The sequence below is a fragment of the Tasmannia lanceolata genome, unplaced genomic scaffold, assembly GCF_043159265.1.
Source record: "Tasmannia lanceolata isolate RefF3 unplaced genomic scaffold, GAP_Taslan_0.1 ptg000011l, whole genome shotgun sequence".
NCBI lineage: Eukaryota > Viridiplantae > Streptophyta > Magnoliopsida > Canellales > Winteraceae > Tasmannia > Tasmannia lanceolata.
Genome location: NW_027518688.1, coordinates 20,915,052 through 20,976,854, shown reverse-complemented (window position 1 = coordinate 20,976,854; position 61,803 = coordinate 20,915,052). Strand labels below are relative to the sequence as shown.

Here is a 61,803-nt window from a genome sequence, read left to right as displayed (position 1 = left end):
CCAATCTTTGGAAAAGCGATTTGCCGATGGAGATCGACGGCTCTCATTGGTCGAAAATTCAAAATCTGTATTTCTACGGCAATATTGGGCTTAAATGAAAAAGGAAAAATCAACGATTCCAACGACGAAATAATTATCGAAATCGGACTTCAAAATCACTTGAAAACCGCATTTTCCGATTTTCACATTCAAAATATTTGGAAAATCTTTCACAAAGATTCTAGGAGATTTTGAGGCATCATCTCATCCATTCTTTTGATCCCCTAAGGATTGCAATTGATCTCAACCACCCAATCTTAGTCCATATCTTTGCAAAGATTTCAGGATATTTGGAGACCCCATCTCGCCCGTTCTTTCGATCACATGGAGATTGCAGTTAATCTAACCCATCCAAGCTGTTGCCATTCTCAACAAAGGCAACCAATTTGGACATTTCCCTTGTTTTGAAATTTGCTTCCAAATCCACAAAGATTCCAAGGGCAAGTGGCATCATCCTGAACCTTGAATTGCTCCTAAATCTTTAGTGCTTGATCCTGGCCACATAAGTGCTTGCCATTTTGAACATGGCTATGGCTAAAATGGAAGATGCCAAAGAAGAGGGAGAATATTCTAGAAAAATTCGATCTTTGCCATCATTTTTCCTTCCTTTCTCCATCATTCAATCTCCACCCTACACCTTTAGGCTCCTAAGAAGGCAACCTAGCTCTCCATTCCCCTATAAATACGCATGCTCTCTTCTTCTCTCAAGACAACTCAAGAACCCCTCTCTTAGAAAATTCGTCCCTCTCCCTCATCTCTTCAAGGGTTCGGCCATCCTTGCCGGATCGGCTGACTTTATACGTTGAGTGGTAGATATATCAAAAGCGGTCATTATCAAGCAAAGAATCATCTTCAAGGAATTAACATCAAAGAAAAATCAAACAAAAAGTGGGTCTTCAAAGAGGTAGGCATTTATTTAAATTCTATGTAGGGTCTGTTTTCATGCATATCTTTTATTTTAAAAGAAAAACCATGTTAGGAAGCATCTAGGATTAATCTTTAATCATATTCTTTTTTATGGTAGACTTTGAAGTTATGCATGTTTCCCTCTTCTCTTAACCCATCTTCTCTTCATTTTTTATTTTTTCCCTAATGGTCAACATTTATTCCCTCTCAATCATGGCCCCAACAGCTTACCCAACCCAACAGACCCCATGCTTAGCCAACTAAACCCAACTCAACCCGACTCCAACCCGGACCTACACCGAAAGCTGCATCCCAAACCCAAGTTGCACGCCCAACCCCGCATCTTAAGCCCGCACCCTAAAGCCACATTCCTATGCCACACCCTTAAGCCATACCAAACCCATGCCCAAACAGCACCCCACTCCATGCCCAATTAGCATCAACCTCACACCCAAATGCTGCCCCCTCATCCATGGACGCAACCCCATTCGAATACCCCATCACATGAGCATCAGCCCTTGTATGAAATACCCATCCCTAACCTAAATATTATTTGACCGAACCCTTTCCTATAGCTTTTGGCCAAACACTACAGCAAGCCATGTCCCCATACCCAAATAGCATGCTCCCCTCCATCCAAACCACATACTCTTGGTAGTATGCTCCATACCCCATTATATACATGCCAATTCCCATAATTTCATTCCCATCGGACCCTTGTGCCTCACCCCACAGCCCACGACTATATCATGGCCATGCTCCCATGGCATGTCCCAACAGCCCATGCTCCCCTGGCATATATCCCAACAGCCCATGCTCCCGTGACATGACCCCAAACTAGCCTAAAACCTGACTTGAGTGCAACCTGACCTGAGCCCAACCTAACCTGAGTGCAACCTGACCTGAGCCCAACCTGACCTGAGGGCAACCTGACCTGAGTGCAACCTAACCTGAGCCCAACCTGACCTAACCTGAGCCCAACCTGACCTGAGCCCAACCTAACCTGAGTGCAACCTTACCTGAGCCCAACCTGACCTGAGGGCAACCTGACCTGAGTGCAACCTAACCTGAGCCCAACCTGACCTAACCTGAGCCCAACCTGACCTGAGCCCAACCTAACCTGAGTGCAACCTTACCTGAGCCCAACCTGACCTGAGTGCAACCTGACCTGAGTGCAAACCAGACCCAAGTGCAACCTTAACTGAACCAACCTGAACCTACTCCATCTAACCCAATCCCAAACCAAAACCAACCTAACCCAACTTGAGGTTTAACCCAACCCAACCTGAGGTTTCACCCAACCCAACCCAGCCATACGCCCAATCCAACCCAACCTCACTTGAGCCTGTGGACCCCGATCCGAGGACGAGTGAGGGAACGAGTCCCTAACACCCTCTGGATCATCCACAACGTGAAGGAGAGCTCTGCCAAGGAACTCTCGAAACAGGTGCCACCCTCACAGCATAGCATGAGTGGCGATACAAAACGAATGAGATACATCCTGATCAGGAGCCAGGGCTCGAAACCAAGATGTACCTAAAAACAACTCAGAGTCGCCATCCATGGACACGCCATGGAACCAAAACAAATGCTCTGTTTGCAATGGATAACCAGAGATACAGAAGGTCTGTGCCTGATGACGAATGGAGAAGGTCCGAAGAGCGCCCCCAATTCGCCCGAGTGCGAACACTTGGTCTCTTATGCCATTTTTTCATTAACTCCAAGAGTTTTGGGCGAAAATCATGTGAAATGGGAACAAATATCCCCGAGTGGACGTCTACCTAATCATGCATGACTCGGGGATGCAATAATAAACACACATAAAGTAAGATAAAAGATGTGTCACCTAATGACAACTAGGTTATGAGTGACATGCCTAACAGGTGTCTAAGTTCTGGTGGACGAACGCCTGCATGCTACAGCTAAAGGTATAGGTCTGCACAAGAAAGTAAGAAAACACAACAAAATATACAATATAACAACACCACAAATCCTAAGACTCTAAAACGATTTAGCCCGAGCCCTCGAATGGTCTGATATTCATCCAAAGAAGCCTACGTATCCCCGCCTCCACGAGAATTAAGGCAACGTAGTTCTTCGCGCCTATTCTAAACTAGGATGCCTAAGACACCTAGACCTCTATCTTAGACTCGATCTAAAAGACCGGACTAGTTATTAAAGCTTCTTGAACGATTATTTAAATTCCAGTGAATTGTAGATTTTAGGACACCCTATATGCCCTAACTAAATGCAGGTTAGCCCTAAGCTAATGCAGGTGGTTCCTACAACCTATGTGTAACTAGGCTGTACGTCCTAAGGAAAACGATGGGACCATTAACGCATCTTAGACCTAGTCATCAGTCGGCGATGTGAATCGCCAACTGACCGGACGGAGGCGCTCCTAGCTAGAACAAACTCCTAACTCTAACACAAACACACAACAAGCACACAACAAAAGACAAACTCCTAACTCTAACACAAACACACAACAAGCACACAACAAAAGATAAACTCCTAACTCTAAAACAACTCAAACAAGCACACAACAAATAAAAGACAAACTCCTAACTCTAAAACTCTCTATCTAGGACAAACTCCTAACTCTAGAGGAAGATCTTGTTGAAAACAAGGTTTTGAAGAAAAATGGTTAAAGCATTTATTTACAAAGTTTGGCTGGACTTGAGATAAGAATCTCAAGCTGCACTACGTACCTCGTGGAAGAGGATCTAGCCAACGTAGTTCGAAACGAACTCTCAAACTACGCTTCTAAAAGAAACACTCAACACTTTAGATTTTTTAAGGTTTTTTATGTTTTTCAAATGTTTTTGATATTTTTAAAGTTTTCAAATGTTTTTGAGTTTCAAATTTCTAATGTTTTTGGATTTTTAAAGCTTTTCCAATGCTCTAGACCTTTAAATGTTTTCAATCTTAAAGGGAACACGCAAGAACAACCACAAACTAGGGCAAAGCCCTAAATCCAAAAGGGGAAACCCCGAACAAGCAACTAACGCCTCAAAGAGACGAACCACAACAAGAAAGATAGCGTCCCAAGAAGAGAGAAAACGATCCAAGATCCCAAGCAAGCAAAGCTCTAATAAGACTGAGTTAGCCTCTAATCAAAGCGAACTAATCAACAACTCTAAAGGAGAAACTCCGAACTAACAACACTAAAGGGGGGGAACAAATGAGTCAGAGACTCTCTAATAACACTACCGAGCCAAAGACTCATTCTAAAAGAGGAGGCCACTCTAACATGAGGCTAGGTAAGCCTCCTAAAGGGGAAACTCTCTACATGAGACAAGGCTTGTCTCTGAGACACAAATGACGTAAAAAGGAAATAAGAGACCCTGTGCATATTTGGCAAAGGTAAAACACCCAGCCGGGCCGGACAGCTGCCTAGCCCTAGGGTGCAACAAATGTGCAACCCAATACCCATAAGGGTAGGGGTATGCTGCCAAGCCGAGTAGGGTGCTCTCCCAAAACCAAACGACGCACAAAGAGGAGGTTTAGCAAGAGAATGAGACTAGGCAAGTCTCCTATATACAAAGGAGGGGTATGCTACTTGGACTGAGCAAGTCCCCTAAGGATGGGCTTGGGCTAGCGCCTTCATCGCCCTCGCAATGAGAGGGGATTCTAGTATCTAAAGAAATTTAACAGAAATCTATAAGACTGTGTTAGTCTATCAAAGAGAGAAGAAAAGGCTACCAGATAATCGTAAATTTCATTCTATTCTTAAAAAAAAAATCAAGTGCTAAGCAAAGAAGAGTTTTCAATAATAAAAAAATACACAACCTATAGCAATCATAAAATGATAAACAACATAAATTAGTCCAGACCAGCCGCTGGATAGCCTAATAAAGCAAAATAATATCAAACACTTCTATGCCCAACCACAAACATCACCCCAATATGGGGATGAAATCAGATGATGCTAAAGTAATCATCTGATATCATAATACACATGATAATATTTCTAATCCCGCCTTGAAATCAGACAGTACTCATGTCGATAATATCGAATAGAGTAGTCATCTGATCTCCTTCTTTCCTAAAACAATTTATTTAAATAAAATTAAACAAATATGATAAGCTTCAAGATAATCTCACCTGAACAGTCCATTCATTATTGTCTTCAGAACCTAACTCAATGCTTAAGATAAGAAGAGTATTAGAAATATCAAAAGATTATGATAATTCCAATTAGTAAAAATTTCAGTGCATACAGGGGACATCAACTTGTGCAGATCCAAGTGCGAAGCGGTGAGCAACAAAACATAAAGACGAGCTCCAAGTAACCTTATCATTGCCCTTTCAATGAATGGGGCTACTAATATCTAAGAGGCATCTAAAATACTAAGCAAGTCTACTATACAAATGAGGGGAACGCTACTTGGACTGAGCAAGTCCCCTAAGGATGGGCTTGGGCTAGCGCCTTCATCGCCCTCGCAATGAGAGGGGATTCTAGTATCTAAAGAAATTTAACAGAAATCTATAAGACTGTGTTAGTCTATCAAAGAGAGAAGAAAAGGCTACCAGATAATCGTAAATTTCATTCTATTCTTAAAAAAAAAATCAAGTGCTAAGCAAAGAAGAGTTTTCAATAATAAAAAAATACACAACCTATAGCAATCATAAAATGATAAACAACATAAATTAGTCCAGACCAGCCGCTGGATAGCCTAATAAAGCAAAATAATATCAAACACTTCTATGCCCAACCACAAACATCACCCCAATATGGGGATGAAATCAGATGATGCTAAAGTAATCATCTGATATCATAATACACATGATAATATTTCTAATCCCGCCTTGAAATCAGACAGTACTCATGTCGATAATATCGAATAGAGTAGTCATCTGATCTCCTTCTTTCCTAAAACAATTTATTTAAATAAAATTAAACAAATATGATAAGCTTCAAGATAATCTCACCTGAACAGTCCATTCATTATTGTCTTCAGAACCTAACTCAATGCTTAAGATAAGAAGAGTATTAGAAATATCAAAAGATTATGATAATTCCAATTAGTAAAAATTTCAGTGCATACAGGGGACATCAACTTGTGCAGATCCAAGTGCGAAGCGGTGAGCAACAAAACATAAAGACGAGCTCCAAGTAACCTTATCATTGCCCTTTCAATGAATGGGGCTACTAATATCTAAGAGGCATCTAAAATACTAAGCAAGTCTACTATCCAAATGAGGGGAACGCTACTTGGACTGAGCAAGTCCCCTAAGGATGGGCTTGGGCTAGCGCCTTCATCGCCCAAGCAGTCCGAACATGTAGGGATTAATCAAGAAGCCTCCAAATCCAAGGCTTACATGGGACTTTGTATTCTCAAGAACAAACAAATTAGAAATTACCAAGCCACTGTACTAAAACAAAATGCAATTGCTCATGGAACAGAAGAAAGAGAAAGTACTCAATACACTTCAATGGACAAGAAAAATGGCGTCTAAAATTTCCATAGAAGAAGCATCACAATTTTCAACACATGGCAGCTCAGATATCATGGGCAAATATGATTTCAAGCATGCACAAGAAGCATAGCCACCTGATATCTGCAGGGATGAATTGTAGTGCAAGTACACACGGCATCAAATTGTACATAACTCCAAAATGGGGACTCTATATGCATCAACTATAATTAAGTCTTGTCTACATCAAATAAGATTTTTGAGAACTTTAACAGGTGCTCCATGGACAATTAGATATGAGCACTAGAGAATATGGGAACTTATGATGGTAGCAACAGTATAGCATTCGAACCCAAATCCCCAACAATCAAGACTGTAAAAGAACATATCTATTCAAAGTATATGACAATCCCAAGATTTTCACAAGCCAAACAACTGAACCCTACCACAACAATGACTACCAAATATTGCTTACTGGAGGAAATACAAGTAGCTCATAGCAAATTCCTGACATGGGAACCCTAATGGACCAAATGAAGACAGGGTTAAAATACCTAGACTTAACCATGCAATCTTACCAGTTCATAAACAAAGACCCAAAGAAATAAGGTATTACAGTGAGTTGCATCCTTTTGATCTACACCCTAAGAAGCCATAGGATCAGAATCAACTTTGTGGAGAGGTTTTGCAGAATATACCCTATTTGATTCAGGGGTCAACAAATGAATTACCTGGCCACTCCAATAATACAAACCCTACTGTATTTTGGGCCACACTTGTACAGTGCTGCTCTGCTAGATCCAAATAGTGGACTTTTTCTACCACCATCAAATAGGCTACCAATGATCAAAACATCACCCAACATCATAAACCATGAAAATCATATGATGGAAATTGCAAGAAGATTATTACCTAAGATTGAAGATGGCTGGCACGGATCGAGGGTTCGGCTCTTCAAAAATCATCTTAGCTTCTTCTTCTCTTTTGCAAGCAATTTATGGCCACAACAATGAGCTGAACGTGATAGCTAGCCGGACCCCCACCTGAGATCAACCGAAGAAAACAAACTTGCCGGAGAATGGAGGAAAGGGGTAAAGGGTCGGATCTCCGGCGAGACCGACGGAGAAGAAAGAGTGGTCGAAGGGAAGAAAGGGGGTTGGGCAGTGGATAATGGAATTAATGGGATTGCTGGGTTTTGAACTGATTTTGGGTTTTGAAGTGGGTTTCTATGGGGGTTTTGAAGAAGACGAGGGGTTTGAGCGGATTCAACGAGGTTTATGACTGGATTTGGGTTTGGGTGTTGCAGGTGGTGGTAGAGGGATGGGTGTTTTCGAATTTAAATGGAGGTTGGCCGGCCGGAGTGGATGGGTTTGGTGAGATGGGTTTTGATGGAATAGGGTTTGGATGGCTGGCACGGATCGAGGGTTCGGCTCTTCAAAAATCATCTTAGCTTCTTCTTCTCTTTTGCAAGCAATTTATGGCCACAACAATGAGCTGAACGTGATAGCTAGCCGGACCCCCACCTGAGATCAACCGAAGAAAACAAACTTGCCGGAGAATGGAGGAAAGGGGTAAAGGGTCGGATCTCCGGCGAGACCGACGGAGAAGAAAGAGTGGTCGAAGGGAAGAAAGGGGGTTGGGCAGTGGATAATGGAATTAATGGGATTGCTGGGTTTTGAACTGATTTTGGGTTTTGAAGTGGGTTTCTATGGGGGTTTTGAAGAAGACGAGGGGTTTGAGCGGATTCAACGAGGTTTATGACTGGATTTGGGTTTGGGTGTTGCAGGTGGTGGTAGAGGGATGGGTGTTTTCGAATTTAAATGGAGGTTGGCCGGCCGGAGTGGATGGGTTTGGTGAGATGGGTTTTGATGGAATAGGGTTTGCCGGATTCCGACGAGGACGGCCGGAGAAGATGGGGTTTAAGGAGAGAGTTTCGGTGGTTGTAGAGGGGTTTTGGGTGCGGTGGTGGTGGTTGAGATGGGTGATGGGGCAGCAGAAATGGTGGAGATGGTGGTGGAGCTCGGGCCGATCGGGTTTCCGGCCGGAGGTGATGCCGGGGAAGAAGGTGGATTGGGGTTTTGATGGAAAATGGTGGTTGAAGAAGAAAATGGTTTTTAATGATGGAGATGAGAGGCAGCTGGGATTTGAGATGGGTTTGCAGAAAAATGGAAGAGGGTTTGGTGGATAAAAGAGGTGGGGATGGTGGAGGTGGGTTTGGGTTGATGCTAGGGGTTTGTTGGATTTAATGGGGATGGAGGTGGGAGATGGGACCTGCTGGTGGGAATGGGCTGGCCGGAGAAGATGAAGTGGGTTTTGGGTTCAAAGAGGTTCAAGGAGGTGGAGGAGAATCGGGTAAGGGTGATGGCGGCCGAAGGAGATGGTGGTGCCGGTGAAGAAGGTGGGAAGAGAAGATGGAGAGGGTGGTGGCTTGCGGTGGAGGTGGAGGTGAGAGGGTATGGGTGCTGGCCGGAGTTCCGGCCGATGGGAATGGTGTTGGGGACGGCGGCTCCTTTTTTTTTTTTTTCTTCCCTCTCTCCCCTCCTTTGAGAAAATGGAAATGGTGGCTTTATACTTAGGTTTTTTTTCTAGGTTGATCTTAGCCCTCCATCTCTCTCTGCTTTTCTTGCTGATGAAGAAAAACCTCCTCCCAAAACCCTAACCCTAGTTGTCTTTTAATGGGAAATGATAAATTGACACCCCCTTTAATTTCCTATAGACAGCCCTCCTCAAGTGTATTTATAATTACTCTTTCAATCTCAGAGAGGGGTGCCTGGGTAGAACAGACCTCTAAGATAAATGATATATTTGACCCCATTTATTCCTTGGACAACCTTCTCTAATGTATCATCTCTTCTTTAATTCACTTACAGGGCACTCCCTCTTGGATGACTTAACCCCCTATCTGAATTTGCACCGCGACACTATCGAGGCTTGCTTGCTGGGCAAATTAGCTCGAATTTCGACAAAATTTTACAGGGACCTCGGTGGGACCCTGAGCTAGCCTAGGGACAAATTTGGAACATTAAAACACTAGTTTGACAGGATTTCTATCCTAACGACTCTATTAGGGTTCGGTCAAAATGAGATGTCTACAGAGCCGTACCCCAAACCCAACCCAGTCACATGCCCGAACTAACCCATTTCAAGCCCATGGCCCACCTAATCCGTAATTCCTGACCCACGCCCAACCTGACCCTAACTCAATCCAACTTGATCCAACCCAACCCAGCCGCACAACTTAACCCAACCCCTAACCCGAGCCCCAATCCCGAACTGCTAACCCGAACCCTGAGTCTAACCTGGAACAAAACCCGCAACCCGAATCCCAAACCGGAACCCAAACATGAACTCGACCCAAATTCCAAAATAGAACTTGAGCCTACCTTCAACCACCCCAATGGAACTACGTGTGGCTTGATCCCCACCACGGGGTACATAGGCAACTTGGCACTCCCAAGTTCAGTTGCACCTTTCTCCATCTTTCTCATTCCCTCACACCATTCTTCATCTCTTCCATTCCCTTTTCCACCATTTTATTTTTCTTAAACTTTTTTTTTGCATGATAGATGTTTCTTTTTGTTTAGTTGCATGATTAATTACATGTTTAGATTTCTTCAGTATCATATACATGCTAGTTGTTTTGCTTTGTTACTTCGCATATTAGTTATTTTGCATGATTAGTGGTGTTTGTTAGGTTTAGAACTCAAAAGAATTCAAAAATATTAAAGAATCTAAGAACTCGTAATCACTTAAATTGAAACATCCAAGGCATAAAGTTGTAAGGTTCTAAACTTAGAAATCACACTCTAGGTTCCCCAAAATAGAATTCTTGGAATCCAAACTTCACAGAAATACTAAGATGCAACTTAGGTCCATTGCATTAGATCTAGGTTCATATAGCGTAGGTCACTTCACCTCAAATCAATTAATCAAATTCAACTCAACTCAAATCTCTTCAATATCAAAACAATCACATAGGCACATAGGCATGTAGTTGCATGTAGGATTCACTCTTGGCCCGCATGAGTCTAAACTGTGAACGGCTAAATCATTAGTTATATTTAGGTTTCTCAAATAAAACTCACATTTACCCCCTTTAGTTAAAACTTAAACAACTAAAGCATTTAAAAGGTAAAGTCTGACTTCCGTCAGGCAAGATCGATGCTGTACACTTCGTGCGGTACACCTTCCGATCTCGTAATCAGGTAACTTATCCAGAATTTAAATCGTAGACCAAATATACAGAGTTAATCATGGGTCCTAGATCCCTAATCTAGGTGGCGACTCTGGTCCTGACTTCTCTCGTAAATTAGGATCTTTATCCCAAATTTATGAGAAAAGCAACTATATTCAAATCCAATGGACAAAGGCGCTATCATCATAAAAAAAAAACACCCTCGTGGGACCGACCTCCGGGACGGGATACACATATATCGCTGATTGTTGTGGCCTTGGGACTGATGGAAGCTTCCGGGCTTCTTCACCACTACTCTTGGGTCCCAACCAGCTTGTCCCATTCCTGTCCCGGTCCCACCCGGTCCCATATCTAGGCGGGCCCCTACTCAGGACTGTAACATACCACCACGCTTCCGAATCTGCCATCCTCAATGGCCCATTCTGTGATGGCTTTCACTCTGGCCGTTTTTCCAGGCATCCATTTCCACAGGTCGCCCCTTCCACGGTGGCCAACTCTATGGCAACTTCACTCTGGCGGCTTTCACTCTGGCTTTTTACCTGGTACCCCTTTCTAGGTAGTCCTCTCCACAGGTTGCCCCGTGACTCGAACACGGGACGTGGTGACTGCTTTGATACAAATATTAGGTACTTTACCAATACGCCAAAAGCTTCAAAGCTGATGGAATGCGTAAGGCATGGCCCTTTAAACCTGTCTCATATCAGGCTGGGTCCCACCCAGTCCTATACCTAGACTGGCCCCTACTCAGGACCGTAAAATAGATAGCATTGCAGCCCTTATTCAGTCTATTTAGAATGAGTACGAAGAGCCCTCGTTTCTTGATCCTAATGAAAATTATTAGTAAGAAGAGCCTAGGGCTCGTTTGGCTCATCCGTGGATTTAAAAGAAAGTGAAACGGGTAGATTAATTTGTTCCTTTTTAACTTTCTTTCCAATTGGGGGAGACAAAACCAAAAGGCGCCTATTGAAAAGAAAATGAGAAATGTAAAAGGAAAGTAGCAAATGGGAAGGAGAAAACAATTTGATGGGAAGAGATATCCATCCATTCTGAAAACTATTATAAAGGCTATTTAACAATATAATAAAAATGATTGTTTTAAATTTTCCAAAGGTTTAAAATTTTATTGAAAATGTCAATAATACATTTTGGGATTTGCTAGGGTCCATCGCAAAAGGCATTTGGAGGCTGGTCTGTCGCATGCCAGACCAGCCACCTCATGAATGGAGACAAAAGCTAGCAATTCCCATACATTTTGGGGGAAAAAGGAAATAAAATGCATATTTTCGAAGAGAAAATGTGAAGTTTTGCTAACATAGATTGCAAACCAGCTGATCTAATTAATGTAGTGTTCGTGGTCAAATTGGGGACAGTTATTATCACGAACGCCTAATTAATCAAATAGGACACATTGACATGCGGGCTGTTTATAAAAATTTATGGACAAAGAAGTGATTGTAAATTTATGGGCAATAGCAACATGCAAGATGTTTCTTTGGGGAACTGACATATTGCACCCCATTTTTTTTCCTCTGGCCAGCCCCCTCTAGTGCATTTATGAATTATGAATTTATGATTACTGTATTACATCCCAAGGGGTTAGCCCAGGGAAGAATAAGGGGTGAATATATCATTTCCCTTGAGCAATGGTGATTTTTTCAATATATTATCCTGCACTAAGAATGGTCTCAGATCATAATTAGAGTTTAAGCTAAAAATGCCAAGAGAAGAAGCACCATTATCGTTTTGTAGGGAGGATGCTTTCTTTAAACTAGTTTAACACTCTCCATGGATTACTTCATTTTGTGATTGCCCATTGTCCACGGAATTGAGTCATCTACTTTGTGGGTGCATAGGATCATTAAATCGTGGTGGGACCAGGGTGTTCCGAATAGATCAATCGCATTAATTACTAAACCCGGCAAAAAGTGACCCGGACCCGTGGGTCCACCCTGCCCGCCCGTAATTTAGTCACTAAATTCCTGTTAAAATGACACTCGTCAAAGCTAAGATTGGGTGGGTGGGATACACGACAGCACTGCAAACGTATGTATAGGTCTTTGAACTAGAGGTTCAAAGTGGAGGAAGAGCAATCAGCACAAAGTATTCAGACTTATCAGAATGGATGGGCCCACTAATTGAAGATGTGGGACGACTAAATGAGAAGTTGTAGAAAGGATGAAGAGATGGGATTATCTTAACAGTTTGAAGGGCAAAAAGTTGCATTTCAGTGGATAGTCATCTCGCGGGTCGTGCGGGTGTGGGTCAAACGGCTTGGGTCAAAAATGACCCGCATCCCTACTTGTCAGCAGCACTAAGGTGACCTGCACACACTGCTGGTGGGTTGGGTCAACCTACGGGTAACCCACAATTTTTCCCCAAAGAGTATTTTTTTGGGTGAATAAGGAAATTATAGAAAGAAAAACATAATGAGAGACTTAGAAAAAAATGCATGGAGTACCCTCATTTCCTCTTAATCTAGACCGTCCATTTCTCTTTTTCTTTGATCTCACGGTTCATATAAATTGCTTCTCAATTAAGTAACACAAAATGCCTGGAGTACCTTCCAAAAGAGAGAAATCGCCTCTTTTATCTAAAAGCTGTCATTTGTTGCGAGTTAGTAAATGCAGCCGGTATCTACTTGAACAAAAAAAAAACGAAATGAGGGTATCTGCGGGTTCACCCGACCCAACCATTTTTTGGCGGGTTGGGTTATCCGCAGGTCAATTTTGACGGGTCACTCAAATGCCAACTCATACCCGCAAATTTGCGGTTGGGTTGGGTCGACCCGTGGGTCGATTTTGCTAGTTACCACTTCCTTGATTGGAATTTATAATCGTCTATCTTCAACAACGCATGTTTTGGCTTCAAACAGAGATACAAGGATTGTGACAAAACTTAGAATACCATCGATGAAGGGGACGAAACAACTTTGAACAAGAATCAGTAGGCAGCAATCATTGAAAGAAATGGAAGAGGGGGAGAGGTATTATATCAGTGTTTTTTTTCACATGTTCATTTTTTTTTAATGGCTTTTTTGAGATTGATGTTCATTTATTTATTTATTTTGAATGGCTTTATACCATGTTGACTGAACCATAGTTCTAAGCATGGTTTTAAATTTCGACGAGATTCAGTGGAGACTGACACCGAAATCACACTTACATGAAATGGGATTTTATTTCAGCTGAAATTTTGGAATTTCAGTCGAAATTTCATTTTTTCCAGAAATTTCAAACAAAACCCTTTTTTTTAATTATTTTAATATTTTACCCAAATTTTGGCCAAAATTTTATATCAAATAAAATACTGTTTTTCTTGTTTTTCGACTGAAATTTTGAAATTTTGGTCGAAATTTCGTTTTTGTTGGGGTCCAAAACCGGCATCGAAACCTAAATTTAAAACCTTGGTTCTAAGTAATAAAAACATTTTTTTGGATTAATAGTATAATATTTAGAGATGAAAGAGAGAAAAGTGAGAGAAGAGATGGGTTACATGAGAGCATTATGAACTTCACTGGCGGTCACCATATAATTTCGCATAGATCACATGGCATTTTTATCGTGATCAGCGCATTTGGTGAGATTTATTGTGATGTACCATTGGTAAGTCATTTATAGCACATTCGGTAAGATATCATTTATTCTGATGTACCCTTGGTAAATCATTTATAGCACATATGGTATGACGTCATTTATTGTGATGTACCATTGGTAAGTCATTTATAGCCTAAAATCGAAACCAAGTGAGGATGAAAAAATGGGAGCAGAAGATGAGAGGTCAACATGCAATATAAGCACAAGAGAGAATAATTCTTTTTTGTGGCATTACCATGTTTTAATAATTGCACAAACTCAGCTTGTCTATTCATTTTTAATTTGCTTGAGAGCTTTTTGGGAACTGTAATAACCTTTGACAGCTCTTTAAATACGAAAACACAATATGGGTTAGTGCAATTATCAAAACATGGCTGTGCTGATATCATTCCTTTTTCTTCTTTTTTTTAATATGATATTTCCAAGTTTCACATGGGAAGAAAAATAGATCTCCATCCTATGCCACGTTTTATTCATTCCAAAATACTTTTCTTGAACTCATTTCTTGTGTCACATGGCATTTAGTGCAGATACAATCTAAAAGCCACTTTCTTATTACTTAAGGAAAAATACAAATACATCCCCCTCAGCCTTTCTGATTTTTTCGACGCTAATCCTGACTTTTCAAAGTCATGACTTTTCACCATCAATGAAGTAGAACCCCTGACTTTTCACCCTATAGTTCAAAAGTCATCAAAGACCCCCCCTACCAATTTCTTTATTCCCGTTCACCCGTCACGTAACAAGCATTATTGAAAACTAAAGGATGTCGTGGATGATTTTGAAAAGTCAGGGTTATCGTTGAAAACATCAGAAAGTAGAAGGGGTGTATCTGTATTTTTCCCTATTATTTATGACTACATTTTACACTACAAGAGTGTGGCTCAAGGAAGAAAAGGGGACAAATATATCATTTTTCCCTTAGTTTAAGCGTAAAAGCTACTTTCTTTCTTGTACGTCACACCACATTTGAGGACTAGTTTGGATTTCAAGAAAAATATTTTTTGAAAAGTTTTTCCTTTGGTTATGGCTGATTTAGAGGCACATCAACTTAAATAGAAGGTCCCACTGAATAAAACCATGTTGAATAAGCTTTTGTGGTTGTTCCACCTCCTTGTCGCCCAGAAATCAGCCTGTCATGTTTTTGTGAAGGTCTGAGATTAATCCCAGTAAAAACATGTTTTTTAATCTCAGCCCTTCACAAAAACATAAAAAGGCGATGAACGCATTTGGTCGCGAAAGAGGTGAAACAATTTCTTATTCCTATCCCTTTTTTAGCCAAAACAAAAGAATTCATTATTTCAGAATCCTGGTTTAAAATTAGTGATAAAATACAACCAGCTAGGTAGTCTAGCCTTATCATCCGATTGACCGCCTTAAAATTAAGGGTCCCTATCAGCCAGTTATACAACCAAAGTGTATAATCGCCTTTCATAGATTTTATACATAGGTAAATCATCTATGTAGTTTTATTCAATAAACTTGTATATGATTACACAGGATTTTTATACTGATGACAAAATATTATTGTCATTGACACTTATTTAGATGATACTAGTAGTCATTTATTTTCATACATCAAAAGCGCCTAATCAAGCAAAAGGACTTTGGTTGTAGCAGTCAAGGTTGGAGCCATAGCTCACACCAAGTATCTCACAGTATCTCTTGTAGAATCCGATGCGGTCCGCCACCTTATCGTTGGTGCCTTTGCCGCATTCGATTCCACCATTGATGATGTTTGTAAGAACACCGTACCCTGGAAGGCGACCCGCAGACGTGTCGGCAGCGGATGGTGTCCATTGGCCTGTGATGACATCATGGCATGAAGGTTTTGGAGATTGAGGGGTCGTCCAAAACCATAGGGCTGTCTTAAATGAAACGGTTGCATCAGTGGCAACAAGGTCTGGGTTGCTGAGAAGGTCCACCCCAATGGCATTTCCAGCTGGGCCATAGTTGTAGTTGCTGTAAGCATCAGAATCAAAGTCAAGTTAATCCCCTAGAAAATTATACATAGAAACAACATTACAAAAGTATGGGAAAAGATGATGAAACTTACTAAGAGATTTGAATGGGACCTCGGCCGTAGTATTTTTTACCAGCAGCACATGGCCATTGTGCATTTGAAACACAATAATCTCCTGGACTACCTTGTTCTTGGAGGAAGCAATATCCCCAAGCATATGGACCGTCTGTTGCAGTCGGCCACCCACCTTAAAACATCAATTAATGGATCATTTAGTCAAGAATTAAAGTTCAATGTTGAGTAGAAAAATAACATAGTAAAACACTTATAAACAGAATTTTTGGTCATTTTCAGTGTTTTTTGCATTTGGTGGGATTCGAGCTCTCTTCTTGGTTTTCTTTCGCACACGATAGAGGATCTTATAGCTGGGCTTTTGCAAGGGCGGCCTTCAGTATAGCATTCCTCATATTTCAATTACTTAGAAAATTATGAACAAATCAATCAAAGAAGATGGGAGATCTCAACTAGGGAAACCTACCAGTAGTTTCATGGGATGTTTGAGCCAAGAAAGCTGCAATCTCCCGTTTACGTGTGTCTGTGTCCCCAGTGGTTCCAAAGCCACCAAAGGCATTTGCAGCAGCTATGAAAGCATTGTAAGTGTAGAAGCCTTTGCCGTTGCAAGCACCATCATTTCGATGCTTCAACATTTCTTCGAAGAGGGCCGAAGTGATGATGGAGCCCACACCACTGCCACCACTCGGAGTAGGAGACGGTGTCGAACCGCCACCGCATTGGCTCTGGCAACGGGTCCCACAGTAATCGGTGGTGGTGCCACACCAACCAAATTCGCTGCAACATAGCCCTCCTGGACATAGAGCTTGCCCAGCTTGGCTCCCACATTGTTCTGCCAAGGAACCTAACAAAGAGGCTAAAGAGAACAAAACCAAGATCCATGTCCTCATTTTTGCTAGTAGATGTGTTGCTTAAGAAACATGAGGCCTATAAATAGAGAGAGGGGAAGGTGTGTTGGGGTTTCTTTTGACTAGTCAAAAATAATAGGCGATAATTCAAGGTAGGACAAAAGGAAAGGATGGGGTAATGGCAAAGAAGATAAGAAGTTACAAGACCTACGTACCCAAGTGAGATAAACAAAATAAGAATTCACCAAGGTAGAAACTTGAAGGCTGGAACTGGGAAATTTCCATTAGAAGCTCAATTTGGACCCACTCCCATGATGTCCGAATGATCGTGACCCTTCATCCAAGGTGGCCCCCCATTATGTACCAAGTCTAGAAAGTCTTTCTAATTGAAACTATTCACGTTTTTTTTTCTTTGCATTGATTGATTTTTGTTATGGGAAGTGATATATTCGTCCCTTCTTTTTCCCGGGCCAGCCCATTGTAGTGTAAAAGAGTAGTCATGATTCATGAATACACTTAAGAGGGGACTGGCCCAGGGAAGAAAAGGGGGTTGAATATATCATTTCCCTCTAGTCATTTCATAGATAAAATCCAAATCAAAATAAGCTTCCAACTAAAAAATATCTATAAACCCAAAGGATTTTTCTTAGGGATGAGGCGGCTGCAGCCGTGAGTGACTTTCCGTAGAGGACTTGAACCCTTCAAAGAGCTTGTATTTTCTTAGTCACATGGCTTTTAGTCCAATGCCTCATGACGTGTTCCTACTTCCTACCTTATGATACTAAAGTCTCTATGGCTTATCTAAACCTTTTGCGTGAGTCAAGATGTCTCATGCCGTATTAAATGGTAGTCAAAATTAATGCGTTTCGGTAAACTAGTCCATCATGCAATTCACATTTCACGTCAAACTGTAAGGATCTTTGGAATCCTTTCTCACTTGCCTTTGTGAGAAGAGTGTTTTTATTGATAGATTATTCGGGAACAGAAGTTATTCCAGAACAAGTGTTTATTCAGAATTTGTTTTGAATAATTGTCCCGGATAGAAATAATCTGGCATATGGAAGCAATCTGCCAAACAAGTCTTAATCCCTTCCCTCAGTAGGGAAGTGCTATACTAAATGCATGAAGTTGAAAGATACTTTTAGTTCTTGCAATATATTTGAGTCATAGAGATGCCAATCGAGCAGCCTCCATGTCTAGACTCGATCATTTTTGTGAATACAGAAAACTAGTGGATCATGATTTATGTGAATGCCAAACTTGTCAATAACTATTTTTAGAGCACTCATCTAAAAATTTCTATTGGATAGTAGGTGCACTCCACAGGTAAGGCACTCCACAGGCCAAGGATATGGACTTCGAAAAAGTAGCATGGAGCTGTATGTTGCTTGATCTGAAACTTGATCTTATATTGCTATAAACAGGGCAGTGTTTTCATAAATACTGAAACCAGAGATTAAATCAATGGAAATACCACATTCATTAACATAAACAAGGGTTCTCTCTATAATACATTTTTGTTGAGAAGCAAGATCCCAACATTGGATTACACTTAAAATTGGCGAAATCTGTGTAAAAAACAAGGGCTCATCGCTGAATTATTATTATCTGCTATGGCTCTTTAGGAACCTCTTCCACCTCGCTGCTTCTTTTCTTCTAACCCAGTTGCTTCATTCAACATGTCGGCGGCATCCTTGTGCATGTCGAGCTTTGCAAGGGCCACTGACTGCATGTAGAAAGATGTGGGCCAGTCTGGGTAAACACATTGAGCTTGCATTGCATCTCTGAGAGCGGCATCTGGTTGATCACAGAGAAGATGGCACAAACTACGTCTCGCATAGGCTGTGGGGGACACCATTGTTCCAACATCTATGAACTGCATAACACAAGTAGCATGACCAAATGAGATCACCATCTTTTACAGTTTCTACAAACTCCATAGGTTCCATATCTCTATTACAGAACATGATGCTTATGGGTTCATTTGAATCCATGCAAGTATAGGTCGAACTAGGGCTGCAACTCGGGTCGGGCGGGTCGGGTTTTGGAGAACCCAACCCTACCCGAGAAATATCTCGGGTCGGGTCGGGTCGGGTCGGGTCGGGTTTTTTTTTGGAAAACCCACGATTCCCAAACCCGGCCCTACCCATGATAAATCTCGGGTCGGGTCAGGTTTTTTCACGTTGACGCAATTTTTTAACGAAAATTCTTGTTTGGCAAGGCAACTCAACTCATAGAAGCAGAAATTACACTCACATTACACTTGAATCAAACAATGATGTAATTACACTCACATTACACTTGAATCAAACAATGCTGTAATCAAACAATATTGTAATTACAATCAAACAATGCTGAATCAAACACTTGAATCAACTCAACTCATAGAAGTAGAAATTACACTCACATACAATAACAGTGGGTGTGTGGGTTTTCACTTTTAACTTTTAACTAACAATAGAAAAAATGTACATACTATAACTTATGTAACTCGGGTCGGGTCGGGTCGGACCCCTTCAAACCCGGCTCGACCCGAGATTTATGCGGGCTTTTGAATGCTCAACCCGGCTCGACCCGAAACGCATGAAACCTGAACCCAACCCAGGCTATTTTCGGGTCGGGTCGATGCGGGTCGGGTAAAACCCGGCTCGACTTGCAGCCCTAGGTCGAACCATGGTTTTAAATTTCGGCCAGAAATTTTGGTTGAAATTTCAGGTTTTGGCCGGGGCCGACACCGAAAGTACAAGCCATATGTATTTTTTTATATTTTTTTCCGAATTATAAAATTTTTCGGCCAAAAGTACGATATTTCGGCCACAACCGATACCAAAACCGAAATTTCAAACCTTGAGTAGAACTGCTATGAGTGCACCCATGCATTCAAGTCTGAGAGCAGTGTGAGAAGTTTGAGAACATACCTGGGTGTAAAAGTCGATGGCGGATTTAAAATCTTTATCGCGGAATGCCAAATCGCCACGCTTCCTTGCTTCCAGCATATCTCTCATTTGTTGAGTCCATTCCTGGAAAGATAACTGAACCCAAATCCAAACAAAATCATTATGCATCTCCAAAGACCCTCCTCGTTTGATATATTATCACTCGCTCAGAGGCGATGAATAAGTCGTACCTCATTTGTTCCTTCATCATCTTTGTAGTGTGTCATCACCAATATCTCATGGATGGCCGTGAGGTCCATCCTGGAACAGGCTTCGCCCATTGGTGAGAGAGAGTGCTGCGGACTAGGCGGCGCATCCTTGTGCTTTGGAATTCCCAGCATCACATAAGATGGAACCTGCGTCCCAAAAATCAGCAATTCGTCATCTACGTCACAAATATCATTCTCAGGAATTTCTCGGCAAGGGAAAATCTCGGGATATTTTAAATTGTTTTATTTTTTTAGGGTTTATATTGGGAAAAAATGATAAAAATAAATTAATTTACAAATATAAAATATATACACTTTTTAATTCGGAATTAGAGTTAGGTCAAAGGTTTTAGGATGTTTGAGAGATTTTTAGAGTGAATGAGAAGTTTAAGATAGTTTTTAAAGTCAACCCCAATTTATCGCGATAAAATCATGAGAAATTCAATTCCTCGTGATAAAATTCAATTTCTCGAGATAAAAACATATTTTTTTTATAGTTTAATCAAAATATCGCAATTTTCTTGCGAGATATTGAATTTCTCGTCGATATTTGTGACATAGTTCATCATCAAGTAATAAAAAAGGCATGCCTTACAAAATAGCACAATGATCTTTGAAGACTGGTGAACTAGGGTTAGTACAATACCACCATGCCAAAGATGAATACTAACTAAAATTTAGGAGCACAGACGGTATTCCTTAGAAAAACACACTCAATGAGAAAGTGGAAGACAAAGAACTTACCTCTGGTTTGGTTTGCAATGCGATGAGTGTTGCAACAAGGTCCTTTGGATTGGGCCGTTCCCTAGGTTCGTATTGTAAACATCGAGAAGCAAGGCCAACGAGCACAGTTCCCTCTTCTGTTGAGAATTTTCCCTCTAAATGTGAATCCATCAGGAGGAGGATGTTCTTGCCCCTTATCATATCAAGAGCCTACATGTATGTAGAACAACCTAATAAATAAATAGGACCTGATTTCTAAAGTTGTAACTCACTTGAAAGTAAAGGGTTTCCTGAATGTTAATATCAAAATTCCAAAAACATCCTTCAGCAAGTTATTAACATCTCTGAATGAATACCATGAAGTACATGACTAGAAAATTTTGTAATGAATTGAACTAAAAAAGAAGTAATAGAGCTGAAATATTGATTAGATTAATATCTGTTTTAAATTTTTAGCCTCTGTTACCTAGAAAAAAGAGAAATATTCAGATGCAATTTGTTGTGAGGTGGGGTACACACTTTCATTTAGTAGTCGAAATTAGCTTTTTAATTTTTATCCACTTGAGTTTTCCCGAGCATTAGCATCTGTATAAAAAATGACAAATCTCTTGATTTGTCATTTTGTAAACCAGAAAATTTGTAAACCAGAAATGAGTATCGACTCATCAATGAACTCATCATCCATCTTCAGGTAGTCTGACTCGGTTGGGATATATTTTGACACTTCTATAACATAGCTCTGGAGAACTATGGCTAGAGGTGCAGGCATAGGAGCATGGCTTCCTATCATCATGTTACAAGTTGAGTTTTTGCTTACTATCACATTTAGGGAAATTCATGTAAGGTATTTGGTTTTTTTTTTTTAATGATATGGAAGGTATTTGGTTTGAGAGCATGTGTTGAGGTATTATAAATTTGTTCTATGCCTTCCTAAATCTATACATGGCTTCCTGTCTAGAGCTATCGTCAAGGAAGTTTATATTAAAAATTCTTATGAGGTACTGGAAAATGGGTTGCATATCTAGTCTTTACAAATGGTCTTAGAGACAATGTGCTGGTTTGTCATCTGCATTTACTCCTCATGTTAGAGGAGGTCTACTTGTTCTTTTCTTTTTTCTGTTTGTTATGTTCTTTTTTCATTTTAAGCCTGATAGACGCACTCAGCTTCTTGTATTGGAAGGCAGCTCTTCATCTACATTTGCAAAGCTTTGGAGATCAAGATAACCTCTTCATTGGATAGTGGCTTGGAGGAAGGTTAACACTTTGGATGTTCTAAAAAATAAAGATAGATTATTAAGCACATGCTCAGTATGTGGACAAAGGGAGGCAGCAAAGGTAGATTATCAAGAACATTGCTCCTTGTGTAAACAAAGGGGTTCAGCAGACCATCATCTTTTCATCAATTGTAAGGTGACTTGAAGGGCTTGGACTGCAGTGCTAAAGTGGTATGGCCTTACTTGGTTGCTTAGGAATCCAACATCCACCAACTTTGTCAATGGAAAATGGGCCATTACGAAGACAAAAATAGTGTTCTTTGGTCGGTCATTCTTTATGTGGTGCTTTGGGTGGTTTGGGGAGGACGAACCTTTGAGGACAAGTCATTAGCAGATGTTGGGGATCAAAAGTCATAATCATTAGGTGGGCATTGGAAAGGAATGAATTTTGGGTGATCTCAACTCAAGATCTCCGAGGAGATGGAAGGATATTATTTTTCGCTGAACAAACAACTATAGGAAACACACAAGATGGAGGGATCTTCTTGATGTTACGGGGCTAAATTTTGATAGAAGTCAGGTGGGGGATCATAGAACAACATATTTTCTATGATAGCACCATGAATAGTGCATAGTAGAGCAGCAACCAAACCTCCGGCAACTCCAATCATACGAAATGAGTTCGACTTCCAATTATGAAAGCCTTGGAAGAGGAGGATGAATTGAAATATAGCTGCTACACCGAAACAGGGCGCAAAGAACCAACCAGAGCAAATATCTTTTCAGGAAGAATTCTAGTTATGTTTCCATGTTGCTCTTGTATAGACCTTTCTGTCACCTGTTTTTAGGCCTGATTCTGAAAAAGGTGCAAGGGCTAGAGTTACAAAGGTGAGCTTTTGATGGCACATTTCAATCCATTAGGTTTCAAGGATTCCAACAAAGACCAAGCTTGTAATCGTTTATGAAGTATTCGCATCTTTACTAAGTTGAGAAGAAAGTTTTAGGTTGAGAGGGACTTATCTAATGTGATCAGTTGGTGCACTTGTTCATCATAAACAGTCCCCTCTTCTCTCCTGTTCTTGGCCTTTCTTGGTCCTTCACCGCACTTGCTGCGTATTTTTCTATCTGGAACAATATCTTGCTGATTTTCTCTCCATATGCACCTCTTTACTGTAGATTCATATTCCCAGGCATGACATATCGCTGATTGTTGTGGCCTTGGGACTGGTGGAAGCTTCCGGGCTTCTTCACCACTACTCTTGGGCCTTCCTTCACCAAGAGCTGCCCCCGGCGTGAGATCTTATTTCTGTTTCTTGCAACTCAGGCCTTATTTTTGCATCCTAATACCCATTGGACTGCTATACCTTTCACCTTTTTTGCCCCCGAGACTATTTCCCGTTGGATCGGTGACTTGTTGGGCCCTAGTGTTATCACATACTTTACTTTCAGATTGTACTCAGATGCTTTTTCTGCCCTTATTGATACATAGTATGATTGATTAACTTATTAAATGCTTAATATGAACTTTGGTTGGGTTGTGATACTTGAAGATTGACCCATTAAGCACCTAAGAATTCTCCGGAATAACCCGCATCCCCTTGGGTTTGCACCAATATGGTAGCAGAGCCTAGGATTGCATTATATATATATATATATATATATATATATATATATATATATATATATAGAGAGAGAGAGAGAGAGAGAGAGTATGAGCAGCAATTAAGGAAATCAAATAAGAAAACAAACAAAAGCAATCGATAAAGCAAATTTCAAAAGAAACATAGCAACTGTAACTGAAATTTTCACCAAAAGAAACACAACAACGGTAACTGTAATTGCATGCAATCTTTATGCCATAAAATTTCCAAGGATTCATGAAAACAAACACAGACGACTGTTAATCAAGCAACTAATTGCTCTTGCTGATTAAGCAAGGGTGTACGTAAAATGAAAAAAAAAAAAAAAAATAGTTACAACATCTTAAGAGGTGTTTGTTTTCCTCCATGCTATAATGGCAATGGATTCCGGCTTTACAAAATTATCTGGTCTGGTCCATGTAATAGCCACTATGTGAAAGTTTGTATATTTTATAGCATTTATCATAGATACACAAATGAATCGTGATGCATCAATCAGCATGTAAAATACAATAAAAACTCAACAAATCTAAATGCTCAATATAGAGAAGTATGCAAGTGATGCCGTGCCAACATGGCAGCCATGTCATGCCTAAGTGGCTTGGGTGGAGTTCCAAGGTGCATTCCCACTATAATGCGGCAGACAAATTTTGAACCTGATTTTTGGATTTCTAAATGGAAGAATCTTGAAAAGTGGTAAAAAAGATAGTCGTACGTATTTTTGTGCTGTTTCCAACGAGTATAGGAGATCAAAAAACGGACAAGTGGTTAGAGAGTTATGGCAGTTTGTGTAGACTGTGTCTGTGGGTTCTCAAAATAGTCAAGTTTTGTGAGTTCCAAAGCAATTTGTGATATAAGTCCCTAAGCTAGCTAGTGGAGGAGTTTGAACGAATTTTCTCTTAGAGTCTTCTCATTTAAAGGGATAGAAACCATCTTTAGAAGGGGATTTTGGATTTTGATAAACGTATGTAATTGATGATATATCAATTGGGTTGAACATTGCTCCCATTTTCTTCTTCTTTTCTTAGTTGTGTTCTTGAGTTTTCATATCTTCTTCTTCCCTCTTAAGCTCCCGCATTAGCAAGTGCACTGACATGCATACAATAAGATCTATTTTTTATTCAACTTCTATGCTCTGTTAATTTACTTCAAGAGAGTATACTTTGAAAATATATATATATATATATATATATATATATATATATATATATATATATATATAGAGAGAGAGAGAGAGAGAGATATAGATATAGCGGATAAGAAGACTTACATGACTTGGAGGGATGTGCTTTCCACTGAGAAGATCCAAGAGCACTGTGCCAAAGCTGAAGATTACACTTTCAGGAGTAACCCTTCCTACAACAATGATATAATGGTGATTGTAAATTGGTGTAATATTCAAAGGCATACGTACTGAAAAAGAAATGATAGTCAAAGTCGCGGCATGTGTCCCATTATGCTAACTGTACCATATGAACTGACGTCAAAGGCCTTAAAGATTTAATTATGAACCTCCAAGATGTAACTATAAGCAGTATACTTAATCATAACGGAAAATTAAGAACATGATCCCAACCAAATCCGATCTTAAGTAATTTCATTATAAGAGACTACCACTACAAGTCATGATAGATATGTTCATCGAGATCAAATGAACCATAATATAGGAAGAAAAACGATGCATATGGAGTTCACAAAATCCAACAAGTATTAGTTTCAAATCTTCATTAGAAAGAGAGGGTGTATCATCACGAAAATTGAGAATGAGGCAGTCTCTATCAATTCTTTAATTCATTTTCTTTTCAGTGGAAAATAAAAATAACTCTGTACATCTACTCGATAAAAAAAAAATACAGTTCTACACTAACAAAGCTTCCATTTCCCCTCAAGCTGGCAGCATGGCCACAATAGTAAAGAAAGAGACGTAAAGGAGATGCAAGTTTAGGTGAAAGAAGGAACAAGACGCTTGTGTAGGGAAACTCCTTGCTTCAACCGATAGATTTCAAAGTCAAGAGCCACAATTCTGTTTCACTCGTGGCTATGTTGCTTCAAAAGATGAATCAGCAGAGAAAACCTTATTTAAAAAATGATATGAAGATCTTTTTTAATTTTCTAGCTACCATCTTGTTGCAGATCTGAATATACATTTAAGTTTTACTATTGGACCCGCCATATATACATTTAAGTTTGACTATTGGACCCCCCATATTCTCATTAAGGATAAAGAATAATCTAAATTGAATCATTCAGGTAAGCACTTTTAATTGGACAATTCCATACATACCCTTCTCCCTGTCCTATGAATTGCAGATGATCTCACTCTATATCCCTCAGAGCACAAATATAGGCAACAAACCCGAGTTCTAGCTTTCTCACTTCTAGCTGGGTCAACATATTCCGACATACCTATGCAAACCTTCGTCAAATGAGTAAAATCAGGAGTCTAATGAATGAAAAGACCGTGTTGATCCCGATCACTCTCTACTTTGTCTAGTAACATTTTAACATTAAAAGATAATGGAGATCTAGACTAACAAATAGCAGATTGATTTTGAGTATCAATATGGATACTACAAAAGAAAAGGATCAAAATAGAGGCATCCCCGGAACTTCGTTCATAGACAAGTGTTCCATTCAATGTGGATCCTGTTCACAGGTACCGTTGACACATTGTAAGTTGTAACATAGAATATAACCATTGTACAGACACAAGAGCTTTTGTAGGGCAATCTCTGCCCACAGCGACTTGTTGTGTTGATCAATAGACAACCATTATCAGAAAAAGGAAAAAGAAATGAAAACATAGCATACAATAAATATAAAAATCCCAAATGGGAGTCTAATTTGTGCACCCCAAGAGGTTTTTTTTTTTTTTGAAATGGTAGCCAATTTTATTGCAAACAAAGGGGACACCTAAAGAGAAAGTATTCTACAAGAGGAGGCATTAATCGTTGTTCTTCTAAATAGAAGTAAGGCAACTTTAAGTATATCTTTATATGAAAGCATTCTTTTTCAAGTATAGTACAAGAACTTATGCTCATGTCATGATGTCAACAAGAATGATGTGCAAATGCAACTTACAATATTATTCCTGAAAAAAAATGCAACTTACAATAATATGAATACATTCTAATGCAATGCTACACCAAGTAGTATTATGAGGGGAAAGTAAAAAATAACCGCAAATTGTCACTAAAATTGAAGCATGTGAAAAAAGAACAATCTTGATCAGTGGGTCAGATGCCATAGTAAGACATAGGTAACCAAAGGTTTCATGCTTAGCACAATTAGGGCATACTTGTACGGAGGGTAATATACTGGCAATCAAAGCATCTATAAAATGAGAAACGAGTCACAACCAGAAAACATTTAAATTTGGGATTACATGAAAAATGGTTACCATTTCTTAGATACTCTGGAGGTGTATAAGCTAGATTTGTACTATAACTTTTCCCATCCCGGCTATTTTTCATAAGTCCAAAACAAGAAAGCCTTGGATCACCATCCTGCAAAGAGAAATAGAAATCATCAAGCTGAGTTCCACATTAGGTAACACTTGACTGTTAACTACACCATAGAGATCCTGCAAATAGTGTCTTTTGAAGAAAAGGTTCAAATTTCGTTTAAAAATTCAAGGACCAGTACAACATCCAGGAAATTAAGAAAGTGCAAACAAGAAAAAGGAAAGATATTTTGTTAGAACAATTGTTTGTGGTCCTGTGGAGCTTCTGAGATTCAACAAAACAAGGGTTCTGTTAGTACATTGTTATTCAAAGAAAATTCCAATTTTTGAATGAAGTTACATAACACAATTCTTATAACTATATTACTCACATGTGGCTAACTAAATAACAAAATTCATATGCTTTTTCTAGTCCCAAAAGTATCACATGGTATCCAGGGAGGTTGAAAAAGGTGTATTCCTAACCCTTTTTGGTGCAAAAGCATACCATGAACCTCAGTTATATTGAAGCCTATTTCCAAATAATTTTATTAGCTTTCTAATCGAAATAGCCATGGTCCCTATTTCTGTTCTTCCAAACTCAAATGGGAGCAGTAAACTATTCCTGCATAAAACGGTTACTGCAAAAACTAAAATTTCACGGAACCTTTCTTTTCTCGTTTGCTTCCTCATTTCCCTTGTGATGTAGATAAGTTTTTTATTTTTAGTTCATTAACATATTGAGATTCTAAATGTGCAGATACAGATTCAGACCCAGATCAGTTTTGAAATTGCAAAAACTCATCAAATAATTGTCAAAAAAGTAGCCTCCTTAAAAACAAAGTTTCTCGATATAGAGAGCTTCCTAATTTTGAAAGATGCTAAGGGAGAGATTAGCCCAGCATCGAGCGGATTCAACAGAAGCAGAGGTAAGAGCACTTCTAAATTCTAATAGGGGTCGTGGAAGCTCGGACAGTATGTAAATGAGATAATAGAATCAATGAGGGATGTTGTGGAGTTTAATCATGTTCCTAGAAGTGAGAATGATTTGGCCAATAAACTAGCAAAATAGGGGGTGAAAAGGGAGGTTGTGGAGTGTAATCAACTGCTCAGAAGAACGAATTATCTAGCCGATAAATTAGCAAAACCGGGGGTGAGAAGGGAGGTTGTTGCTTGATTATGTAAATTTGCAATTTTGCTTATTATCAATAAAGTTATTCTTTTAAAATAAATTAAGAAAAAGATACAGTAAGTAAATAAGAAAAATTGGAAATGCAATCTTACACCTACCAAACTGAAGATGAAAAAGCAGTCGAGATTTTCAACATTTACAGCATGAATTACTAGAGATTTGTCAAAACTCTAACAAATCTGTTGATGTGACATAGGTAAAGACATTTTAGTCCATTACCATGTAAGAAAGAAAGAAGTAGAATTAAACCCTGTGTTAGAGCTGAAAATTTTTATGATAGCATTTACAAGTACAGAAATTAAGGCGGTTACCTCTATATTCTCAGTAAACAAAATATGACCAATTTACACTTAGAGAATCAAGATTACAAATCAAGGATAAATTTATACTCAACTCAACTCAACTAAGCCTTTGTCCCAAACTAGTTGGGGTCGGCTAATTAATCCTTTAGAAAATTTTCATGAAGAAGGTGAAAGGATCTACCCGCCTCCCCGGCTCAAAATGACTAAGTCTAATCTTGACACTACTTGGGTTCGTCTACATGGATCATTTTCTTCCGTTCTATCTTATCTAAGGTCAAGTTCTCTGTTATGTTCCTAGCCCTCAAGCCTTTCCTCACTGTTTCTACCCAAGTTGTTTTCGGTCTGCCCCTACCTCTTTTTACTCCATCAACTTGGCACGAGTCACTTCTTCTCACTGGAGCATCCAAAGGCCTACGTTGGATATGCCCAAACCATCTTAAGCAGTGCTCTCTCATGTTCTCCTCAATTGGTGCCACCCCCACCTTTTTACTGATGTCTTTATTTTTAATTCGATCTAACCTTGTGTGGCACATCCATAAGAGCATCCGCATCTCCACTACACTCATCTTATGCACATGCTGCTTCTTGGTGGCCCAACGTTCTGAGCCGTACAGCATGGCTGGCCTCCCAGTGGAGATGTGAATGCTTAGATAAATTTATACTTTATCTATTTTCTAGCCCACTCACAATGGTTTTGTGATATCATTCTGCTACTATTAGAATATAAAGAAGAATGAATGGCCACCGTCATATCTTTGTTGAAGAGGTATGTTATATGGAGATCATATCAGTACATGGACAAATAAAATAGATTCGTATGGATAGATTCTCCCAGTTAATATGGTGACTAATTTAAATTAGATTATAATTCTAATTGACATACAACTAAATATTATACAGAATAATACATAGTAACAAGAAGAAGAAAATAGGAAAGGAAGAATTTGATCACCTCATCAAATAGAACCCTATAGGCATTCAGGTCATGATACAATGGTCGACCTTTGCTACTACAATAATCTAAGGCTTCGGCAATATTGAGAGCAACTCTTAAACGCATAGCCCATTCAATGGTTTGATTTTCCCCTGTACAGGAAGAACAAAGAATTTAATCTCACAATATCATACAAATAGCTATAGAAACTTTTCTTAGCTTTGAAGGCACGTATAAGTAGGAAACCACTCTAAAAAGCATGGTCCTTTCTTATAATCATAGGAAGATTGAAGTTAGCAAGTCAAGTTAAGCAATAACGTAAGGCCTCTTGGAGCAAAAAGGTAGCATGTTTAAGTTAACGCCCGAGAAAGTGGATGTGTTAATATGTAAATTCAGGGACAATTGCTACAAAAGTATGCAAGGCATTCATCATAAGGCTAGAAGATTGGTTTCAAGTCCAACAGCTATCACTGTTAACATATCAAAACCCAGGTTCAAAGGTGATCATGGTTTTAAATTTCAACAGAAATCCAAAATTTCATTCAAGACGGAAATCAAAATCCACAATACACGAAAATGGTATTGGATTTCGCCAAAATTTCGGTAATTTCGCCCAAAATTGGCTAATAAATAAAATATTATTTTTTAATGGTGAGAGGATTTTGGCCAAAATTTTGGTGAGGGCCGAAACGCATACCAAAACGGAAATTTAAAACCATGGTGATCATTAGGGGAAATCAAAAACAGCTCACCATAGCATTATCGAGAAAAAGAAAGAAAAAAAAGCCGATAAATGGATCAGTTCAATATGCTGGGAGTTTTGTGACTGCCAAAGGGGAAACAGATCAAAGCATAGTCCACGCTAAAATCAAGAAACAAGTATGTGAAGGTGATATCGCTCACTTTGGAGAATGCACTCATAAGAGAGATCAACCACTCTACTCCTTTAAGGAATGATTTAGCTGACAATTTGAATTTATTGCTGACACACATGTCCTACCGTGTCCGACATGACACACGTGTCGACGCTCCTTTGGACACTTTTAAATGTATTGCTAGGTGTGTTGGAGTTAATGTGGGCGTGTGGACACGTATGTTTGTAATAATCAATAATTTTATATGTATGTACATGTCACCATTTCTAGATTTTAGATGTCGCCATGGTAGACAACTCATATTCGTGTCAAAAGTCAATACAAATCCATATCGACAAACTATGATTGTATATGCTTTCTATTTTAGTCGTGTCCCCATTTCTAAATTTTGGGGGTTTCCCATGTCCGACACTCCGTGTCAATGTCGACATGCGACACTTGTGTCCGTTTCCACAAATCATAGATTTTAAGTTACCAAGAGTAAAAAACAAAAACATCTGAACTCCAACTGCATGTAAGCTAATTCGTGAACCCATATGATGAGCATAATGGTGAGATAAACAGCATTGATGTAAAGTGGGGAGAGCAAGCCAACTCTCATTGGAAGGCAAGATACCACAAAATCATACAAAAAGGGTAATAAAGTTGTTCATAGAAGGCAAAATGTCCCAAGTCCCAACCCAACCAGGATACATATTCTGATATATGTTGTCTGGTAACTCATCCTAGATTGAAACAAAACTAGGCTGCCAAAGTTTAGAATTAAAACAATGTTTACCCTCTTTTAATGAACACAAAGTGAGGGGACTTTTAATTCACGGTGGAAGCATAGTTTCATAGAGTCCACATTTTGCCCTACAAAGTCGATCAAAACTTCTATAACTGTCTCGACTTATGACCGTGTCAACCGAGTACTTGGCCGCGCTGTACAAACTCGACTAGGATTTAGTTTGGTCGCATTTTGGCCCACATCCGCATTTTAAAACATTGGGTGGAAGGTCCAGGCCACTGCCATCAACCATCTCTACACAGTTTTCTATCCTTATGGGCTTATGGCCATGTCTATACTTACCAAAAACCCATTGGTTGGGTGTTCTCTCCATGCAGAGATTCAACACAGTTATCACAAAAGACTTTAGAATTAGAATAGTAGAATACTTCTTTAGAATAAAAAATAAACTCTGTCTGAAGTTTGCTAAATTGGCACATCCTAATTCTACAAACCTAAGACACCCAATTTTCTCACAATCCCATGATCAATACAGAAAAGACTAGCAGTAACCAAATCAAACCAAAATAAAAAACCCACATATAGACAAAAAAAAAAAAAAAAACCATTCACATACAATGAAAGAGATGCTTAGCAAGGGTATCATTCGGCATGTACTCAGCAACAAGGAGCCTCTCATCACCCTCACAACAATATCCAATCAAATTCGCAAGTCTCCGATGCCGCAAATTCCCAACTCCCCAAGCCTCCTCCTAAAAAACCCAACAAAAATAAGAACCCAACAAAAAAAATGAAAAATCTAAGTAAAAGGAGTTGATTAAAATGTAACCACAAACTGTTTGGTATACTCCTAAAAAACCCAACACCAAAACCCAACAAAGATAAGAACCCAACAAAAAAAAAATGAAAAATTTTAGTAAGAGGAGTTGATTAGAATGTAACCGCAAACTGTTTAGGGTCAGGCCAGGCCATTTTGGTGAATTTCTTAACAGCAATCCATCTATGATTTTGAAGCCGACCTTTGTAGACCAAATTGGGAGCTTTTTCACCACTTTCAGATACTATGAAGTCCGAACTGAAGTTATTAGTAGCTGATTTTAGGTGAGAGAGAGAGAACTCGGAAAAGGCTATGACTCCGGTGGAGATTGAATCGGACCCAGTCGGTGGGGGGTGTGAAAAAGGAGGATTCGGGGGGTGGTGATAATTATTTTCTTTCTCTGGATGAGTCTCTCTAAGACAAGAGGATTCACAACAGCCCATCACTACTGATAGAAAGATATAGTTTTGCTCTGCTCCTCCTTTTGTTCAGAGAAGAGAAACTATTAAAAGATAAAAATAGAGAGAACCCATCTAACAAATGTTTAATTTTTAGAGAGAAAGTGAATGGAATTTCTCTCCTTTCCCATGGATCTTTTTATTACTCTACCGTGGCCTTGTTTGTTTTTATATGCTGTACTTTGTTGTTGTTATGTATTTTTCAAAGGGCACTGATATTTGTGTTTGATGAGTATTATTTGGGTTTTAACGGTCATTTTCGTAATAGAAGGGTTGATGGTCAAGTTGAGGGATACAACTCGGATATTGAGTTGGGTTGGGGTTTTGACAAAAGGGAAATGATATTAGGGTAACTATCTTTTATAATTGCACTAGTTCGTCTTGTCTTTTATTATTTAAAGAGCTGTCATAGGTTTTAAAGGCTCCTAAAATGTTGTCACGAAAGAAAACACTCTGAGTTTGTGCAATTATAAAAATATGGTTGTATCAGTATCATTAGCCTTGACAAAAGCCTCCTTAGAATGTTGCGTTCGTTAGATATTCACGGAATGGTTTGTGCAGATTTTCCGCTGCCTAGAATGAAAACACGCAAGGAAGAAGACCATGTTCTTTTTTTTCACACAGAGATTAGAAAAACGTATGTAAGACATCTCTTAATCTATGTTGGATTCTCAAATTTGTTAATAGAGGGTCGAATAGAAGGATTCGAAGAATTCCAGATCAACGTACACTAAGGGGGCTAATTAAAATTGATTTCTTAGTTGGATGGACAGGCTGGGTGAACCGACTGAACCCTCTCAACCCTAATAAATTCTAATTTTAGTAATTTATATTCTTTCGTGTCGAATTGTCGAACTAGTAGGAAAAATTCGCATGTGCAAGAGAGTGATATAGGTGCACTTGTACATGTGTAAGTGATCCCTATACCATTTAAATGGGAATTGATATATCCGCCCCTTTTCATTACTAGGGACACCCAGCCCCAGTGTACATGGCAATCAGGCCCATTGAATTTTTCTGACGTCAAGTACATCAGCCCCACTTTAGTCATTGATAAATTGGCTCTGGGTGTCCCCTGTAATCAAAAGGGGCGGATATATCACTTCCCGATTTAATTTTGTGTGCGTTTATGTGTTTGCTTGTGATATACAAGTACTCATTTAAAATAACGGTTTAAATATGAATTATTTTTCAATATTGGTTTCTTTTGTGACTCAAAATGGGAATAAAGAGTCATCATTTATTTTATGAATTTTTAACAATGAATCCTTAGTACGTAAAATATATACCATTCCTTATAAAAAAAATTGTGATTTAGTTGAAAGGCTAAACTTTTTTAAAAATATTTTCAAGTTTCCAAATGCTACTAATGTTAATATATATATATATATATATATATATATATATATATATATATATATATATAGAGAGAGAGAGAGAGAGAGAGAGAGAGAGAGAAAACAGTTCCTAGCTTAAAATACAGTGGGGGCCCACATTATTTGGGTGATCCAAGCCATCCATTTTAAAGGCCCTCACATAGATAGGGTGTCTACAAAAATCAGATCCATAGGATCATTCCAACCCTACGATTTGTGGAGGTAAAATGGATGTCTTTAAACCTTCACAAATTAGTCCACTTTTTGCCTCCACAGTTTGAATGGTTAGGATGATCCTATGGATCTGATTTTTTGTGTACACCCTATCTATGTGAGGGCCTTAAAAATGAATGGTTTGGATCACCCAAATAATGTGGCCCCCACTGTATTTTAAGCTAGTGTGTAGATAACTTTTCTACACATATTTGTAGGAACCGTTTTCTCATATATATATATATATATATATATATATATATAAGAAAAGAGAAGGTACTCCCTGGAGTATCTACTCCCTACCCTACCTTAAAATAACAGTTGAGGTCACATTGTTTGGGTGATCCAAAGCATTCATTTGATGGCCCTCACATAGAGAGGGTGTGCCCAAAAAATCAGCTCGATAGGATCATCCTAACCCTATGAACTGTGGAGGCAAAAATGGACATGTATAAACCTTCACAAATCTGTCCATTTTTGCCTCCACAGTTCATAGGGTTAGGATGATCCTATCGAGCTGATTTTTTGGCCACACCCTATCTATGTGAGGGCCATCAAATGAATGCTTTGGATCACCCAAACAATGTGGCCCCAACTGTTATTTTATGGTAGGGAGTAGATAAGTTTTCTACTCCAGGGACTACCTTCTCTCTCTCTCTCTCTCTCTCTCTCTCTCTCTCTCTCTCTCTATATATATATATATATATATATATATATATATGAGAAAACGGTTCCTACACACATGTGTAGATAAGTTATCTACACACTAGCTTAAAATACAGTGGGGGCTACATTATTTGGGTGATCAAAACCATTCATTTTTAAGGCCCTCTCATAGATAGGGTGTCCACAAAAAATCAGATCCATAGGATCATCCTAACCATTCGAACTTTGGAGGCAAAAAATGAACTAATTTGTGAAGGTTTAAAGACATCCATTTTACCTCCACAAATCGTAGGGTTGGGATGATCCTATGGATCTGATTTTTTGTAGACACCCTATCTATGTGAGGGCATTTAAAATGGATGGCTTGGATCACCCAAACAATGTGGGCCCCTACTGTATTTTAAGCTAGAGTGTAGAGAACTCTCTACACATATGTGTAGGAACCGTTTTCTATATATATATATATATATATATATATATATATATATATGAGGAAACTGTTGGTGCGCTGAAGCTCACCAAACTTATGGTGCGCTTAAGCGCCCAATCACATGGGAGCCCACTTTGTTAGGATGATCCAAAGCATTCATTTGAAAGGCCCTTACATAGATGGGGGGTGTACCAAAAATCAACTCCATAGAATCATCCTAACCCATCCATTTGTGGAGGTCAAAATGGACAGACATTGTTTGTCCACAAATATGCTCATTTTTGTCCTCCACAAATGGAGGGGTTAGGATGATCCTATGGAGCTGATTTTTGGTACACCCCTTATTTACGATAGGGCCTTGCAAATGAATGGTTTGGATCACCACAGAAAATGTGGGACCCATGTGATTGGGCGCTTAAGTGCACCATAAGCTTGGTGAGCTTAAGCGCACCAACAGTCTCCTATATATATATATATATATATATATATATAGAGAGAGAGAGAGAGAGAGAGAGAGAGAAGGGTTGCTGCTCTCAAGCGCAGCTAGGCTTAGCTGCGCTCGAGCACATAAACAGGGGGGTGGGGACATTGGGGGGGGTGATCCTAAGCATTCATTTGGAAGGCCCCATCATGGATGAGGTGCCTACCAAAAATCAGCTCCATTGGATCACCAATGGGTGTCCATTTGTGGGGCCAAAAATGGACAAATACTGTTTGTCCACAAGTCTGTCCATTTTTGGCCGCACAAATGGACACCCTAAGGTGATCCAATGGAGCTATTTTTTGGTGGACACCCTACCCATGAAAGGGCCCATCAAATGAATGCTTTGGATCCCACCTAAAATGTGGCCCCACCCTGTTTCTGTGCTCAAGCGCAGCTAACCTTAGCTGTGCTCGAGCGCGAAGCAAGCAAATGCATGCTCATATATATATATATATATATATATGTGTGTGTATGTGTGTGTGTGTTATGACTTTTTTTTGCCAAAAATAGCTTTTAACTTACTCTGAAAGTATGATTCTTTGCCTTTTTTGTTTTCCATATCACTATGGCACTGCTATACTTTTTCAATGCGAGTAATAATAACACTAAAAAATTTAGGTGGAAAAATCAGATTTTAGAAGTGATTGAAGGAGAATTTTGATAATTAAAAAAAAAAAAGTATTCACAATACCTAGGGACTTTTAAGAAATATGTTTACTGGCAGTCATTTCTTTCATGTTCTCAATTAGATATTTAATTTAATTCCACAAACCCTACATGGATTTTGAATCGCGGATGAATGATAAACAATTAACACACTTAATATTTAAGAAAGTCTAATGAAATTGATCCTCACTTTAACCTTTTTTTTGTTACAAAACCCTTTGAACTATGACAGCCCTTCCAAATTTGCTCTTTATCAGTACTATAAAAACTCATATTAGTTTCAGGCAAGTAGTAGTTGACCCATGAGAGAAGACTTCACCAATATGACAATATAGGCTGCTTAAGAAAACAAATAGAGTATTTAAGCAACTAAACATTTAATTCAACTTCCTCATTGCGTCATTATCTACGTAATTAAGAATACGTAGTGTGTTTAGGGAACAAAAATACAAATAATCAAAGAAACATGATAATCTGGTGTGAGTTTTTTAAGCATGACATGTGCTATTGAAAAAGGTGAGACATGGTCTCTGTGAATAGTTCTATTGTAATAAAAATACTCCCTCGAAGCGCTAAGGATATTAAAGTGCTTTGAGGCATTATAGAGTGGATTAATTTATGGGTTAAACTATGGTTAGGAGTAATTTAAAAAGGTTGAATTGTGGGCGACAAAGGAATAATGGGGAGTGCGAACCATATTGGAAAACGATCCACTAGATTGGCTTTTAGGTAGAAAGGAAGACATGAAAGATCATATACCATATCGAATTTGGAGTGCACAACTTCTATATCTTTATTGGGAAGTGATATATTCACCCTCTCTTCTCTCCGGGGACAACTCCTTTTGTATATTTATGGCTACTCTTTTTATACTAGAAGGGGGGGGCCTAAATTGGCTTAACTTCTTTCTTGCTTGAAAGATTTTATAAACAGGATTATGGATGTGGAGTTGTTGCTCTCTCTCTCTCTCTCTCTCTCTCCCCCCATTACCACCATAATCATGATTAAAGATTTGATGATGATGGTTAAGATGATGTAGAAATAGAGAAAGATGTATATCTTTCATGATGAGAATCTTTTGGTCTTTTAATTAGATATTAATCTTCGGGCAGGTCGATTTAAGATATTTGGGGGTCAATTTATCACTGCCCTAATCTTCATGTCAATACTGTGGTTGATGACCCTATCAAAGAATGATGTATTAAAATAAGGGAAATATTACTTGCACCCCTTTTTGTCTTTCTATAATATGGTATGATGTTCATTTAATTGAGACCTCCCATCAGATGTGCAATGATTGGATTTGGACCCACCAGTATGATTTTAGCATCATCGAGGCCATCGATTTAGTTAGTGGGATCCATTATGGAGGTGTCATACTTCAAAACAACTGGTTCCAATCAAACAATCCTAGCCGTTTGATTGTTAAATCACAAATCGATCTTTGGAAAAAAGAAAAGAAAGGACGACCGACCAAATCCCAGGCTAGTCATTTGAGTGCTCTAGAGACTCATCTTTGAACTTGTCCATGCTATAGAGATAATGAGAAAAGATCATGGGCAACTAGATCTAAAACAGGGGAGTGCCAATATCATTACTACCATCTTGTATTAATAGCAGGGAGCAGTATCTAACGATGCATGTAAATATGGATAACTGGATTTGAAATTGATGTGTTTGGAGATCATTTCCATGTGGTGAGAATGGACATATTCAAGGAGTAAAAGGAGGAATTTCAATTAGTTGAAGTCACTTGGGTTATGACCAGTTTCATCCAGGAAATTAATTATTTATTCGCTTCATTTGAAGCAATGGTGAAGGCACGAAGACAATGAAGAAACAAACATGTCAAATTCGAAAGTAGGTATGTTTTTTAGAGAATTTATATGATGGGTGGCCGTGAAAACACGTGAAGTCTTGGAAAACAGGTATGGCCCACTTTTTTTTGATAATCCAAACCGTTCATCTGTTTGGGCACAACGTAGATAGGTTGTGCACCAAAAATCATTTCCATAGGATGATCTTAACCCTCCGATCTGTAGAAGATTCCATAAATGGTTTTTGGAAATCTCCATATTCAGATCAGTTCAGATTGGAGGGTTAGGATCATCCAATGGAAATGATTTTTGGGGCACAACCTATTTATGTTGTGCCCAAATAGATGAACGGTTTGGATCATAAAAAAAAGTGGGCCGTACCTACTTTTTGAGACTTCACGTGTTTTCACGGCCACCCATCATATAAATTCTCTGTTTTTGAATAGAGAGGAGTTCCAAACTATTTTTTAGATCTCCATTGACTTGAAAGAAAATGGAAATCAGACATCCTAACACCCAATTACATATATTTTCAGTAGTTAAATGTAGAGGGTCAAAAACTATAAGACTCTATTTGAATCGTAGGAATTCTTTCAAAAGTTTGAAAAAAGAAACAACTTTTCTAAGAAGGAAATGATATATTCATCCATCTTTCTTCCTTGGGCCACCCCTTGTAGTGTAAAGGGGTAGTCATGAAACCGAAATTTCAGAATTTCAAGAATTGCGGTCCAAAATTTTGAAAAATGCAATTTTTAAGTTACAAATTTTTGGCCGAAATTTTGGAATTCCGGTCAGAAATTTTGGAATTTCAGTCAGAAATTTCGAAATGAATTAAATAAGCTTTTTTAATTATTACCAAATTTCAAGGTCCCAAACCGGTACCAAAACCGAAATTCTAAACCATGCATGTAATAAAGTATAAGAAAGTGCAGCAATCAGTCATCCTTCCAAGGACCCCAACTAGTCAATACCACATAGTATAAGACATCCATAATTGTTTCGGTTAGAAATTTTAATGGAAATCTTGTAAAATCACGGAAACATGCAAATGATGAACTTTTAAAGTGAAAATTCGGGAACTGCTAGAATAAATACAAATACTTACTCAGAAACCATCATATAAGTCAGAAAGACATCACATCGAACGCCTATTGACATGATTTTTGGGGATCAACCCTCTAATATTCGGTCCCTCTATAGATCGGAGGGTTAGGATCAACCTATGGAAATGATTTTTGGGGCACAACCTATTTAGACTGTGACCCATCTAATGGACGGTTTGGATAATCCTATGGTGCGGGCCATACCTTATTTTTTAATAAAGTAAGGAGTGCGATCATCAAAATATGGTAGTGCTTATAACATTTCCCTAGAATAATCACCTTCTTTCTCACCGTGTTTCCTTCCCCTTCAAACATATCTTCTCTACCAGCTGTGAATGAATATGTTTGTCAAACTATTGAGGTTTTTCTTTCACCTTTAAGACGTTTGCTAACCATGACCAAGTTCGATTGAGCAAAAGTGACAATGTAAACTTTTATGGATTCTTAAAACGAAGCTGATGCATACACCCCCTTTTTTTGTTGTAGCCTTTTCCATTGGTTACAGCTCCTAACAAGTTGTCCTGTTCAATGAAAGAGTTACACTAGATAGGTGCATCTACCAATACAATAGGGTGTGAATTCGGCTCCAGTTTCTAAACTAGAAGCCTGTGTTAGCACCCGGCCCCTTGGTTTGATATTGTCACCACTCTTATAGAAGGGCAGTGATAAATTCACCCACTTCTATGATGAATTCACTTCCTATTTTTCAAAATGGGCGGTACAGCCAACACCATAAGATGATCCAAATCATCCATTTGATGCGACAAAACGTAAATAGGTTGTGCCCCCAAAAAACATTACCATAGGATGATTCTAACCCTCTGATCTAAAGATGGACTCACATTATAGAAACTTCTATAGATCGGACGGTTGGGATCATCCTATGGAAGTGATTTTTGGGGCACAACCTATTTACATTGTGGCCCATCAAATGGACAGTTTGGATCATCCTATGGTGTGGGCTGTACCCCCATTTTGAAATATAGGGGGTGAATTTATCACCGGCCTTATTGAAACATGGCATGTTTAATATAAGATTTTATGTTTAATATAGAGGGAGGAAACAGAAAATGATAAGAGTTTCTAAGCTGAGATTTTATATGTTGGCTGGGCTTTATAATGAATGAGCCATAGATGGTAAATTTCCTTTATTAATCCAACTTAACCGTCCAATTTCTAATAATTTTTACATTCTTTCCTTTTTGTAGCGAACACAAGTTTAATTTTTACACAGTAAATTAAACTTGTCATGTACAAGGCAGTCACATGTGTGAATGGGGATTTATAATGAGAACTGAAAAGAGGTTAGTCGTCACCTTTATCTTTTGCTTAGGGCACACGGCACATATAAATATCCTGAGTAAGTCCATGTATGGATGAAAAAACATTCTGTATCTGAGCTCATTTATGAGGTCATAACACGAATTGTTTGCTAATAAACTTGTCATATATTAATCATCTATTACCCATCTAAACTCATGCATATTGGATGATAATTTTAAAAACAATAAAAGAAACATGGATTTGCTAGCGTACATAAAAAAATAAAAGGCATTTCGCAGATGGTTTGTTGCATCTGACCGCAGACACCTCATGAATGAAGACAAAATTTGCTGAAAGCGAGCCTCTGTGGCTGCTGTCAGATGCAACATACCATCTGTGAAATGCCTTCTGGGATGGATGCTAGCAAATCCCAAAGAAACAAGATTATATCAAGGGATTTGCTAGGGACCATTGCAGAAGGCATTTCGTGGATTTGCTGTTGCATGGACGTAGGCTTGGATTTTGCCTAAGTCGGTCTACGAAATGCCTTTTGCGATGGTCCCTAGCAAATCCCTCTTATCAATTCTTAAAGTCTCAAAAATTAAATGAAAAATATTATCTAGTCCATCGACCAGAAATACAATGGGGCCCACATTGTGTGGGTGATCGAAACCGTTCATTTGATAGGCCCTAACATAGATAGGTAGTGTGAAGAAAGGAAATTTGTTTTGGTTCGTAAATAGTAAGATTTTCAAAACCCAAGAGACACATCAAGGTTTAAAGTGTGAAGAAAGGAAATTTAGAGTTAACAATTCCTTCATAAATTATCTTTCGAAAGAGTTGAAAGTATGAAAATGATAGAACTAGACAATCATCTGATTTCCTAAAAGAAAAACATAAAATTGAACGTAGGTAATCTATAAGGCTATAATAACAACAAATTAGCCATGCACCATCGTCACTTTCTCTACAGAAACGTGTTACTCGTTGCCTACAGTAGCCATCATTCCATCAAATTAGCCATCCACTAAAAGGAACTCACATTCAATATCATATCAGAAAGTCAAAACAAAATATAAATATTTCTTTAAAAAAATATAAGCTTAAATTATAAGCTAAGAAGTAAAATAATCTAAATTAAACAGCAACCGCCTCCCACTTGGTTTCGGTCATTTTCATCAATATCGTTTGTTTAGAATTTTTTTTTTCTTGGTCCGAATAAAATATAATCCGCGTGCCTTAATTAAAACAAACCTTAAATTGAGATTGTTAAAAAAATCTTATATTGAGATTGTTTCACCTCCATCGTGACTAAGTGCATGTACAAGTATAAAAGATTAAATAACACCTTCTTCAACAGCTTAAGCTTTTGGCGTAACTGGTTGTTTAACATGGTATCAGAGCAAAAGGTCCTCAGTTCAAACCCCTCGTTAGCAAAAATCCACTGCAATGGTTAACCCAAAAAAGTGAGGCCACAAGTGCCACATGTGGGCCAATTCTAAAAAAAAGGGGCCACACTTGAGGGGAAGTGTTAAAGTATAAAAGATTAAATAACACCTTCTCCAACAGCTAAGCTTTTGGAGTAACTGGTTGTTTTACAGTGAGCTGCACAGAAATAAGGCTTACACGCATCTGAGATTAAAAGAACATGTTTTTAGTGAGATTAATCTTAGCCCTTTACAGAAATGTGAAAGGCTGATTTTTGGGTGACACACTTAGTCTTTTGTAGGGAAGGAGGTGATAACGAACTCACTTAAATTTACATAGAAAGAAGAGGGTTGCTAGGAAAATGGGATCCCGTTTTAGAAGTGTTCTCCTAGAAAGAAACAAGGTATGTTACAATCCTAAGTGGGGGCCCGCTTAGGTATGGGACTGGGAGGGACCCAGCCTGATATGGGACAAGTTTAAAGGGCCTTGCCTAACGCGTTCCATCAGCTCTGGAGCTTTTGGCGTATCCGTAAGGTACCTAACATTTGGTATCAAAGCAGCCACCACGTCTCATGTTTGAGTCATGGAAGGGGCAACCTGTGGAAAGGGCTACCTGGAAAAAAGGCCATAGTGAAAGCCGTCACAGAGTGGGCCGCCGAGGACAACGGGTGCGGAAGCGTGGTGATATGTTACGGTCCTAAGTGGGGGCCTGCCTAGGTATGGGACTAGGTGGGACCCAGCCTGGTATGGGACAGGTTTAAAGGGCCTTGTTTAACGCATTCCATCAACTCTGGAGCTTTTGGCGTATCGGTAAGAAACATGGAGATGATATTGGAAATCTGTGTTGATGATTGGCAGCTTTACTTAATTTGAACTAATTGATGCCCGTCCAAATTAATCCGAAAACAATGTGTTTTATCATTTTTACCTTTCTTTTCCTAATCAACAGAAGGGACCAATTGGGATCATAAGATCCAGTCCGTTCATCAAGCAGATGAGCCAATTGGATAATCCTGAGTTCCTAACTATTAGAAGGCTAATAGTTCTTAACAAGATGTAGGGAAAGTCATTAGGTGAGCCAAATGAGACAGTCACAATCTATGATACCTGGTTCCTCTGCTTGCTTAGTTCAGAGCCTTTTTACAAATTCCCATTCAATCAGGTTAGACTTCTATAATCCCTACTTATCTCGTTCACCCAATACAAATCTCTCATCAGAGATCTAAATTCAGCAATTTGTAAAATTATTGCAAAACTTCAACAGTTTGTACTGTAGTAGTTATAATCTGCTATGCAGCATCATGATATTTGGAACAGTGTTTCAAAACTCGGACTCCGATGGGAACTAGGCTCAGGTAAAAGGGAGTTGACTCGAGTGAGTCAATGATGGACCCGATTATTTTTTCATGAGCGTGAACAGAGTCAAAGTAGTTATGATTGATCCGGCCTGACAAACCTCAGACTCAGTCTTAGAACTCAGCCAAGAAAAAAAAGGAATCAACTTGGACTAGTCATTGATTAACTTGGGGAGTTTTTAACAAATGATTTGGGCCATGATAGAACCCAGGTGTATAGGATATTAGATCTAATAAAGAGTAATGTACCTTCACCCATAAAGAATTGTATTTTTTTTATTTTTCCATTTTATGTTAGATTTAATTTCAAATATTAGGTTTACTAGGCTATTAGAACAACTTCTTTTTACTTTTACATTCATTTTGTGAAGGTCATCTGTGGTAATTCTACCAAGCAGCTAGAATAAAAAGCATGGTGATCAGAAAATCTTAACTCTTTGATCAAAAGCTGACAGTTGAATGGCTAAGATAGCCTGATCAAGTGAACAGTCTGGATCAACCAAGGTGTGGCCCACTAACTATGAGCTATGTTGCAGTCCAGCCTATTTTTTCCTTGCCATTCACAGGTTGCATCTTATTTGTTCTAAGAAAATCATGTGGGAAGTAGAGAAACAATTCAATACCTCATTGATAGGAGAAACAAACTTCCAACAAAAATATATGAGAATATATTGATTAAAATTGGCACCAGTTTTTTTTCTTTTATCATTCAAAAATATGGCACCAGTTTATCTATTTACAATTAAAGTAAAAGAAGATTCATTTTGCACAAGAATTCTACCATAAATACAAAGAAGAAACTTACATAAGTTTGAGAACAAGGTCACCATGATTGCCCAAAGTACTTTTCCAACTACCATACTGAACTAAAGGAACTTGCAATGTGGGCTAATTATAGGTTAACCTGGAACCCATCTTTGAGTATGGCTTGCTCATGACCTCTACCAGCCACAGTTATAAATAGTAAATACCCACTTCATCTACTCATATCAATGTGGGCTAATTATAGGTTAACCTCTAGATGAAGAATTATAGAAAGAATGCTTTGAATGACGATTTGAGGAACAATAACATGCTGATCATATAAGCAGATATATGATTAGTTCTGACCATTGATGCCTTTCAAAGAGGTATGTACTTCAGCTTTCACAGTGCATGCCAGTAATCTTCCAAAGGATAGACCATAGTTTCAAAACTCCCCAGTGTCATCGAGGACTCCCCCAAGTCCATGATAGCCCGTGGACTCCCTCAACTGAGTACGCAGCAGCGTCAACCGAGTACTTGACTGAGTCGTTCTGAGTTGACTAGGATTTGCTTTGGCCGCATTCTGACCAGCATCCGTGTTTTGAAACAGTGACATTATCCTCATTGCTGACCAGACCATTGTTTGGTCTCCATTCAAATCTGAGAAATCACGTCAAGATATAGCACTTATTAATGCATCCTAGGATACTATGCTTCTTGGTTCTTCCATGGACCATATTGGTAACACTTCAAAACCAATGTCAAGAATCTGAGACAGCATGTAGCCTGCAGAGATTTGAGAACCAGTCTTGGTTAGACGCATCCCACCACATCCAATGGCTTATTCCATTCCTTGCGAGTTTTGACAGTGCTTGGCATCTAACTAGGACAAAAAAGCTGGAAACCAGCTAGTTTCTCTTGCTGACGCATTGAAGTGACAAGTGGGTGAAGGCCACAACACCGCAAAGTATCACTATGCAATTCCTTGTGGGCCCTCTGAACATCCATGATTCCAAACAATCACAAATCACATTAGTTCCTTCGGCACAAACCTACGGAACTTTTGCATTCTCTCTGCTCACTCTGTCTTCTTCACAACGTATATGAAGTTCCTGGTAAACTTTCATAGAGTCAGCACTGAATTTTTCCATAGCCTCAAAAATTTGTTTCAGACCCAGCTGTAGACTGCTGACATCACCAGTGTGGGTTCGATGCACGATCTGTCCTGGTAGAGGGACCCCACTCTGCTCAGAAACCAGAACTAGTTTCTTGTTCACTGCATCCAATGTCTTATGCATTTTTTGCTCCTCCCTCTCTAAAGACTTGAGCCTTCTTTCCATATCTTTATTGGCCATCATCCTCTGCCGCTGCTCCACATTGTGTCGTTCCCACAATTGAAGCACACTTGTGGCAAACATTTGCATAGCTTCAAAAACCTCATTCTCGGAAATGTTATCCATCGCTTGGGACCATTGATAACAGATAACAAACACAGGGGGTGCGCCCATTCTACCAGGAGAAAAGGGGGCAGTTCCATCATCTGTTTCTTCGGGTTCACAATGGAGGCACTTTAAAAGCCAACTATTCAAGGCTTTGACATATCCCTTTTGGGCGCTAACCCAACTGTAAAAGCTTAAAATCCAGTTTAGCAGCTCCATTTCAAGCTCCAAGGTAGCTTCCATATGAGCATCATCAAGCTTTCTATTGGATGCTATGGTGTCGAGATTTCTAGCTTCTGTTATGGCCTGGCACTGACTCCGATGACATTCAAGCATAACTTCCCACATTCTAATCAACCTGCGAGGAAACAATTTACAGATAAGGAATGCTCAAGCATTATACACAAAAACATCTAGTGAAGTGATACCTGCAGTACCTTCTTTTGATAATGACACTCCTCTCTTAATGTTATATACATTTCTCTGATTGGCAGCTCGATAGCCTTTGGAGAATTATAAGAGCGAGCCCGTAATAGCTAATCAGAGTAGTGTGAATAAAGAGAGGAGTGCCACTATCACAAGGTGTGGAGGTATCATCTCCCAACCCCCAAGTGCAAGTATTCAGAAGGCTGTACAACAAAGCGGAAGTCAAAACATAAAGTATAGGCAACTGGCCTAAAGATGAAGATTACAATACCCTAACATGGGGTGTGCACCTAATCATGTATGAAAAGAAGTTGCCGTCAGTGAACAACCGTAATAAGGTTGGTGATGAAGAGCATGATTATGAAAGCAGCAAACAAATGTGTGGAAAACCAGGACACATGCCAAGTCACGTCACAATTGTGAATGATGACAATGCCTCCAAAGTATGACAAGTGCTACAACCATATAGTCAGTGTAGAATACAATAATTTAATAAGGGAAATGTTATCAGCACTACCATATTTTGATGATCCCACTTCCTCACTTTATTAAAAAGTAAGGTCGGAGGGTTAGGATCAACCTATGGAAATGATTTTTGGGGCACAACCTATTTAGGCTGTGGCCCATCTAATGGACGGTTTGGATCATCCTCTGGTGCAGGCCATACCTTACTTTTTAATAAAGTGAGGAGTGCGATCATCAAAATATGGTAGTGCTGATAACATTTACCTTTCATAATTACTTATTTTGATTTTCTAGTGGTCAAAAACTCATAGTCGGGACCAAAACCAGCATTGTTACTTTTTTCTAGTGTTGAAAAAACTTGCAGTCGGAGCAGAAATCTCACATGACGATTCCGAGCTGACTGAGAACTGATAGAAACTTCTTCGGAACAATTGAAGAATGTATTCACATATTATTTTCTCTTGATCTTTTGTTTGGTGTGGCTACATTCATGTTATGGCAAGTGAAGAAATATCAAAGGGTTCAATGCATGAATATATTAGGTCAGAACTAATGGGAGATAGCTTGTATAGACCAATGTAAGGATCATTCGAGAAATTGAAAACAATGAGGTTGAAGAAGAACCACTAGAAGTGGTCATTCATGTACAGCTATTTTGGTCTTTTGGCCAGCATGTACTTAATATGTGCTGTAATTTTCATTAAGATGAATGAACTGAGATAAGAACCCCTAAACCTATTTCTCTATCTTCTCTCTACTCTAACTCACAAATGGTTTGGATTATAGCTATTCTTTACATGGTCCCAGAGCAGGGCAATCAAGATTGACAAGATCCTCTCCTCTCCGCCATCAAACAAGGTACTCATCTTTCATCTCGATCATTTCATCCACACACTTTTCTTCCTTTCATTTATTACCCCTATCTTCTCTCTTCAACTTTCTACTCCAAACATTTCCTCTTCAAGTTCCCCCTTCTCCATTGTTTTTTTCTCTTCATGTCCTATTCCCTTCTGCTTGTCTATTTAGGCTTGCATCTTGGTTTCAGTATACCTTGCAACCTTATGGAACCCGACCAGTGAGAGGATGGAGAGGAATTTGGTAGGTTGGAAAAAAATTCTCTTTTGGGGATCGCATTACTCTTATTAAAGCGGCCTTAGCCAATCTTCCTGTTCATTACATGTCAACGTTTAAGATTCCAGTATCAGTTGCTAAGAAGCTATAAAAGTTGCATAGAAATTTTCTTTGAGAAGGTAAGGAGAAAGGTAAAAAATTGAAGCAATTGGTGAATTGGGACCAAGTGTGTTTTCGAAAAGGAGACTTAGGGATAGGAAATCTGGTCAATAAGGCCCTTTCAGGGAAATGGCTTGGCGCTTTGGAATTGAAAAGAGCGCTCTCTAGAGGATAGTCATTAGGAGCAAGAATGGGAAAGAAAGGGATAGGTGGGACGTAGGCAGGCTAGATAGAAGTTGAAGCTCGAAAGCATGGGAGTCTATATTTCCAATTTTCAGGGATCAGATTTAGAGTGGGCAATGTGAAGAGTAGGTTTTTCTAGCAATGACTGGTTAGGCATTGTTCCATTGTCCTACAATTTGCCAAGCCTCTATAGGATAAGTAGAAATAAAAATGCAAGAGTTGTCGAGTGTTTTCAAAGGGTGGAGGAAGGGAAATTTCGTGGATAGACTTGCATAGGAACCTTCCAGACTCTATATTTTCTTTGCTACACTAACCATCTTTGCAGATTGGAGGAGCATTACATCCTTATGGGTCATTCAGATTTCGTTTGGGCCGCAGAATCAAATGGCGCATTTACAGCGAAATCGCTACTTGGGTTCTTGGGCGAACCCAAGACAACTTCTTTCTCAAGGCAAACGATTCGGAGGTCCCTCAGCCCTTCAATTGGACAACCACCCATGGAAGCATCAACACTCAGGACAGTCTCAACAATGGACACTTCCACTTGGTGAGCAGGTTTTACCTTTTGTACATCAGAAGAGGAATTCATTTATCATATTTTCATAAATTGCAGAGCGGATTCCTTCGTATAGGAACAAGTTCTCAATTGGTACATATTCAACTGGTTTTTCCTAATTCAGTCCAAGAACTGATTGGAAGTTGGAGAGCAACACATCTTGGTCCTATGGGCCCAAGTCTTTGACATCATATCATTTTGATGTCTTACGGATCATTTGTCTAAAAAGAAACTCGCATATTTTTTATGGTAGTGGCTCTACCAGGATTTGGTTCGTGCGGAAAATTAGATTCGTGGTGGTATCTTCGGCGCTTCTACACAAGTCATTCTCGGGCTACTCTGCAGAGAACAGTTTTAGAACTTGGGACACAATCTTGTCACGTAGTACTCCTAAGGCAAAAGTAGTAACGAGGGGCGATCCCATCCAAGGAACGTCATCAAGCTCAATGTTGATGGTTGCTCCCTTGGCAACCTGAGCAGGCATTGAAGGCGTTTTTCAGGAATGCTTTGGGCAACATCATTTCCTCCATCGCTGGTCCAATTGGTCACTCTGACTCTGAAGCTGAAAACTGGGCTCTACACTGGGTTTGAGCATTTTCCTTACTTAGATGAAGGGTAGCATGGAAATGGAAAGCAATTCATCTAACACCTTGGGTGTGGGCAAAAGGGATTAAGGATGGCCCATGGAGACTTTCTAATTTCATTGATGAGATTAGAGACTTGTGTGTGAGCAGAACTATTCTTTCAAGTTAAATCAGGAGCTTCTAGAAATTCTTTCTTTATGGAAAATTCTTTAAACCCTGATTTGCATTTGTAATCCTTTATTTTATTAAATGGTATCCTTTTAAAAAAAAAAAAAAATGCAACAGAATATATATATATATATGTGTGTGTGTGTGTGTGTGTGTGTGTGTGTGAGGAAAGGGTTCTTGCGCTCGAGCGCAGATAAGCTTATCTGCGCTAGAGTGCAGAAACAGGAGTGGGTCACATTGGGGGGGGGGGGCGGATCCAAAGCATTCATTTGATGGGCCCTTTCATGGATAGGGTGTCCACCAAAAATCAGATCCTTTGGATCACCATAGGGTGTCCATTTAGATGAAATTTTCTGCATCTAAATGTACGTTGCTTTACAGCATTTGCTTGTAATGTTTCCACACAACGAGAACATGAAATTCTTGTCTGATGGGTATGAGCAACTAACTGAATGAACCAGAAAATCTATTTGACTTGTCGGGCCAGATTAGCTATTCCCAAAAAACAATTAAATGTAACTGGGGGTTGACAACACCCAAATTGTTCGCTGAATAATATAACAGAAAAAAACAAGGAATATCAATTCAACTGAAGTGGCCGACAACACCCAAATGTAACCGATTTTATTGTCTTTGCAGGAAAAAAAAAGTACTGAGACATCAACAACTTTAATATGCTGAACAGTTATCCATCATCAAAATTCGACTGAGAAGAACGAGGTGTTCCATGAAATTTCCGAAATAATTGTATGAGGAACACAACACAATCAGTACAATCAAACAACTGAAATTGTAAATTTCTGTATCAGAAGCTCCTAGAAGGCAAAATGACCTAATGATATTGACAGCTAAAAAGGAATATTGGTTTAAAATGTAATAAAACATCAGAAGAACATACCCTTGAATTAATTCAGTAATCTGTGGCCACAACTCTTCATCCCTCGACTTATTTATCTTATTTGATATGGAGTCAATTATCTGTATTTCTATTCTTATTTTTGTAGATAAGTCCCTTATCAAAGTTCGAGTACAATCAACTTTATGCGCCTCTGCACCCCTTTCATCCAAATGCTTCAGCCTCCTGCATTTCTTCTCAAGGTTTATTCGCAACTTTTCCTCAGCCTGCTCAGAACAACCGTGAAAAGTGACCATTGTAAATATTAAATGATCCCAAAGGAGTTATGATGAAAATAGGGCCAAGTGGAAAATATGAAACACGTTATCAACCTTACTACACCACAAAGAAATTACAGCCATCCTAATATAAACAATTGAAAGATTAGTTGAATGATGCCGGATCATAGATCTAGACCGTTGAATCTCCGATCAAAGAGATTGATGCGATCAGATCTGTTAAAAGTATAAAAGATAAATAATGCCTTAGGACCACACGTGCGGGGGAGTGTTAGAAGTATAAAAGATAAATAACGCCTTCTCCAACAGCTTAAGCTTTTGGAGATGTTGGTAAGTTAACAAGATTTATCAATCAGGAGATCTACGGCCAGGATTTAATCAGGAACACACACGCTTCCAACCCTTGGCGGGGTCGGGCATTACAAGGAGGGAATCTGTAGCTATTTTAGGAAGTTCTCGGGTAATGCTTAACACATCCTCAAAAATAGATCATACAGGATTGTCTTTAGTGTAGTAATAGTGTCTCTCTGTGAAGGTTGTTGAGTCATGTGAATGCGATGTCATTGTGTGAACTGCTGCTCCTTTTCATTGGGTGTTGACACTTTTACGATTTTCTGTACTGTGCTTTTCGTGAGCTGTGGTGCTCTCTATTGTTGGTTGTAGTGCCTTGTGAGGACTTCTATACACTATATTGGACTACCGCCCCTTAAAGGGGATGTTGTGTGCTTTCCTTGGGATGCCGTAATTTGCTTGAATTGTTGTGCTCCGTTTGGACTGTTGTTGACGAAGGGTGGGTCCATGGAAGAGATTTTCAAAAACAGTAAAAATGACTGATTTGGTGGGAAAAGTCAATTAGAAAGGTGAACTAGATGGACTCTAAGGGTTTTTTTTTATAATGCCACTAAACGGACTGTAAGGGTAATTAACCAACTTTAGGACTACTTTTAATTACTCATGAATTTCAAGCAGATGCGAGCGTCAGATCTGTTTGTGAATTTCAAAACAGTAATTACTACCCACAAATTAGAATATTTTTTCCACAAAGAACCTTGATCTAACCATAGAATTAAGGATCAAGATTGACTCTAGAAATTTGACAAAAAAATAAATTAAAACAGTCCCAATATCCCACGAGTAAAAATCTAGAATTTTAAAAAGATACAAAGAGGAAACAAGAAGAAGAAGATTCAAAGTACCTTTGAAGGAGACAGAGATAGAAGTTACCAAAATATCCGAGGGCATTCACTAGGCTTGATCAAGGCATAAAACCAAGAAGAAAGAGGAAGATAATACATCCATGGTTGTAAGTGCAAGCTTCAATTTTCATTAATATCCATCCATGTACAAAAAAAAATTGACATAGACCTACGTATATAGACTCAGTATAAATTCTGGGGACTTCCTCTTGACTTGGGTAGGGAGTTTCCTTCCTAAATTGGAAGCCAAAGTCTATGCAAAGCATGACTTTCCAAATTCTCTCTGTACTCCTATTTAGAACTAAATCAAAAACTGAAATAGAAACCATCTAATCATCGTCAGTTAATAAAAACAGTTAATCAACTTGAATTAATAAAAAAGTTACAATTTAAATAGAAACTAAACCTAAATAGTGTAGGCTTCCTAAAAATAACTCAGACTCTTTATGAAAATAATAACCAACCAAAACTTGTGATCAACTCAAGTGGGCCACTGTAAGATACGAAAAACCAAAAGAAAGGGATAATAGCTTTATTTGACATTTGACCAAAGTCAAACTTGGCAAAAAAAATAAAAAAAATTTACCCCTCCTCTCTCTTGCAGCTTCACTTTGAGCCTATGATTTGTGGACATAGACACGAGTGTCGCATGTCGACACGGACACGGAGTGTCGGACACAGCAAACCCCCAAACTTTAGAAACAGGGACAAGGCTAAAATAGAAAGTATATGTAATCATGATTTGTCTATATGGAATCGTGTGTCTAGTTTCAACATCGATACGAGTTGTCTAAATGAGGTAAACACAATATTCAATAAAAAAATAGAATGTCACACTTGACACAGTACAAAAACATGTCCACACACCCACATTAAGTCTAACATTTCCAGCAATACAAGTAAAAGTGTCCAAAGGAGTGTCGATGCGTGTGGACACGCGTGTCGTGTCGGACACGGCAGGACACATGAGTCGGTAATAAATTCGAAGTGTCGGCCAAATCATAGTTTGAGGTCTGGTAGGGGCGAAGTCAACATGGCCCCACTTGAATTGGTATCAACATTAGCTTGGCTTCCTCTCTCTTGACGTGGATGGTCCCCATCAGTTGTGCTTTGTTTGGACTGCTACAGCTTGTGAAATATTGTGTCCTCCTTGTAGCAGCTCTACCCCCGTGTGAAGGTTGATATACCCTTTCATGACCTGATGTACATTTGTTTTGACTGTTGCACATCCATATGGTTGTGCTTTGTAAAGATTGCTATGTTGTTGTCTGCATTGCGCTTCCTTTCTTGAGAATGGTGTTATCCTCCTGACCTAATTAGTGTATGTGTTGGCTTCATGGGGTGTAGCTTCGCATCCAGAATTAATAAAAAAAAGCTCCTAAGAACTATAAAAACAGAAGATTTGAATATTTATCATTAACTGAGTAAGTATTAACGAAACATAGACATATACAACTCATATTTTTCATGACTGATCCATTACTATCAACAACATCAATTTTCAGAGTAACACTCACCAACATAGCCAGGTGTATATATTGAACGGCAGCCTGGTGTGAAATTTCAAAAGAACAAACAACGAAAGAACAGATATATGTAAACTCCGTAATAGTAAATAGCACAATATGGCATACCCTGACTTTCTCGTAAAGCTTCTTCTCCCAGATGTATAGCTTCTCCAATGTTGAAGAGAGATTTCCTGCTTTCATCCCCATATCTTTATCGACGTCCAAGAAAAGAGAGCCATCTCTTCCGGTGGATGGCAACGATTCAGCACTTTTAGATGTAGAAGGCTCTGAAGATACTAACGGCAAAGAAGGGGTAATCACATTCAGCATCTTGGAAGACGCTGCACAAGAAAACATAGAAACTTCAGAATTACACCAAAGATACAGTTGAAAGAACATAATAAGTCCCATTACAATTAAATTACATCTATAAAATTCCATTGCATTGAAAAGTTTACTAGTCATAATCCCTCACTTAAAAGGCAAGCTTTCAAGGCAATTCCATGGACAAGTACAACGTTTTTTTTCTTGAAGCAACTAAAATCCAATCCACATTATATAGAAGACATAATTTGGTTCAATCCTTAAGGTTACACACTAACATATGGAATCATCCTAAAACTATGACAGTTCTAGGGTTCAAAACAGTTACTAAACATTGTCATAAAGCAATCAGTCATCCAGATGAACTCCTCACACCAGATGAACATTCTGGGGCCCCATTGGATTTAAAGATTCTAATGAAATGGAAGTTGGAGCGATCCTACAAGGCATTAGAATGGTGGAGAGGCAGGACCTCGATCACCTCATGGTTGAGGGAGATTCTGTCAATGTGATTAGATAGTTAGCCAGATCCCTCCCCCTCCCTCTGGAGGTTCATGGAGTTCTTCGACTAGATACAAAACAGGATTACAAGTGCTCAAGACATATTCCAGCATGTAAGACGATCAGGCATCAGCTAATAGTGATGCAGATCGTCTAACCAGGGACGGGATCAATTGGGGAAGGTAGGAAATATTTGACTTTCTACCTCCATGACCTTCTCATTTTCATTGTATACCGCGTATTCTATTTTCTTTCTTTCTTTGTAACAGGAACCCCAATCTTCTCGGTTGGGCTCCTAATCATCAAATTAATAGAATACCTACTACTCAAAAAAAAAAAAAAAATCTGGGTGAACTCCCCATGCCCAATTAGATGGCATATAACAACTTCAATACATGAAAAAGTGACTAATTGCATTTTTCCTAAATGTAACCATGTAATGAATTTGAAACACAAAAGAAGAGAGAACACAGTCATAAGCAAACCAAGATGATTCCTACCCTTATGAACAGCATTCTTCCGGTGATAAGGAAGCTTCCCGGCCTCAAGCATCTTCGACAGCTCCTTCCCCGACTCACACGCTAGATCAAACTGAACCTTGATCTCTCTCACAACCTCAGGAAAACTAAAACCACGCGACCTGCGAGCCTTAAATTCACCCACATTGCCCTGATCCTCTAACCCCTCCTCATTTTCAACCACAATCTTATCAACCAAATGCACCTCATATTCATCCAACCCACTTTTCACACCTTCCCCACTTGATCTCACATGGTACATTGTCTCTGGACTAACTCTCCCCTCACCCTCATTATCATCCACCATTTCAGAGTACCCACCAAACTTCTCTTCTCCATGAACTTCTTTCACAACTTCATTTTGATAGTCCTCATCTTCCAAATCAGGAATCCCTTCCTCTTCTCTCACTTCCTTCGAATCTCGACTCGGCGTGTTCGAATTCTGATAATATTTATCATAAACACTCTCAAATGGATTCAAAAAATCCCACGTCGAAACCCTAGGTGGAGATGGCGGCGGCGGCGGAGGCTTAGAAGACGATTCCGCCGCAGGCGGAGCAGCAGGAGGTGAAGAATAAGAAGGATAAGAATAGCCAGTTGGGTAAGAATAAGGATAAGAATTAGGGTTAGGGTTAGAAGGAGAAGCAGAAGAGTAAGCTTCAGGGTAAGAATAGGGATAAGAATAAGAATTAGGGTTAGGGTTAGATTGAGGATAAGAATAACCATAAGAAGCTTCCAATTGAACAGTTTGTGAAGGTGGGGCTGGATTTCGCATGTAGTTCATGGCGAATCGAGGCGGAGAGGAGGCTAGGGTTTCGTGATCATGAAAGGAGTATTCATCGGAATCGGAATCAGAGTGGAAATGGAGATGGGAGTCGGAATTGGAGTGGGACTGGAGGTCGTGGTCGTGGGGAGAAAGGTCGGGAATGGGAATGGGAATGGGAATGGGGAGGGGATTGGGATCGGGATCACCTTTTTTTTTAGGGGGGAGGGGGAGGAGAGGGGTGTCGATATCAAAAAAGTGGTGGAGGGAGGAGCCCACGCGAGAGAGGGAGTGGATGTACGCCACGTGTGCATCGGCGAGAGAGTAGCGGAATCGGATGGCTGATTCAAGGTGGTGGGACCGGTCTCGGCAGAGAGCTACGGCTTGGAGATCATCGAGCTTGGAGCCTGAGCAACCCATGAGTAGTAAAACAGAGAGAAAGGGTTTCACGTTTCAGATCTAGAAGGGTTTGGGAGGAGTGGCAATATCATAATGAGAGGGGGGTGGAACTCTAGAGAGAAGAGAAGATGGGGGGGGAGAGAGATAAGGAAAAGGGGGGAGGAATCTTTGCCAGCGGGGAGTTTGTCGTCGGTTTGTAGCAGAGTGAGAAAAGAGAGAAGAAGCATATGTAGAGTGAGTGCGTGTGTGGAGGCGTCTGACCGTAGCAAAAGTAATGATTTTTCTTTCTTTTCTTCTTTCTCTCTCCTCAGCGTCTAACTTTAGAGAGAGAAAAAGGGAGATTCGGGTGGGGATTTTTGACGGTTGACGACGGTCTTATATAAGATTTTGAAATTATGAATTGACGGATCCTACGGAGGGTGAAATCTCAGAATTTATGTGGACTTTTGACGATTTGAGTGACACCCACGTGACTGCGATAGATATTGAGAGGAAAAAAAAATTCACCTCCCGGAGGAATGATTTTTCGCCCCACTGTAGGATAATGCACCCCACGTGTAACGTCAATTCACTTAAACAGGGGTCCGCATTATCCTATAGTGGGGTGAAAAATTCATTACCATTTTTGTCGTTTTCTAAATTTCTATTCTTGGCCTTCCTCCTGGTGGGCCCATTTATTTTATTTACAGAGACCTTAAATATAGGCTACTGATATTGGCACTTCCATCTTTTGATAAATGCACTATCTCACATTGTCTTTTAGTAATTACCCAGCTGCCAAAGATAATCACAATTTCCGAAAGGGAAGTGACATATCCACCCCTTTTTATCACCAGGAACACCCCACCCCCTCTCAGTGTTTGTGGCAATCAGGGGCATTGAATTCTTCTGACATAAGCACAACAACCCCTCGGTGTAAATGAATATTCGGAAATTCGATTACCGTCCGCATCTGAATCCGTTTAAAGCGAATATTATCCGAATCCGTTTCAAGCGAATATTATCCGAATCCGTTTATGAGATATCTGGCTCTTAGTGGATGCGAATCTGGTAAATGGTATATCCGATCCGTTTAACATCCGAATCCGAGAAGTAAATCCTTTTTATTTATTATTAATAATATCATTAATATTTATTTTTAGTAATGACACACTATCTTTTGTTTCTATAAGAAAAGTGAATATTCTTTTTAGAAAAAATAAAATAAAAACAAAAATAGCCCAAACTCATTCCATCAAAATAACCCAAACCCATTCCATCAAAATAACCCAAACCCATTCCATCATATACAAAAAAAAAAAGGAAAAACCCAAAGACCACTACCAACACTATCATCCATCCCCATCGCCTCCCTCTCTCTCTATCTGCCTTTGTTTTAAAAGGAAGAAGAGGATCTCATATATTTTAGGGTTTGAGAGTTAATTTTGTGAAGAGAATGTAGAGGTCTAGTTTTAGGGTTTGGAAAATTCATTCGAGTAAGTAGGAGAAAAAAGATAAAGTGCTGCAATAAAATGTACGAATTTACCGGATAAACGGATACGGATAATATCCGAATTCGAACAATATCCGACGGATACGAATTCGGTAATAGATATTAAATATCCGTCGAATCCGAATCCGAATCCGAATTCAGATTATGTATACAGTAATCGAATTCAGATATAGCCATATCCGCTCCAAATTCGATCCGTTTACACCCCTAATTGATACACTGACAGGGGGTGTTCCTGGTGATAAAAAGGGGCGGATATATCATTTCCCTTTCCGACAATGCTCTCATAAGCTAATTTAAAAGGAACCCAGCTTCCAATGGTAATCACAATTCCCGAAAATGCTCTCATAAGCTAATTTTACAAGAAAAGACAATGTGAGTTAGTGCAATTATCAAAACATGGTAGTGCGAATAACAGTAGCCTTAATATATATATAATTTATCACTTCCTTTTGGGAATTATTAAATTTCTTAGAAAAAACTTTCCTCAGAAAATATTTTTCTCGCAATCCAAACAGAGCCCAAGACACTTTCATGTTTTCATTGCTTGATTAACAAAATGGTTCAACTTTTAGTTAAAGAGATCTTCAATTAATAATGATACCCCTCTAAATAACTTATAATCATATTATTTCTCACTAAATCTTACAAAAAAATGTTTTCCGTGCAATAATCCAAACAAGGTATTAGGGTGTGGTAGGGGAAATTTGTATTGCTGTCAAATTACATCATACAATTGAATGGTCAGGATCGTTACACAATTAGAAAATTATCGTGGGATCCACTATGGTCATTTTATAGGGACATTTTGGTCAGAAACGAAGAAAATTTTTCAAATGGGATGTCAACATTATTCGGTCACTATCGTCCATTGACTCGCCTGACCTGTACAAAGAAATTAGTTGAAGCTTTTAAACTGTTGCTTCAAATAGAAAGACGGTTGGTGAGTTACATACTAAATGCCTAAAATACCCCTAAATGACGGTTTCGTGCCGTTGTTAGGTATTCAAAATAAAGAATTTAAGAAGGCTTGGGATTTGCTACGGACCATCGCATCAGTCATTTCCCAGCCAGCTGTTGCATGCATGCTTCTAAATTTCGACCAAAATACAACCTAAATTTCGGATTTCAGCCGAGACCTAAATCAAAACGTACTGAAACCTAAATTGGCGAGATGTACCAGATTTCAGTCGAAATTTTGGAAATTTTGGCTAAAATTTGGGGAAAATATTATTTTTTTTTACAGAATTTCGGTCAAAATTACCATAATCAGCTGAAATTTCAGCCCAAAAAACCAACATGTCAGAGCTTTCTACCGAATTTCGGCCGAAATTTTGGGATTTCGGCTAGACTCGAAATTTATACCGAAACCAAAATTTAAAACCAATGTTGCATGAGAGAGGAGCCACATAGGTTCACTTTTCGTCTTATTCATTTAATTCATCTGATGTGACTACACTCTCATGCAACAGCTGGCCCACAAAAATGCCTTCTGTGATGGTCACTAGCAAATCCCTTTTCTAAAGTAGGAAAATGATATATTTAGGGCAAGTGATATTTAGGCGATGAGACCGGCCCTACCCAAATGACAATAGCATGATCTACACCGTTCAATCGGTAGGCCTTATCAATAGCATGCAAATGGACAACTTACATTAAAATTAGGGCCCGTTTGGATGCCGAAAAGATTTTGATTTGGATTTCTCACATTTGCAGCCCTTTTGGAATTGTAATTTGGATCGGATCAAATTCTTGGATTTCTAATTCAACAGCTGACAGTGAAAAAAAATCAGATTTCTAAATAAGCTGTGGAAATAAGAAATTGTAAATCCACATATCTGGCAATTTCCTTCACCCTCTTTGCTCCTCAACCTCTCCCCTCCACTAGGAAGTACCCCCTTCCCTCTCTCTCTTCCTCTACATGAGCTGCCGGATCTATTCAATTCATATTCAAAACTCAATTCCAAATCCAAATACAAAATGGGAGGTATCCAAACGGGCCCTTATCGAATTGGTTAGAACAGGGTGATCTTCGCATTCTGTCATCGTCAAGTTAGGGGGACCTTTGATGAACTATTCAAATCATGCTTAGTAGGGCCCGATCTCATTGCAATAGTAGGAAAGCCCACTATGGTGTAGTGTGGTCCCACCGTAGGTTGATCTGAGCTGTTCATTTGACTATAACAACACATTGTTAGACTTTAGGGTTGCACGATTGACATCAATTTTGGCCCTTGGGGCTTATAAATGAATGCTTCAGATCAATCTATGGTGGGATCGTGCCCTATGAAGCACTATCTAAAAACTTTTTCTAGTAACATTCCCTTATTATAATAAAAACAAGTTTAGTGACTGATTAACATAAACGTTTTCTAACCCTAAGTGGATTGGGTAGCAATTGAGCAATCACCCTAAGTGGCAAGTGATAAAATCCTCCTTAGTTGGAGTTGGTGAATTGACTTCAATGGGAGAAGGGCAGTATGCAGACTAAATCAAGGGAAAGTTGGTGAAATGCATCTAATATTTTTAGGTTTATGTCTAAACTTTTGAATATATAGAAAAAAGGGTACTCTTGTTTTTGGGTGTGAGTGAAAATATCAACATTTTCCGAAATTGCAATTTATTTTGAAACAAAGAGGGAGCTTTGATTTAGTGGTTCACCTACTTTGCCATTTTCTAAGAAACCCACCAATTTGTCTCTACTTTTCTTTTCTTTTTCAACTTTGTAAAACACAAAGAACAAAGGAGGCAGCCTTAGTAACTTTCACGCAATATTAACTTCTAAGATGAGGAAAACGTCAGAGAAAAGACTGAAGAAAATTGAAGATAGGCGCTTGCTAACAAATATTCAACCAGTTAGGAAACATAGAGGCCTAAGTTTTCTCTATTCTTCATTTGCCTTTTCCATCCACATGTAAGAAATGAAAGTGAAACGCACTTAGTTCCATTAGGATGTACCTGATATAGAAGTAGAAGGAAAGGGATATAAGCTTCCACCAAACTTTTCTAGAAAATTCCTGCAATCCAAACATGGAACATGGCCATAATTTACTTTTCTTCTACTCTTGATACGAAAGGAAATTCGAGCAGTAAAAAAAAAAAGACTTGAAACGATTGTCATGTGAATAATAAATGTCAATTAAACATTGCTATGAAAGTAAAAATATGTGATTTTACTTTGATTTACCTAATTTTTGTGCAACCACCCTGAGAATGTTAGTTTGTAGATTGTTGGGCTCAGATTCATGACTTGTGAAAATCTAGAATGATATAGTCTATAGTAGATACATTGGTCCCACAATTCTATACCTCAAAGGTCACCGTCAGATCATGACACAACAATCATCAATTGATGTCCTACCTCTACTGGATGGTGGGACCCATCGTCTTACCTAGGGATTCTTCTCTTCTCTATAATTAGATTTAGTGGAAGTGTTTTGTGTTGAAGCACTTGGTTACTCTGATTTGAAGAATCTTACCTTCTCCTTAAACTATTATTGTTGATAGTTTTTGAAATTTTGGAGGCAAGTCTAAAAATAATAGATAGCGAGTTATACTATAAGCTCAGGGCTTATTGGCCAATGCAAATATGGGAGAATGAGAATTGCTTGAAGCTACTATGGCTTCCAAAAATAAGATTTTTTACTACTCAAAAGGCGGTATTTGAAAAAAAAATTGCAAGTCAATTTTGCCTAACATGTTTTTTCTTTTGTAGGGGGGGATGGATTTTTATTTTTTTTCTTGGCACGTACAAGAAAGGCATAAAAGTAATACAAAGAATGGTTGTGACCAAGATCCATGTGTTCACCGACTTACCTGATACACGTGGTGAGTGGGTCGTTGCGTGTATCTGTAGGGACTGGGCCTACTCCCGAAGGGGGTGGGGGACATCCTACGTAATAAAAAAAAAAAGATCCATGTGTTTATAGTTTATTTGTTTTTCACGTTTTCATGTTAAAAGTCCCTCTCGTTAATTTCGCCCACCTTAGCTTAATTTTCACATCATATGGTGTTTCACGGTAAAAGCAAAGGAAATAATGAACAAAATCAGAGTCAGGGGAGAAAGATTCACTTGATTGCATAATTTGGAAATAATCTAACAGCCCGATTGCATGTTGTTTCAATCATAATTTTGTCACTTTGTGTTTGTTGTGTGCCACATTATTACATCTCACATGGCTTGTGCCTTTTGATGCGCTAACATAGTTGGTGCAGATGGGGGCTCTTCTCTACAGGATTGAAATCATTCGATAAGTTGTTCTTGGAATCGATTATCCTGCTTGAATAGTGGTGCAACTCGGGTCGGGTTGGATCGGGTTGAGGCCAAACCTAACCCAACCCGAGATAGCAGTCCCTCAATCCTAACCCAACCCAACCCAACCTGAGCCTCTGGTTGATGTTAGTCAACCCTAACCCAACCCGCCTCTAAATCTCTCAACTCTAACCCAACCCATCTAACCTAAAATTGGGTCCGGTTGAGTCGGGTTGGTTCGGGTTCACCTTGGACCAAACAGAAAAATTAAATAACCCAAAGAAAGTCAAGATAAAATTAGAGGATGAAGGTCGAGTTTGGTCGGGTTGGGTCGCCAAAGCCTCAACCCTAACCCAACCCCAAATTAAATCGGGTTGGCTTTTTCCAACCCTAACCCAACCCAACCCGAGCCAAAATCGGGTTGAACCTGTCGGGTTAGGGTGAGCCCGGCCCAAGTTGCACCCCTATTGAATAGCTCACACTACGCATTGGAGCTGTTCTTGACATGAATAAAAGATAGCAAGCCTATCCAAGGATATGAAACATATCTTAATTAGCCTGCTCTTCCCGTTGAGAACAGCCCCAATCGTGGGCATATGAATGCGTGAAAG

At 39.1% G+C, this 61,803-nt stretch overlaps 3 protein-coding genes across 3 annotated transcripts; all 3 read right to left on the bottom strand.

Moving 5' to 3' along the window:
• Positions 1-15,601: 15,601 nt before the first annotated feature.
• Positions 15,602-17,114, bottom strand: LOC143886614 (endochitinase-like). Its single transcript, XM_077390662.1, has 3 exons — positions 16,656-17,114; positions 16,211-16,364; positions 15,602-16,116 (listed from the first exon to the last, which is right to left on the bottom strand). The coding sequence occupies exons 1-3, from the start codon at positions 17,077-17,079 to the stop codon at positions 15,747-15,749; spliced, it is 948 nt and encodes a 315-aa protein (XP_077246777.1). The 5' UTR covers positions 17,080-17,114; the 3' UTR covers positions 15,602-15,746.
• Positions 17,115-18,493: 1,379 nt separating this feature from the next.
• LOC143886613 (serine/threonine-protein kinase BSK1-like) lies at positions 18,494-32,662 on the bottom strand. Its single transcript, XM_077390661.1, has 9 exons — positions 32,177-32,662; positions 31,851-31,986; positions 29,648-29,781; positions 27,160-27,265; positions 25,030-25,115; positions 20,927-21,115; positions 20,165-20,329; positions 19,956-20,069; positions 18,494-18,913 (listed from the first exon to the last, which is right to left on the bottom strand). The coding sequence occupies exons 1-9, from the start codon at positions 32,492-32,494 to the stop codon at positions 18,659-18,661; spliced, it is 1,503 nt and encodes a 500-aa protein (XP_077246776.1). The 5' UTR covers positions 32,495-32,662; the 3' UTR covers positions 18,494-18,658.
• An 11,293-nt stretch (positions 32,663-43,955) lies between these two features.
• LOC143886612 (protein ALTERED PHOSPHATE STARVATION RESPONSE 1-like) lies at positions 43,956-55,766 on the bottom strand. Its single transcript, XM_077390660.1, has 4 exons — positions 54,269-55,766; positions 53,070-53,284; positions 50,004-50,227; positions 43,956-45,851 (listed from the first exon to the last, which is right to left on the bottom strand). The coding sequence occupies exons 1-4, from the start codon at positions 55,467-55,469 to the stop codon at positions 45,107-45,109; spliced, it is 2,385 nt and encodes a 794-aa protein (XP_077246775.1). The 5' UTR covers positions 55,470-55,766; the 3' UTR covers positions 43,956-45,106.
• Between the last annotated feature and the right edge of the window lie 6,037 nt (positions 55,767-61,803).

Coding starts and splice junctions, on each gene's coding strand:
- LOC143886613 (XM_077390661.1), bottom strand. CDS start 32,494: ATGGGCTGTTGTGAATCCTCTTGTCTTAGAGAGACTCATCCAGAGAAA. Junction 25,116..27,159: donor TCCAGAGTATCTAAGAAATG/GTAACCATTTTT, acceptor TCATTGTTGTAG/GAAGGGTTACTCCTGAAAGT. Junction 21,116..25,029: donor AGCACATCCCTCCAAGTCAT/GTAAGTCTTCTT, acceptor ACATACATGTAG/GCTCTTGATATGATAAGGGG.
- LOC143886612 (XM_077390660.1), bottom strand. CDS start 55,469: ATGGGTTGCTCAGGCTCCAAGCTCGATGATCTCCAAGCCGTAGCTCTC. Junction 50,228..53,069: donor AGCTTTACGAGAAAGTCAGG/GTATGCCATATT, acceptor TGTTCTGAGCAG/GCTGAGGAAAAGTTGCGAAT. Junction 45,852..50,003: donor ATTACTGAATTAATTCAAGG/GTATGTTCTTCT, acceptor GTTTCCTCGCAG/GTTGATTAGAATGTGGGAAG.
- LOC143886614 (XM_077390662.1), bottom strand. CDS start 17,079: ATGAGGACATGGATCTTGGTTTTGTTCTCTTTAGCCTCTTTGTTAGGT. Junction 16,365..16,655: donor AACATCCCATGAAACTACTG/GTAGGTTTCCCT, acceptor TGATGTTTTAAG/GTGGGTGGCCGACTGCAACA. Junction 16,117..16,210: donor GGTCCCATTCAAATCTCTTA/GTAAGTTTCATC, acceptor TGATGCTTACAG/CAACTACAACTATGGCCCAG.